The sequence below is a fragment of the Tachypleus tridentatus genome, chromosome 9 (assembly GCF_004210375.1).
Source record: "Tachypleus tridentatus isolate NWPU-2018 chromosome 9, ASM421037v1, whole genome shotgun sequence".
Lineage (NCBI taxonomy): Eukaryota > Metazoa > Arthropoda > Merostomata > Xiphosura > Limulidae > Tachypleus > Tachypleus tridentatus.
The window spans coordinates 5,767,007-5,839,095 of NC_134833.1; the positions used below are offsets into that span (position 1 = coordinate 5,767,007).

Here is a 72,089-nt window from a genome sequence, read left to right on the forward strand (position 1 = left end):
AGTTTGCGAAGTTATCATTCTCTGTTCGTCGTTTCCATAACGGTAGTTTTTTTTGAAAAGCCTTCAGGTTTTCTTCTGCTTCGATGATATTGACTCTATCGCCCTGCATCTGTTGATTGAGATGATTGAGAGCATTGAAGATATCGGCCATGTACATCAAAATGAGAATAAACTCAGATTTTTTGAAGCAATCTGCATGACAATGTTGGTGCTCTTACAAAAATAGGGCTAATTCCACGCATGGCATAAACATGATTCAGCACCTTTCCCCGGGATAACCACCGAACGTTAGAATGGTACAGAAGTACCTTGAATTCAGAGCCCATTTCATTACACAGCTCTTTGAAGATGCGATGCTTCAGGGCACTATTTCGCACAAAGTTCACACATTCCACTACAATTTTTCATACTTCTGCCAGTTTTGAAGGCAAGGTTTTTGTTGCCAATGCATGCCTGTGTAGAACAAAGTGCGTTACAATGATGTGTGGTGCATCGGCTTTCGCCAGCGCACCAAAACCAGAGTTTCGTCCCAGCATGACTGGAGCTCCATCTGAACAAACTGTAGAAACCATATCCCACGAAAGATCGTTGTCTTTGAAGAAGTCATCCACAAGTTTCTTTACGTCGTCTGCCTTAGTTGTTGTTGTAAGAGGCTTACAAAATAAAAAATCTTCTTTTATCTCGTCATTCTTCACATAGCGCACCAATACAACAAGCTGGCTTAGATTGGAAACGTCGGTGGTCTCGTCGAATTGAAGGGCCCGGCATGGCCAAGCGCGTAAGGCGTGTGACTCGTAATCCGAGGGTCGCGGGTTCGCGCCCGCGTCGCGCTAAACATGCTCGCCCTCCCAGCCGTGGGGGTGTATAATGTGACGGTCAATCCCACTATTCGTTGGTAAAAGAGTAGCCCAAGAGTTGGCGGTGGGTGGTGATGACTAGCTGCCTTCCCTCTAGTCTTACACTGCTAAATTAGGGACGGCTAGCACAGATAGCCCTCGAGTAGCTTTGTGCGAAATTCCAAAAAACAAACAAACAAACGAATTGAAGGCGGAATTTTGTTGGGCTTGAAATTAGTTCTGCAACTACTTGAGTCAAGATGTCATCGCTCATGTCATCTATTCTGCTGCTGATGGTGTCATTTGAAAGAGGACTTTGGGATAACTTATTTTGAGCAGCTTTTCTCAGCATGACATTCGCCATCTTCAACGCAGCTGGTTTTACGAGTGCTTCATCAATGGTGTGTGGTTTGCCCTGCTTTGTGATCAAGTACGCAACTTTTATTTGATGCTGTGAGGATCGGTTTGTCTATGGGTACAAAGCCGAGAACAAGTAAAGTAGCCTTTTCATCGAACCTGGCTCTCTTTACCTTGAATTCAGCAAGCGTTGTGTTTTGTATTTCCCATCTCCATCCAGCTTTAGGGAGTGTTCTCTTAGATTTGCCGGTACTAGACTAGAATTGCTCAACTTGGCATTGCAAATCATGTATTGAGGACGCTGACTCCCATTATGTTCCGTCATACACGTGAATTCATATTGTACGTATTCGTCCGACCACTTTCCGTTTTTGCTCGACATAGTTAGTATGAAGGGATTGAAAGATTAGGGAAAAAATCACAAATGACGCACGATTACTACAGTCACAAGTCGACTGCTAAGCGCACGAAGTTCTCTGCAGCAAAGATATTAAGGCCAAGTAATGTGACGTCATTAGCTGCAGATAATGATGGCCAAGTGGAGCATGACGTCACGAATCATACGAGTGGGGTGAACGGAACGGACACCACACACTATGTGTGTCTTGACCTCCGCCGAACCCCTGGGGCTCAATTGAACCCAGGTTAAGAACCACTGATCTTAGGGGTTCGTTAGGTTATAGTTAAGCTCAAAGCCGGATAATCATTTATACTTCTCTACTATGTCTATATAATTCATACAGTATTTTCTACATATACCTACACATTTTATGTTACAGAATGTTTTTATAAATATTTCGTTTGGAATATATTAAAAATGATTGAAAGGAGTGACGTGACTTGTACATTAGTAATTTGTACATAAAATTTGATTTTAAATTCTTCTTTTCAAAGTGTCAAAGTTCTGCCAGTAGGGAACGCATATACATATAAGTCAGCTGAGTCAATAGACTGAACTCGTTCGTAGCTTTAGTACGATTGGGTTGAGTATCGCCATAGTTGTTGTCCAGCTGTTATTTTAAAATATTGTTTTTATTTGTATCTTTGGTAGTGATTTCACCTGCAGTGTAATCCAGAAATTAAATAACAAATAAGCTATTATGTTATTGCGAAATGTAGTTGTTATAGTAGTTAAATTTCGAAAGTGTACTCACTGACGCTATATTAACACTTTACTGTTAGGTACCATGAACAGTGATTAATGTTTCTGATAGTAATACTGATAGTGTTTAAATACGGTAAATCATTTAAATGAGAAAATACAATACTGTAAACTGTGTAACTAGGTTCAATTGTGAATAGACTACTTTATGTACCTGCGTATTTTCCTTGGGCAATATATTTTCGTCTATTTGACGCTGGTAAGTAATACTAAAAGTAAGAGGTTAACGGTTAAACACCGAAATAGGACTACAGAATATTGTTGGTGATAACAATTATTAAAATATAAGGTAATATTTGTTGCAGTTAAACTTTAATGATATTAAACTAGCTTAGAATTATCTGCAGTAAAGGTATTTAATTGTACTAATAATGTCTCAAGTTAGCCTAGAAATTTTGTTATACCACTGTCATGTATCATAGGTTAGTAACAATTCTGTAATTTCTTGTATATCACAAGTATCATTTTATATATATATTAATATATTATTATTGTATATTTATAAAAGGAATAAATGCAAATTAACCACAAGAATAAAAGAAAAAGATAGAATGTCATCCGAGTCTTTGATTTATTAAATTTGCAGACAGTTAACAAAGATGAACATAGAAAACATTAAATTTAATTATGTTCCACTGTTATAATTATATTGATATTGAAGACAAAAATTTAAACCAACTGAAAATAATGACTGAACAAATGCCTAGAAGTTTACTAATGACTGTTAATGCATCTGTCATTGGATGGGTTCACTTGGATTATTTGAAAATAAGTCCATTCCTTATAACTATAGTAATTTATTTTGTCAATAATGTTCCTACGGGCTGCATTTGTTTTTGACTTAACTTGTAGGTTTAAGTTCACAAATTAACTTTCAAAATAAATTGTATGTGCACTGGGTTGCTTCACTCCTGTCAAAACTTTTCTGGTAGTTCACCTTCCTTCTGTTTCATTTCCTGACAACAGAATAAAGGATGCCTACTGCTTTTACCTGCTGATTTACAGTCAGACTAAAGGATGCCTACTGCTGTCACCTGTTGAATGAGTCATTATCTCGCTAACCTTCCTATCGGGGTTAAATATGTACTTAGAATAAAACTGGAAAGTTCATTAGCATCAGTGCAGCTATTTAAACATGCTCTTCGTACACATCTACTTGTGAAGATTAGAACTGGTATAACCACACTGTTAAAAATGTTTATACTCATAATTTAGCATCCAAGAGTTTTTCACTCCCAGTTCTGAAAATGCCATTAACATGGCTAACATACATTAAGTTGTAGGATCCATCAATGTGATTTGAGTTTTGCTCAGAATATTAAAGAACTTGTTAGAGAAGCATGATTTCAGTGTCATCAGAGATATTGACAGTGATCAGAATTTTATTATCTTTACTTAAAACTGTGTGTTTAGTAACTGAGTTTTGTATTTCTGATTTCAGAAAGACTGATATTCAAAACCAAGTAGCTTGATTAAATAAACACACAAAACAACAACAACTGGGATTTAGCTTGTATCGTTATTTCAGGTTTAATGATTTTTATGGAATCCCTCCATGATTTTTTTTTTTTGTTGTTGAAGAAAATATTGGACCTTTTTAAGAAATCATCATGAGAATCTAATTGTTGATTGATAATTGACTGTGTTTACTAAAGGTAATGAAATACCTACACTGTTTAATATGTAAAGTTTAGTTCTTAAATAATATAATTTATGAAAGGAAATCATATTGTAAATCTGATAGGATGTTCAAGATGAGAAGAGGCTACAAAATTACTTGTTGGAAGGGTTAGCTAACATTTTAGAGACCTTAATAAATAGGAGAAATTCCTGCTGATTCGAAAATGACAAATGTGATACCTATTTTCAAAAAATATCTTTTGGAGCTTATGATACAGATTTTGCTCATATCAATGTTTCCTGTTTTTGAAGAGACTGAAGTGTATTTAAGGTTCTGATACAATATTTGTCTAAATGAGGGCACCTCTGTTGTACATCTGTATGTTTGAAAGGTTTTTGGAAGTTATGATTCTGATGGGTTTTGTATTTTAACATTGATAAATGTAAGGTGAGGCATTTATGTTATGGAATGAGAGATTAAGAGCTTTGAACTGTTGTTTTTTTTTCAAAACAGTAATTAGAGATGACCTTGTTCAAGTGTTTAAAAATCTAACTTCTGATGGAAAGTTGAGGATGAAGGAGAAAAGCGTGGCATCAGGGCTGAAGTTCATGTTGGATATTAGGACAAATTATTTCCCTTGTTATATCCTTAAGTTATGGAAGGTTTGATGACTTGTTACAATATATATTTGAATTGCTTAAGCTTTCATTAGATAATTTTATTTATGTGAAGGGTAATTTTTGACTTGGGCTGGTTTCTTTGATGGGCTAAATGGATATTTGATGTCTGATCTTTCCTTTAGCTTTCAAATAAATGACCAGTACAAAGTCTGAGAGGGCCTACATAAATGTGTGATATCAAACATTATGATTCCAGTACATACTAATGTAAACAGCAAGTTTGTGTTTTGCACTAAGTAATTAAAGTAATACTTGTTTTAGTTCATTGAACTTAACTTATGTACACATTACACTCAATCACTGATGGCTTTCAGTTGCGTATACCCACAGAAGTCTTCATCGTTTGTAAACTTACATTTTGAACGACAGGTTTTATTGTATTGTCTATTACAGCTGAGTTTTGAAAATCCCTTGGATTGAACATGGGAGAGAAAAAAGGACTACGAGGACTGCAGGCCTGGTGTCGAAAGCTGACTGAAGGGTACAGAGATGTAGATGTCAGAGATTTGAGTTCCTCATTCAGAGATGGTCTTGCCTTTTGTGCTATTATTCATCACTTTCGACCAGACCTCATGTACGTATTTACAATAAGTACTTGACGTTTGACTGATATTAAATTGTATACACGTTTTAGACTGTATTGCTGCCATAAATAGATAAGTTCTGTGAAATCAGTTCTGAACTAGACAGTTCCTTACTGTAAGGCTTTCTATACTTGTTAGTATATGTTACTACCAGCAGTTGAATGTGTCTTTTTCTGTATTTCACGTGGTTGTCTTTGACAGAAACTGACATATTAGATATTTATTAATGTAGTTACAATAACATAATGTTATCTGCAATATATAAATTTGTACATAGACAAATTTTAGAAAATGTTAAGAGTTGAACTATGAATTATTAAGTAATATCTCTGTAGGTACTTTCAACAACAAGCTATCTTACTTGTGAAAATTAATACCTCATCAGTGACTATAACTTAAACCAGTGGATCTGTAGATTCTGCTTGGTGATCATGGGGATATTGTTTCACTAAATAAATTTTTCTTGTTCATTTAGAGATTATGATTCACTCTTCAAGGAAAACATTCTTGAAAACAATAGTCTGGTAAGTGATATAGAAACTAACTTACAACATTGTAATATAGTTTTTAACTGTGACATGCAGTACACCATCACTTGTTAGTTATAAGGTAAATAGAAAATGTGGACATATAAATAAACAACATTGTAATATAGTTTTTAACTGTGACATGTAGTACACCATCACTTGTTAGTTATCAGGTAAATAGAAAATGTGGACATATAAATAAACAACATTGTAATATAGTTTTTAACTGTGACATGCAGTACACCATCACTTGTTAGTTATAAGGTAAATAGAAAATGTGGACATATAAATAAACAACATTGTAATATAGTTTTAACTGTGACATGCAGTACACCATCACTTGTTAGTTATAAGGTAAATAGAAAATGTGGACATATAAATAAACAACATTGTAATATAGTTTTAACTGTGACATGCAGTACACCATCACTTGTTAGTTATAAGGTAAATAGAAAATGTGGACATATAAATAAACAACATTGTAATATAGTTTTAACTGTGACATGTAGTACACCATCACTTGTTAGTTATAAGGTAAATAGAAAATGTGGACATATAAATAAACAACATTGTAATATAGTTTTTAACTGTGACATGTAGTACACCATCACTTGTTAGTTATAAGGTAAATAGAAAATGTGGACATATAAATAAACAACATTGTAATATAGTTTTAACTGTGACATGTAGTACACCATCACTTGTTAGTTATAAGGTAAATAGAAAATGTGGACATATAAATAAACAACATTGTAATATAGTTTTAACTGTGACATGTAGTACACCATCACTTGTTAGTTATAAGGTAAATAGAAAATGTGGACATATAAATAAACAACATTGTAATATAGTTTTTAACTGTGACATGTAGTACACCATCACTTGTTAGTTATAAGGTAAATAGAAAATGTGGACATATAAATAAACAACATTGTAATATAGTTTTTAACTGTGACATGTAGTACACCATCACTTGTTAGTTATAAGGTAAATAGAAAATGTGGACATATAAATAAACAACATTGTAATATAGTTTTTAACTGTGACATGTAGTACACCATCACTTGTTAGTTATAAGGTAAATAGAAAATGTGGACATATAAATAAACAACATTGTAATATAGTTTTAACTGTGACATGTAGTACACCATCACTTGTTAGTTATAAGGTAAATAGAAAATGTGGACATATAAATAAACAACATTGTAATATAGTTTTTAACTGTGACATGTAGTACACCATCACTTGTTAGTTATAAGGTACATAGAAAATGTGGACATATAAATAAACAACATTGTAATATAGTTTTTAACTGTGACATGTAGTACACCATCACTTGTTAGTTATAAGGTAAATAGAAAATGTGGACATATAAATAAACAACATTGTAATATAGTTTTAACTGTGACATGTAGTACACCATCACTTGTTAGTTATAAGGTAAATAGAAAATGTGGACATATAAATAAACAACATTGTAATATAGTTTTTAACTGTGACATGTAGTACACCATCACTTGTTAGTTATAAGGTAAATAGAAAATGTGGACATATAAATAAACAACATTGTAATATAGTTTTTAACTGTGACATGTAGTACACCATCACTTGTTAGTTATAAGGTAAATAGAAAATGTGGACATATAAATAATTTAGGACAGCCCATGATGATGAGAAACCCACTTGAAGTAAAAAATGTATCTCAGGATGGCTGGTATTAGTATTGACACTTTAACCAAAATTAAGCAGAGAACAACATTTTGACCTTATGTCATCTTCAGGTTAATGAAGAGTTTGTAACTGACCGTTGCTGGGCACATATTTTAGGGAAGAGAATTTAAATGGGTATAAGATTGTAGGGGGCATTGTAGTTGGATATTAGGATATTAATTTGTATAGTTATAAAGGTGTATCTTTATTTTGCTTCAATTTTGGTTTTAGTTGTTGTATAAGTAGGGCTTCTTTGATCTTACGTTTGTTTATATTTGTTTCCCTACTTAACATCTGGTTGTTTTCTATGGTTATGTTGTGTTTATTTGATTTGCAGTGTTCAAATTTTGTGTTCTTTGAATATAGTTTCCATTTTCTACTTGTTTCTCCGATATAGAAGTCATGGCAGTTCTTGCATTGTATTTTATAAATTATGTTGGTGTTGTGTTTGTCAGTGTAGTTTTTATATAGTATGGACTTCAGTTTTGTACCTGGTTTTTGAATACATTTGCTGTTTACTGGAATGTTGTGTTTTGTTGAGTTTTTTCCAAATGCTGGTTATTTGTTTTTTATTATTTTTGGTTAGTGTTAATACCCACACCAGGCATCTTGTGATACAACATAGGATAGTATTTGTTCTCCAACATGGAATGTGTATCTTCTGTGTGAAGTGTGAAGTTGTAAATGATTCAGGAAAGAGTACATTCCCAACGTGTATTGTGTGTATTTATACTGTATATTGAACTCTAGTTGAACCTGAACATTTGATATTCAGGCCTTCAGAGTTGCAGAGAAACAGCTGGGCATTCCTGCTCTGTTGGATGCTGAAGATATGGTCATGGATAAGCAACCAGACAAACTGAGCGTTGCAACCTACCTGTCTCAGTTTTACCAGTACTTTGAAGGTGGCCAGCAACGTAAGTTGTGTTTTCTTTCCTTAGATGAACTGAGACTGTCCAACCACAAGTAACATGCTATGTAGTATACACTGTGCAGTGTTAAACATATTTGTGAAAAGTATACAATTAACTTATAATAGTTGTTTTTAGTGCTGTAATCATGCTTTGAAAAGTTCTAGAGGTCTCATGAACTGTAATAAAATAAGATGTCAAACATTGCTACAAGTGTAAATTAAAATGGGGAAAAATATTGGTGTTATACATGAAGGATATCAAGTGTTATGCCAAACAAATTTTCTCTCCAGAAGAGCAACAGTGCTCCATTAGGTGGCATTTTGTATCATTCTGATTAATAACTGTAGTGTTGAGTCAACAAAGATATAGGTTTGTTACTTAATTTGTGTAAAATTGTGAATTGAAACGTTTATCAAATATGGAAAGTGGACAACCAAAATTGTCCACTGTATTGGCTTTGACAATCTACACTGTCTTTAGAAAGTGATTAAACTGTATGCTGTCTATGGAAATTAACTAGGTAAACTATGATCTGTGTCAGGTAAAATATTTACTGTATGTGGAAACTGTGTGTTGTCTATGAAAATTAACTAAGTAAACTATGATCTGTCTGTGTTAGGTAAAATATTTACTGTATGTGGAAACTGTGTTATCTATGGAAATTAACTAAGTAAACTATGATCTGTCTGTGTTAGGTAAAATATTTACTGTATGTGGAAACTGTGTGTTGTCTATGGAAATTAACTAAGTAAACTATGATCTGTCTGTGTTAGGTAAAATATTTACTGTATGTGGAAACTGTGTGTTGTCTATGGAAATTAACTAAGTAAACTATGATTTGTCTGTGTTAGGTAAAATATTTACTGTATGTGGAAACTGTGTTATCTATGGAAATTAACTAAGTAAACTATGATCTGTCTGTGTTAGGTAAAATATTTACTGTATGTGGAAACTGTGTTATCTATGGAAATTAACTAAGTAAACTATGATCTGTCTGTGTTAGGTAAAATATTTACTGTATGTGGAAACTGTGTGTTGTCTATGGAAATTAACTAAGTAAACTATGATCTGTCTGTGTTAGGTAAAATATTTACTGTATGTGGAAACTGTGTTATCTATGGAAATTAACTAAGTAAACTATGATCTGTCTGTGTTAGGTAAAATATTTACTGTATGTGGAAACTGTGTTATCTATGGAAATTAACTAAGTAAACTATGATCTGTCTGTGTTAGGTAAAATATTTACTGTATGTGGAAACTGTGTGTTGTCTATGGAAATTAACTAAGTAAACTATGATCTGTCTGTGTTAGGTAAAATATTTACTGTATGTGGAAACTGTGTGTTGTCTATGAAAATTAACTAAGTAAACTATGATCTGTCTGTGTTAGGTAAAATATTTACTGTATGTGGAAACTGTGTTATCTATGGAAATTAACTAAGTAAACTATGATCTGTCTGTGTTAGGTAAAATATTTACTGTATGTGGAAACTGTGTGTTGTCTATGAAAATTAACTAAGTAAACTATGATCTGTCTGTGTTAGGTAAAATATTTACAGTATGTGGAAACTGTGTGTTGTCTATGAAAATTAATTAAGTAAACTATGATCTGTCTGTTGTTGTCTACGAAAATTCTAATGTGGAACTTATTTCTTGTCACTATTTTCATCCAGTGCTGTGTTTTGTATGAAAACTTTTTTTCTTTATGCATGCCACAAGTTGTAGTATATTCCAACATGTCTCTTGGGGTGCATGTGACTTTCCTTGCACTCCTATACTGAACCTTCATATTCCAACATGTCTCTTGGGGTGCATGTGACTTTCCTTGCACTCCTATACTGAACCTTCACTTTTTGTTTGATAGCTTTCAATTAGAAACATTTTCTTTTGTACTCAGTGCTTTCCATGTGACACGTACTTCAGTGTTTGCTGAAAATGTTTTTTTTCACTTTATATTTTTTTCACAGTTTATTATGGTTCCCATATCTCTGAACTTCATCATTTTGTGCATAATTTTTTAGTTCTGAATTCCAAAATCAATGTTACCACTTCAGGGGTCACACTAAGGACTGTTGTTGTATTTCACACCTCAGGTGTGGACAGTCTCATGGTGGATTTCCTGATTTTTGTACTTCTGGAGAATGAATGGTACATAGGTCAACTTTTGTCCCCTGACATCACTCAGGTTCTTCACAAAATTATTCAGAATGATGATATTTTGATAGTCTTTCCCTCCCTCCAAAGTTTGCTGTTCTTTTCTGATTTCATCTTGAGGATTCATCAAAGTCTAACTTAGCCTCCATGGAACTTGTGTTGGGTTTGTGAGGTTTTGTCAGTTTCCCTATCTCTTACTCCTTTTGTTACATGAACATTTTTCTTGACTGCTTTTGATAATTCCTCCCTCTTGTGATGTTTGGGTTCATGTGGATCACTTTCTTTAGCAGTTAAGTGAAGGGATCAACATGCTGTGACCCCTGAGGACATGATCAGTATGCCATTTCTTACCAATGGGTGGACTATTTGTTTTTAGTTAAATAGTTGTTAGGTTCTTTGCATGCCATCTCCTGAACCTGATGCAAGTCTCGTGCATGCCCAATGTTTTTGTCTTCATCTGACCCTAACTACCCTTCTCATGTATCATTTTTCACACATCTGTTCTCGGAGGCTCTCCATCGGAAATTTTGCTGATATTCTTCACCTTCTCTCCTCCACGTTAGCTCATATTTTGTCCTTGGTGATGGTATTACCTGCATAATTTCTTTGTTGTTAGTATCTTAGGGACTCAGGTTTGGCTTGAGTCAGTTTACTCTTCAGTTGTCTCAGGACTGACATCTTGCTGCTTTTCTGATACTTTGTGTCTACAACATGTTCCCTGACAATTTCGAGCCATGGGTAACATTAGCCTGCCAGCAAGTCTACTCTTTCAACTTTTGTAGAACTTTTAACTCACTCAGAGCCTTACATGCGACCCATTCATTTCCCAACCTTCATACTTGCAACCCTAACTCATTCGTTCAAATCCAAGTTTTCCTTTCATCTATTTCATTACTTTCATACTACCTGTTGCTAACAGTAGTGGTAACTACCCTGCAAGTTAGAACTCAGCTGTTGGAGTTTCTTCCTTGCTGGTTTCTTTTCATCGAAGATCAATGGGTGATACAAGTTCTTTCAGAGGGATTAGTTATCCATTTTATTCCCAACCTCCTGTTTCCTTTTTCTACTCCTCAAGATTTCATGACATGACAGTATCTGTTAGAGGCAGTTTGAGATTTACAGGGAGCTATCAAACCAGTTCATCACCCCTTGGGAGCTATCAGACCAGTTCACCACCCCTTTGGAGTTGTTTATTCTAGTCTTTATGTGGTCTCCAAACAAAATCAAGCTGCTTCATCACACTTCCTAAGTTCACTATGGAGTCTTTTCTCACCCTAAGATGACCATCCCAGTGCTGTGGATGATAAAAATGGATGTCTCTAATGTTTACCTCCACACCCTGATTGCACTTCAGTCTTAATCATGTCTGTGGCTTGTCCATCTTGAGGTAGTTTACCAATTTCAGGCATTTCCCTTAAGACTTGCTTCAGCTCCATATGTTTTCATTACATCATTCAGGCCTCTGCTCATCATATTTATGCACTGTAGATGCAATTTCATTATTACATGGAGAACTGGTTCATTCTAGCTTATTCCAAAAATGTTGGACAATGCCATTGGCAATGGTGACACTATCCAACTTAATTTTGTTCTTCAAAATTTTTATTGGTCATTAGCCTTTTAATTCTATGTAAATTTTTACCTGGTTTAGGAACTTTATTTGGATTTTATCTTGATTTATTTTTACCTTGTATATTTTACTTTATTTTAACCATTTTTTTTTGCATAGTCTCATTGCTTTACACCAATCAACTCATTCTGAGTAGGAATCAACCACTCACGCTTACCAACTCCTATCTATGGCAGCTCAAGTGGACTGATTGGTCAAATTGGAGAAGTCATCCCACCTAATATCTAGTACATTTGGGGGTATTCTTTGACATCAGTATCACTTGCTCTCTGCCATCTCTTACATCTGCATTGTATGGAACTTTTAAGTTCCCAGTGCCCTCTCAGCTAAGTCATTTACTGTTCATGAGGTTTTATTGTTGTTCGGTATGTGGTCCTCTCATTGGTCCCTCTTAGTTATACCTGTATGAGATTCAGTGAACACTCCACAAACAATGAAACCTTGCATAGGATCTACTTTATACTGCTATTTCCTTCCTCTTTCCCTGCAAGATGATTTGCAATGATGGCTGGACAAAGTCCACATGTCAGTGAGCTGCACTTTCCTCCCTTGAATTGAGGTATATGTTTGTTCATGGATGCATACCTTCAAGGATGGAAGATTGTATGAATCACCAGGAAGCTTCAGGCTGTTGGTCTACACATGAAACTGTTTTTCATTTCAATGTTCTTAAACTTCTTGTGGTTTAGTGGGCATTACATTAGTTCCTTTCTCTAATCTGTTGCTGTCTGGTGACATTCTTCTCTTCGTTTGAGCTGATTGTTTCTATGACTATAATTGCCCTTTACACTGGTGAAACTCAAACTGGCAGTACATCAGTTGGACCTGATGATGTATACTATGAGATGCTGTGCCATGTATCTCCTGCTCCTCTTGTTATTCTTCTGATTGTTTTTAACTGGACCTGTCTGGAGACTGTTTTTCCTGATGCCTGGCACCAAGCTATTGTCCTACCTTTCTCTAAGTCTGGGAAGGATCCCAAGATTCCTTCAAACTACCATCCAGTTGCTTTGACGAGGTGTCTCTGTAAGACCTTAGAGAGGATGGTTAATGCTCATTTTGTTTGATTCAAGGAACCAAACTGTTGTCGGAACCCACACTGCTTCACCATGGACCACCTGATTCGACTTGAAACATCAATCAGAGAAGCCTTTCTCAAATGACATCTTGTATTAATACTCTTTGACATTGAGAAGGCTTATGATACAACATGGAGGTATGGCATTTTGCAAGACCTCCAGATATATATGGGTTACGTGGCCATTTGTCCATTTTTATTAAAATGTTTTAATGTACAGGAGATTCCAAGTTCGTGTGAGTTCGACACTTTCCCGTTCTTTTCTAAAGGAACTTGGAGTCCCTCAGGGCTGTGTTGAGTGTTGCATGTTTCAGTATAAAGATTAATGCCATCATTGAATAATTCACTCTTACTATTGCAAACAGGCTATATGTTGACAACTTTCACATCTCCTGTCAGTTGTCAAACATGAGGTATATTGAGCAGCAGCTACAGACTGGCCTCAACCATTTACTGAAGTGGACCACAGCAAATGGCTTTAATTTCTCTCAAACTGTTTTCATTCACTTTTGCTGCCAATGGGGTATTCACCCTGGACCTGAACTCTATTGGTGAAGTTGTGCTACCTGTGGTCCTAAAGGCAAAGTTTTTGGGGCTTGTCTTTGACTGTAAGCTGACCTTTCTACCACACATCAAGCAACTACAAGTCAAATGTACAAGAGCACTGAACATCCTCTGTGTCTTCTGTTACACCACTTGGGGAATGGATTGATGTTCTATGTTAAAGATATATCGTACTCTTATTCAATCGAAACTAGACTGTGGGTCACTGATCTATGACTCTGCCAGGACCTTGGCTTTGAAGATGCTGGACCCCATTCATCATCAAGGACTTTGACTCTGAAACAGAGCTTTCTGCATTTCCCCAGTCCAGAGCTTATACACAGTTTCTCATGAATCTTCTCTACACCTCCAATATTTGCAACTGTCTTTACTGTATGCTTTGAAACATCAATCTTTACCACAGCATCCCACCTGGGGTTGTGTTTTTCATCCTCAGTGGGCCATACTTTTACAGAACAGATGATCTGCCATTGTTCCTTTTAGCCTTCATATCCAGGTGCAGTTGGATGAATTGGGTTTGTCCTTGGATAACATTGCTGTATTCACTGGTCAGCCCATCCAACCATGGCTTATTACAATCCCCAATTGCGACCTTTCTTTAAGACATCTGAGAAAAGCCGATACTCCCAATTGGAAATACTGTCTGTTATTTCCTGAAAGAAATAGGAGTGAAAGGATAGTTCAAAATCAGTTGACTCTGTGGACTCTGCCATGGTTTGTTGTGGTCTGGTGGTTCTGTACAGAATCCCTCTCTACAGTTTGTGTTCACTGCTGAACTGTATGCCATTTCTCTTGCCCTGGATCACATAGAAGCTAAGCAGTACTCAAATTGCACTACTTTTTTAACATCTACTTTTATCCAGCTTTTCTGGATACCAGACCATGTTGGTATTTGCAGGAAAGGGCTTGCCAACACTGCAGCTAAATCTGTCTGTTGTGTCACTGTCACTGCTGTGCCTGTTCCATACATGGATTATTGTTCTGTATTCAAGGCTTGGCTCTTTGCCAGTTGGCAGTCAACTTGGAGTGAGCAATGTGAAAACAAGCTTTTCCAAATAAAACCTTCTATTGGACTTTGGTCATCTAAGGATCGGAAAGAGGAGGTTGTTGTAACTAGACTATGCATTGGTCACAGTTTTTTAACTTATTGTTTTCTTTTATCTGGGACTGATGCACCAATGTGTTGTCATGTTACAATAAGCCACGTTTTACTTTTTGCCATCATTGCAACTCTCAATGACAGCACCATTTTATACATGTTTTGTCCCAAGGTTTATTCTTAACGTTAGACAGTGTTATTGGCAATGGTGACACTGTTCACCTTACAAATGTTTTTTAAAGGCCATTAATCTTTTTCATACTATTTAAGTTTTTAATTTATAACTTAGACCTTTTTTAATGTCCTTCCTTTTTAAGAATTAAAGTACATCTAGTTTGATATGAAATTAGAAATCAGCCATGATGTCAAATAACTCAAAACCAGGACTGGAAAGGCCAACTTCAGGTGACCAATGCTGATGTTTGAACTTGGCGAATTATGATAATTAAAATTATGCTACAGAAAGTCTTTTACAACTTTTATTACTGTAGTTTCTCTCTTACGGCTGTAAACAAGATATAAAAATTGGATTTAACACTATTTATGTTTTTAATTCAAAAATTAAACTTTGTTTTGTTTTACCTTCATTCCTCTTTACGAATTTTAATTTTAACTGTTTTACCAGATGTTTGGCAGAAATAGTCTAGTTGTTTTGTGCTGTAAAATGCCAAACCAACCAACCAATCCCTTTTTTCTTTGTCAGCCTTGATCTCCTGTTCAAGATCCCAGTCCTTTATTTTCATGCCTGTCTTTTGTCTGATCCTCAGTGAGAAGATCCAACATCATGTGTAGTTTTTTCTTATTAGCTACTTCCACATGACTTGTCTTCATGGAAGTGTACCAGTGTAAATGGGAAAGTCTTCCACCATTGGTCTGCTAACAGGAGATTTTTTGTTGCCAAGCCTTCCGTACTTCAGGTGGAAGAATATCTCGCTTGGCTCTTCAACCGTAGATCTTCAATCTCTTCGCATTCCAGATAGCAGGTGGCTCTCTCTCCCATTCATTCTGTTTTCCCAGATAGTTCAGGGTTTTTGCTTTCCCTGTTCTTGCAATGCTCATGCATTCCTTCTGGATTCAGAGGCATCCCAGATATTCTGCCCTTCCAGAAATTATTGCCTTTAGATGATGCTGGCCTGTATCATGGTTGGGAGTTGAGCTAAGTGATAGACATCTCTGCAATACCAGATGACAATTTCTGGATCAATAAATTGATGATCCATATGAAATACCCAGTAATTGGTGTAGGTCTGATTCTTGGGTTTGAGGTGAAGACAGTATGATTCTTATTCTATCCTATTTCTTTCATTGTCAGGGGTATCCTTTGGATGCTTTCAGGGTTACCTCTGTCATTCCATTGCACTAGTTCTTCCTCCTCATTGTGAGATTCTTTCTAATCTTGAGAGAAAGTAAATGCCATATCAGAAGCTATAATTTTCATATTCTGAAAATGTTTTTTTTCTGCGAGTATTTCTCTGGTGCTTATCCATGCTTTGATTCAGCAGAGGATTGTAGAGGGAGTTATGTGAGTATGTTATGCTACTGTTTATTAACAGATGACGCATGATAATTTATGAGACACACATTGGAATATACTCATTCCAACAATGGAAGGGAAGAGGTGCAAAGCTTGTCTCGTGTAAAGAAAAGTTTACATATAGAGGGTAGCACTGAACAAGAATAGCTAATCATGTGAGTGGGGGTAAGTACCAACTGGAAATATATTTTCAGTGTAAGAAAATTATAATTTCACTATCTAAACTGTCCACTCTCTGTAGAAAATGTTAAAACAAAAAATCAGTAAAGTTGTGACAATTCAAGTTGTTTTACTTTTCTCCAATGATAAATGTTCTGTGCTGGAAGAAAAGGATTTCAACTTGTTCAAAATAAATGTTTAGTGAATGTTTCAACAAGTTGTATAGTTTAACTTAATTTCACAACATGTATCACTCATTTTTTAATTTACCTATTGCAAGTGAAGATCTGTGATCTTTGACAAAGTTTTGATTGTGAAGGAAATGTGTTGTAGTTATTGTTTTATAAAGGATAATAATACTCGGATGGAATTTCTAGTATTTTCTTGTGATTAATGTGTGTTTATTAAAATATCTTTGTTTATTTTTGTTTGTATAGTAATACAGGTATTTGTAATAATGTATATGTTTGTAAGTTTATATCAGTTTTACTCAGACAACTGGAATGGTTAGTTGGTTTGAGATAGCTAGCATGGTAACTTGGTTTAAGTATTTTGAGCTTCAAGTCTTTGTTAATTACAGATTCACGTGTTAAAACATCAATAAATAAACGACCACTCAGTGAAAGGAACAGTGACATTTTTCCTAATAAGGTATGTAATGGTCATTAAGGAACTAATCGTGAATATTATTTTGTTAAAAAGATACTTGTGATATAACAATCAGTTGGATTAACTGAGTTATTTGTTGTTCAGTATGTTGAAAAAGCCAGTATCAGATCTTTAAGAATATAGTACCAGTAAGAGATAATCAAGAATATAGTACCAGTATTGGATTGTTAAGGCGTCACCAGTATCCATTGCTGGAAATTTAGTGGTATTTGCTGATCAACAGACTCTGTAGTGGATTTTAGACTTTCAGCCAGTGTCCCCACAATCAGTAAGAATGGCCATAACAAAAACAGGGCAACCAAATTTGGTGGTAATGTGAAATGAACCCAAGACACTCAAATTGTGAGCAAATTCCCACCCTGAAACTATGTTGGCCCAGAGATAAACTTGAAGTAAAAAAATTACAATGATAAAATTGGGTTTCAATACCTGCTGTGGGGTATACCTTAGATAGCTCAATACTTAGTTACTTGAACAGTTGTAATAATAACAATGTCTAATATTAATTAGTTGGTTAATTTCATGACTACAGATGTAATTTAATTTTCATTAACCAGTTAATGTATTTGACATTAATAAACATAATCTGTGCCCATAGTAATAGATAAATTGAATAAATTAGCCAACTCTACCTTTGTATCATGGTAAAATTACCATCAAGTTTTTGTGACACAGAAGTAATTTCATTATGGTTTGAAAGTAATTTTATTGTGGCATTGAAGTCATGGAAAAACTTGCTATATGTTTTTCATATTAGATACCAGCAGTAGTTTCACAACAAAGTTTGAAGTTTGCCAAGCATGTCGACAAAGAGTGTTTATTCTGGAGAGGCTGATTGTGGATGGAAAACTGTACCATAGAACTTGTTTCAAGTGCACTAAATGTGGGGCTCTCCTGAAACCCGGAGCATATGTAGAAGGAGATAACACTGGGACATATGAATGTGCCATCTGCCCAGAAGAGGAAGTTTTACAATCTCAGTCTGAGCACAAACCGAACAACGAAAAAATTTCACTTATAACAGAAGAGGAAGTTCCACCTGTAAAACCAGAACGGGAAAAGTACAAAATAGCAACTCATTCAGCAATTGTTCGCCAACAATATTTGACCTCTAATCTTAAAGATGGAGAGAAAGATGATTCTCTCTGTTGGTCCTCAGGAGAAAAAGATACAAAAAATAGTATTTTCAAAGAAGGTAATGAATTAGTAAACAGTGTAAGTAGGAGTCTGAGTGAACCAACCTCAGTTACTACAGAAAACATTTCATCGACTGTAGAAAATGACGTTAATGTGTCTGAATTGCCTGTAGCTGAAGATAAAGTACCTACTGAGACATCTCTGGTTTGTGTAGTTGGTGACCAGGAAACAAGTGCTGTGTCAGAAGAAAGCAACAGAAATGAAAATAGTAAATCAGAAATGTCAAATGGAAACAATCACAATAACGAAAGGGACTTAAAAAGATCTCAAAGAGAGGTATTGACGAACCTTTCTATATCCTCAAGTATAACAGTAGCAGATGATACAGTTAATGAGACCACTGATGTTTTAGCAGTAAGTGGTACAAATAAAGTTGGTGATGTAAAACCTGAAGATAGTGTGTCAGAGCAAGATACTGGTGAGTCATCTGTACTAAGTAATGATATCACAGCAACAGTGAGTGCAGGTAGTGATATAGTAACATCAAATGGAGTTTACAATGAAAGTTACTTGAAGAGATCCAAAGGAGAAGATTCTGTTACAAAGGAAGATCAAAGGAGTGTTGATTCACAGGAGCAGGTAGTTAGGAGCAAATCAGAACCATTTGTTTACAAATCCCCTTTTGCAAAACGACAGTTCTACTCATCAATTGGAATTGAACTACCAGTTATTCGCTCCTCGGTTTATGGTTTATCAAATAAAATTGGTTCCCTGTCTGTAGATACTTACAAAAGTCCTTTAACATTTTCTTCCCAGCTGAATTTAAATCTAAACCAGTTGGTCACAAGTTCTGGTACCACAAGTCAAGACATTGGTGATGCTTCTACTGTTGATGACAATACCAACAGTCCAAAAGTTGTTGAAACTGGAGCCGAGAAACATGCTGTTTCCTGTGAATTTGATTTAATGGATGAACAAAAAGGTGACAGAATTTCTAGTAGTTTGGATACATCTCTTGTACATTCTTGTGAGGAAGGATCAACGGATCAAGTTTCCAGTGTGTTGGATGTGAAAACGCAACCTCTAGAGGAGAGGAATATGACGGATCAAACTTCAAATGTGATGGAAGTAGGAAAATCACCACATGATGAGGTTGAGATTGTAACATCTCAGAGTGTGAGTAGTGTTTTGAATATAGAAGATGTACCTTCTGATGAGATAAAAACATTAAATCTAACTACTGATGTGTCAATAACAGCAAAATCACCTACTGGTGAGGCAGATACCTCAGTGAATCAAACATCCAATGTTTTGGATGTAACACAACTACCATCTGGTGAGGTGTGTATGAACAGAAACGAAATTAATGATGAGCTGAGAGAAGGAGAAATAAGTTATAAAGAAGTAAAATTATTAAGAGATGATATTGCAGAATACCCTGATGATTTGAACCCATTTGGTGATGATAAAGAGACTTCAGAAGATGAGAGTGAGGAGTACCCAGAATCTTTAAACCCATTTGAAAGTTCTGAAGATGAAGACGACGAATATCGCAAAGCACAGACGCTCCCCCTTCAGAGGACAGAAGTTTATCATGAAGATTACGATCGTAGTCTTAATCCATTTGGAAGTACAGATGAAAGTGAAACAGAGGAAGCCACTGAGCCCATAATCTCGTCACCTGAGACCTATTGGCAAATGATCAAGAAGCAGCAGAACCTAAGAGAAAGAGACAAAGGTTCCACTGTTGCAGGTCCTGTGAAGGCCACAACAATAACTCATAAGAAGAGAAAGGCACCGAGCCCACCAGTAAATAAAGATGCCAATAAATATAGTGGAGTTTCTGGCTTCCAATGCTCAACACAAAACTTGTCTGTAAAGGTGGATGATACCGAAAACTCGGCTCTAAGTCCTGTTAAACTGGCTGAAAATCCAGATTCAAATACCAGTCTTATTATTAAAACCACACAGGTTCCTGATATTACTCAAATTAAACCAGCTACACCTTCACCTCTCTCCAAGAAAAGAGCTGCTCCAAAGCCTCCTGCCAGTCCTCAGACTCCTAGTAAGTCAGAAGGCATGCATCCTAACAAAATGAAAGGCCCTACCACAAGTGAAGCACAAAAGGAGAAAGACAATGGAGAAATTAAGTTACAACCAGAAGAAACACAAAATGAGAAAGAAAATAAAGAAACTAGTCCATCAGCAGAAAACAAGACTGTGGGTTATTTGAAGAAGAAGAAGCGTCCTGCTCCACCTGTACCAATTCCTCCAAGAAGACAGGTATTGTTAAATTTGTTTTATTCATTCCAAGCATGCAGATTAATATTGAGGGGTACCTAAAGAAGAAAAGTCTACTTGAGTTGTAGGGTATCATATTTTTTTGTCTAGTTGATTTGCATCATTCATAATACTTATTTTTATGAGATAAATATATTGAGCCAGAACTGTTGCATGTATAAGTTTGTAATATTTGTTGAGTTAGTGGTTGGAAGTCATAGTTCAAGATACTGCAGGTTTAGCTTTGATTTGTCTACTTCTGAAACTAAAATCATTTTGTTTAGATTCGCAAGATTCCAGTGGAAGAGATTCAATCAGAAATGAAAAACATAGAGCAACAGCAAGAGGAGTTGGAAGAGATTGGACGTGAGCTCGAGATGAAAATCAGGGATCTAAACACAGGTTTGTACATCTTAGAAACTGTCATACACTTTTCATAGTTATCAATTAATAAAACACAGGTTTATACATCTTAGGAAGTGTCAGACACTTTTCATAGTTATCAATTAATACTTTTAAAAACATTTTTTTATGTAACATGCTTCCCAAGCAGGAAGAAAGTCACAACCATATAAACCATGAAAACATGTAAGCTTTAGTATTTGAATTCAAACAAGGAATTGTAGAACCAGCACTGGATTTTTTTGTATTTCGTAACCCTGATAAAGACAATGGTATGATAATAATGAATGAGGAAGGCCATATAGAAAGAAATTTAACAATTACTATGATAATATTAAATTTATGAAAGTAAAAACCGATTATACAGCTTTATGAGAAAGGAGCATCTACAATATCATATTAAAAATTATTAATCTAGGGTTAATATCTGTAATGATTGATAATGAAATGAAACCAGAAGGTTTCTATAATTGAATATTCTTTGAATATGTAATATACATAAAACATATTGACTTTTTTACTCATGACCTGTCATCTTTTCAGTTGGTTTGTTTTAGAGGTGTTTATAACCTTGAGTTTTCCAAAAATGTTTCCAAGGTTTTTGACAAGCCAGTCTACACTGCTATATTTGACAGTGTTATTAAATATAATTTAAAGTGAAGTAACTGAATAATCTAATTTGTCAATGTGCCAAATGTTATTTGCAGTATAAAACGTTTTTATAAACTGCTGGAATTTGCCACTATATATTCTAATTCCATTTTTAGTGGTTGTCATTATGAAGAAATATATGGACTATCTGTGGTAGTAAAAGGGTTTATCTGTGTTTATTAAATCTATTTTTAAGTTAACATCAGAAATTTTGTTAGACAAGCATCTTGAACAGTTTAAAACTGTACAGTACAGAAGATGACAAGTGTCCTGAACAGTTTAAACGTGTACTATACAGAAGATGACAAGTGTCCTGAACAGTTTAAACGTGTACAGTACAGAAGATGACAAGTGTCCTGAACAGTTTAAACCTGTACAGTACAGAAGATGACAAGTGTCCTGAACAGTTTAAACCTGTACAGTACAGAAGACGACAAGCGTCTTGAACAGTTAAAACCTGTACAGTACAGAAGACGACAAGCGTCCTGAACAGTTAAAACCTGTACAGTACAGAAGACGACAAGCGTCCTGAACAGTTAAAACCTGTACAGTACAGAAAATGACATGTGTCCTGAACAGTTTAAACCTGTACAGTACAGAAAATGACATGTGTCCTGAACAGTTTAAACCTGTACAGTACAGAAAATGACATGTGTCCTGAACAGTTTAAACCTGTACAGTACAGAAAATGACATGTGTCCTGAACAGTTTAAACCTGTACAGTACAGAAGACGACAAGGGTCTTGAACAGTTTAGACCTGCACAGTACAGAAGATGACAAGTGTCTTGAACAGTTTAAACCTCCACAGTACAGAAGATGACAAGTGTCCTGAACAGTTTAAACCTGTACAGTACAGAAAATGACATGTGTCCTGAACAGTTTAAACCTGTACAGTACAGAAAATGACATGTGTCCTGAACAGTTTAAACCTGTACAGTACAGAAGACGACAAGGGTCTTGAACAGTTTAGACCTGTACAGTACAGAAGACGACAAGTGTCTTGAACAGTTTAAACCTGTACAGTACAGAAGACGACAAGTGTCTTGAACAGTTTAAACCTGTACAGTACAGAAGATGACAAGTGTCCTGAACAGTTTAAACCTCCACAGTACAGAAGGTGACAAGTGTCCTGAACAGTTTAAACCTGTACAGTACAGAAGACGACAAGCATCCTGAACAGTTTAAACGTGTACAGTACAGAAGATGACAAGTGTCCTGAACAGTTTAAACCTGTACAGTACAGAAGATGACAAGTGTCCTGAACAGTTTAAACCTGTACAGTACAGAAGATGACAAGTGTCCTGAACAGTTTAAACCTCCACAGTACAGAAGACGACAAGTGTCCTGAACAGTTTAAACCTCCACAGTACAGAAGACGACAAGTGTCCTGAACAGTTTAAACCTGTAGAGTACAGAAGACGACAAGCGTCCTGAACAGTTAAAACCTCCACAGTACAGAAGACGACAAGCGTCCTGAACAGTTTAAACCTCCTCAGTACAGAAGATGACAAGTGTCTTGAACAGTTTAAACCTCCACAGTACAGAAGACGACAAGTGTCCTGAACAGTTTAAACCTCCACAGTACAGAAGACGACAAGTGTCCTGAACAGTTTAAACCTCCACAGTACAGAAGACGACAAGTGTCCTGAACAGTTTAAACCTCCACAGTACAGAAGACGACAAGTGTCCTGAACAGTTTAAACCTGTACAGTACAGAAGACGACAAGTGTCCTGAACAGTTTAAACCTGTACAGTACAGAAGACGACAAGTGTCTTGAACAGTTTAGACCTGTACAGTACAGAAGACGACAAGTGTCTTGAACAGTTTAGACCTGTACAGTACAGAAGACGACAAGTGTCTTGAACAGTTTAAACCTGTACAGTACAGAAGATGACAAGTGTCCTGAACAGTTTAAACCTCCACAGTACAGAAGGTGACAAGTGTCCTGAACAGTTTAAACCTGTACAGTACAGAAGACGACAAGCATCCTGAACAGTTTAAACGTGTACAGTACAGAAGATGACAAGTGTCCTGAACAGTTTAAACCTGTACAGTACAGAAAATGACATGTGTCCTGAACAGTTTAAACCTGTACAGTACAGAAAATGACATGTGTCCTGAACAGTTTAAACCTGTACAGTACAGAAGACGACAAGGGTCTTGAACAGTTTAGACCTGCACAGTACAGAAGATGACAAGTGTCTTGAACAGTTTAAACCTCCACAGTACAGAAGATGACAAGTGTCCTGAACAGTTTAAACCTGTACAGTACAGAAAATGATATGTGTCCTGAACAGTTTAAACCTGTACAGTACAGAAAATGACATGTGTCCTGAACAGTTTAAACCTGTACAGTACAGAAGACGACAAGGGTCTTGAACAGTTTAGACCTGTACAGTACAGAAGACGACAAGGGTCTTGAACAGTTTAGACCTGTACAGTACAGAAGACGACAAGTGTCTTGAACAGTTTAAACCTGTACAGTACAGAAGATGACAAGTGTCCTGAACAGTTTAAACCTCCACAGTACAGAAGGTGACAAGTGTCCTGAACAGTTTAAACCTGTACAGTACAGAAGACGACAAGCATCCTGAACAGTTTAAACGTGTACAGTACAGAAGATGACAAGTGTCCTGAACAGTTTAAACCTGTACAGTACAGAAGATGACAAGTGTCCTGAACAGTTTAAACCTGTACAGTACAGAAGATGACAAGTGTCCTGAACAGTTTAAACCTCCATAGTACAGAAGACGACAAGCGTCCTGAACAGTTAAAACCTCCACAGTACAGAAGACGACAAGCGTCCTGAACAGTTTAAACCTCCTCAGTACAGAAGATGACAAGCGTCCTGAACAGTTTAAACCTCCTCAGTACAGAAGATGACAAGTGTCTTGAACAGTTTAAACCTCCACAGTACAGAAGACGACAAGTGTCCTGAACAGTTTAAACCTCCACAGTACAGAAGACGACAAGTGTCCTGAACAGTTTAAACCTCCACAGTACAGAAGACGACAAGTGTCCTGAACAGTTTAAACCTCCACAGTACAGAAGACGACAAGTGTCCTGAACAGTTTAAACCTCCACAGTACAGAAGACGACAAGTGTCCTGAACAGTTTAAACCTGTACAGTACAGAAGACGACAAGTGTCCTGAACAGTTTAAACCTGTACAGTACAGAAGACGACAAGTGTCCTGAACAGTTTAAACCTGTACAGTACAGAAGACGACAAGTGTCCTGAACAGTTTAAACCTGTACAGTACAGAAGACGACAAGTGTCCTGAACAGTTTAAACCTGTACAGTACAGAAGACGACAGGTGTCCTGAACAGTTTAAACCTGTACAGTACAGAAGACGACAGGTGTCCTGAACAGTTTAAACCTCCACAGTACAGAAGACGACAAGTGTCCTGAACAGTTTAAACCTCCACAGTACAGAAGACGACAAGTGTCCTGAACAGTTTAAACCTCCACAGTACAGAAGACGACAAGCGTCTTGAACAGTTTAAACCTCCACAGTACAGAAGACGACAAGCGTCTTGAACAGTTTAAACCTCCACAGTACAGAAGACGACAAGCGTCTTGAACAGTTTAAACCTCCACAGTACAGAAGACGACAAGCGTCTTGAACAGTTTAAACCTATACAGTACAGAAGACGACAACCGACCTGTACAGTTCAAAACCGTATTATAATTTTAAAAATATGTTAACTTTAGGTTTAAAGTCAAAGAACAAGCTACATCCATGTTACAGTGTTTGGATACTAAAATAGCTCGCTTAGAAAAATGTTTGATATCTTCCACATGTAAATTGTTAAGACTAAGCAACTTGTTTATAATAATCAAACTGAGTACAAAGACTGTACTGGAAGAGGTAATTGTTTGACTCTCTTCTTTATTTAGTGTTCTATGTTTTTAAAAATTGTTTGTAAAAGTAATAGGTGTACTTACATATATTATGTAGTATAGCTGAAATATGACTTAGTCTGCTAAAATAATCCAAAACAGGTCAATTTTATACTCTTGAATATTGTAACAAGTGCATGTGTGCTTTGTCATTGTAACTTTTGTGATGTGAGCTAGCAGTGAGTGAAAGGTCAGTATGATGAAACTAATAACTGTATAAATGTATAATATCATAACATTTAGTCTATTTAGACTGAACATTTGTGTTGTAATATGTAGTTATTCTAGAAAAAAAAAAGCATAATTTATATTTATTTCCTAATTTTTTATGGTGTTTACAAGATTGTTGAAATCTACCCAACACATACAGAGATTCCAATGCAGTAGTGAAAATAAGTTTATTCTTAAAAAAAAAACATTTAATAATTATATGATGGTTATAAAGATTTCACATATGAGATTTTAAACTTTTCTGGTGCATAAAAGTATTTTTAAGTTTAAAATAAAAATTACTCTGCATGTTAGATAGTGAACACTGAAATAAAAAAGTTTGAAAATATCTTTATACTTGATTGAGAAACCTGATATTTTCTATATGAAAGCCTTATAATGTTTACCAATAACCTGCAAAATGTGATAAAGATTTGCTTACATCATCAAAAAGTATAGTGTAATTACTGTTGTAGATACTTTCATGGATATGAGCTGGGCGTATTTCACTTGCTCTCTAATGAAAGGATTAGAGAGCACATAACAATACACATAATCAATCAATCATGGTTTACAAGACGGTTATATTCTTTGTACTGGCCAAAATTTTAGTATTCTGGAAAATATGCATCTCCCAACCTTGTATAGAGAGACATGGTTTATTGTGTGTTGATGTCAATTATTAACCCTAAATTGTTGATTATAATAAAGGAGTATGGGCAACACTTACAGATGGTCTACTGAAGGAACTGTATATAATAAAGGAGTATGGGCAACACTTACAGATGGTCTACTGAAGGAACTGTAGATAAAAAAGGAGTATGGGCAACACTTACAGATGGTCTACTGAAGGAACTGTAGATAAAAAAGGAGTATGGGGAACACTTACAGATGGTCTACTGAAGGAACTGTAGATAAAAAAGGAGTATGGGCAACACTTACAGATGGTCTACTGAAGGAACTGTAGATAAAAAAGGAGTATGGGCAACACTTACAGATGGTCTACTGAAGGAACTGTATATAATAAAGGAGTATGGGCAACACTTACAGATGGTCTACTGAAGGAACTGTATATAATAAAGGAGTATGGGCAACACTTACAGATGGTCTACTGAAGGAACTGTATATAATAAAGGAGTATGGGCAACACTTACAGATGGTCTACTGAAGGAACTGTAGATAAAAAAGGAGTATGGGCAACACTTACAGATGGTCTACTGAAGGAACTGTAGATAAAAAAGGAGTATGGGCAACACTTACAGATGGTCTACTGAAGGAACTGAAACCTTGTATAGAGAGACATGGTTTATTGTGTGTTGATGTCAATTATTAACCCTAAATTGTTGATTATAATAAAGGAGTATGGGGAACACTTACAGATGGTCTACTGAAGGAACTGTAGATAAAAAAGGAGTATGGGCAACACTTACAGATGGTCTACTGAAGGAACTGTAGATAAAAAAGGAGTATGGGCAACACTTACAGATGGTCTACTGAAGGAACTGTAGATAAAAAAGGAGTATGGGGAACACTTACAGATGGTCTACTGAAGGAACTGTAGATAAAAAAGGAGTATGGGCAACACTTACAGATGGTCTACTGAAGGAACTGTAGATAAAAAAGGAGTATGGGGAACACTTACAGATGGTCTACTGAAGGAACTGTAGATAAAAAAGGAGTATGGGGAACACTTACAGATGGTCTACTGAAGGAACTGTAGATAAAAAAGGAGTATGGGCAACACTTACAGATGGTCTACTGAAGGAACTGTAGATGTGGATTTTTATAACATATACAAACTCTTTATGGACAGCAGTGTTTTTATTCTTCACATAGTATTAACGTATTATAATTATTAGTCCAAGTCAGACTAATGTTATTAGTTATTGATCTGAGTCAGACTAATGCTGTTGATTTTACAGACATATCTTGAGTAGAAATACTTGTCATACATTTGATTTTTACATACAATGGACTTGTATATTTTACTAAAAGCTACATTTCAGTGTAGATACACTTAGTGAATTTTGAACTATAGTTAATGTTCCATTTTTAATATATGAAATTTTGGTTTATAAATTAGATACAAGAGAGATCTGGGTTGAAAGTTGATCAGAAATTTAAGTATTAGTATAAAATTCTATCTACATTCTCTCTAGAAATGAAAACTAAATGTTAAGTGCATCTAATTCTACTCTGACAGAAGCTGAGCCAACCTTGGAGGAGGAAGAAAGTATCTTGGAACTGTTTGATCTGGTTAATCAGAAGAATTCTCTCTTCCGTCGTCAAGCTGAACTCATGTATCTGTATGTTTCCTTGTCTGTTGTAATAATCCAATCATTTATGCTAAATTCAAGTTATAAAGACATTTTATGTTAGGTAAATAGCAACACAGTAACTGTTGATACATTGTGTTTGTGACACTTTCATTCACTGTGTTATAGGGTTTCTGTTTTAACTTTATAATCTTATTCAGTTAAGCGTGTGTTGATTTCAAATTAATACTGTTCTCAGCTTTGATTTTATTATGTTTTTAATGCTTATTGTGTTAAGTCGTTTTATTTATCAACATTGTATTTATAAACCTATAAAATAAATGTTGAAACCAGTTAAAGTACAAACATTATGTAAAAACTACAAAGTACTCCAGATAAAATGTTTAATTACTCATACCCAAATGTTTCAGCTTACCCCTTTATCAAGGGTCTATGAATGCTACAAGTTACCAAACTAAGTTTAAATTATAGTAACTGTAAACAAAATACAGCTTCAACAATAACAGAAAAATAATGTGATACAAGTATAGTGAAACAGTTTTGAGTGTTGAGCAGAAAATAGATAAAGTGATAATAATGTTAAAATAAAGTGATAATAATGTTAAGATAAAGTGATAATAATGTTAAAATAAAGTGATAATAATGTTAAGATAAAGTGATAATAATATACAAAATGTTAAAGGGACCAGACAACAGTACCTGTTTATAAATTTGAATCAAAGGTGATTTCTTGTATTTTCTGTTGAGAAAACTGTCACAAGTTTTGAAAATTTGAATGTACCAAGTTCTTTTAATGAAACAATCTTGTGTTGGATGACTGGATTCATCTATATACATGGCTGAATGCTTTTTACATGTAATGCCATAGACAGTGTTTTTTAGTGTGCACTACTTCTCTTAGTCACTTGTCTTTACAAAACACTTTTTGTTATTTACTTGTATTGTTATTAAAGGCTGAACAAGTGAGTATATCTTTCAGACTTCTACCAGGATTGTTATATTTAAACCAAATCTTCTGATCACTTGACAAAGGTAAAGAGTTAAAGGTTCAAATACAAACAACATATTTATGAAAAGTGTCTTGATGAGGTAGTTTCTTAATTTGGTATCTTGCGAGTCAAAACTGTGGAATGTGTTATTAATATAATCATTGGACAACAGTAGCTTTTAAAGTTTGATTGTGGCTTGTAAAGACAAATTGTTAAAAACATTGTCTGTGAACACAACCAATTCACAAGTGAATCCAGTCATCCAATACAAAACAACCAATTCACAAGTGAATCCAGTCATCCAATACAAAACAACCAATTCACAAGTGAATCCAGTCATCCAATACAAAACAACCAATTCACAAGTGAATCCAGTCATCCAATACAAAACAATTAATTCACAAGTGAATCCAGTCATCCAATACAAAACAACCAATTCACAAGTGGATCCAGTCATCCAAAACAAAACAACCGATTCACAAGTGAATCCAGTCATCCAATACAAAACAACCAATTCACAAGTGAATCCAGTCATCCAATACAAAACAACCAATTCACAAGTGAATCCAGTCATCCAATACAAACTGTTTCAAAGAACACGTTCGTGCAACCGGAAATCTTGACAACAAATAAGTTATTTGAACACAGCACTGTTGATGAAACACCTTGTACAATCAAAATTTTGGAAACTTGTGACAATTCTCTTGATAGAAAATACAAGAAATCACTTTTGATTCAAGTTTATTAACAGATACAGTGTATAAAGGGGTAAGTTGAAACATTGGGTGTAAGTAATTAAAAATTTTTTATACAGATTATTATAATTTTTATAGTGTTTTCTCTTCTTCAACCAGCACTGAAAATTTCTTAAATAGTAATAAACTCATCTTGATAATCTTGGTGTAGTTTTGAAGTTCATCATACTAACATGAACATGTAAAGGTCTTTTCACGTATCAGTTTTATAACAAATATCTAGCATATGTTATATAATTTACCTTTCACACTGTGTTACCATTAATTAGAAAAACATTAAATTTCTTGGTCATATTTTTAATTTTGATAAATCTTCTCCAGTAAACGTTCCCAGAGACTAGAAGAAGAACAAGTGGAGCTAGAGTTCCAGATCCGGTGTCTGATGAGCAAGCCGAGTAAGTCTGTTAATACACGTGTGAGCCGAGTAAGTCTGTTAATACACGTGTGAGCCGGGTAAGTCTGTTAATACACGTGTGAGCCGGGTAAGTCTGTTAATACACGTGTGAGCCAGGTAAGTCTGTTAATACACGTGTGAGCCGGGTAAGTCTGTTAATACACGTGTGAGCCAAGCAAGTCTGTTAATACACGTGTGAGCCAAGCAAGTCTGTATGTCAATGCGTGTGTGAGCACAGTAACCGGTAAGAAAGTTGTTTTTAGATAATATGAATTAAAGATTCAAATCAAAGAAGGAAAACTGGATTGCACTGTGTTGGCTAACATAATGATGATGGACTGGATACCAGAACCTATATAATAAATGTATCTGGTTATTTAATCATTTAAAGATAAACCCTGTAAAAACTAGCTTTGTTTATAGATTCTAACTGTAAAACTAGTATTTGTAAATATTTTCACTCCCAGATAGTTTTAAGAATGAAGCTGACCAGAAGCAAGAAGAAGAACTGATACAAAGGTTACTTGATGTTGTGGAACAAAGAAATGATATAGTAGACAGTATTGAAACAAACAGACGGAGGTAAGTGTTGTCACACACAGCACCTGAATGTTACATATTCTTTAGTTTGATTTGTATAGTGTAACATGGTATTTGTGACATATTTATGATTTATTGTCCTACTTTCTTGTAACTTTGCTAAAACTTTGGTTTCAGGGAAGTATTGGAGGATCACAGTATACAAGAAGAGATGACTCAGAAGAAGTGTAAGTTTACTTATGTAATGTTGCTTGACCTACTTGTAGTAGACATTAGTCAAATACTCAGGCTTTACTTTAGGTGTTTTATAATATATATACTGGAGGATCACAGTATACAAGAAGAGATGACTCGGAAGAAGTGTAAGTTTACATATGGATCTGTTGTTTGACTTACTTGTAGTAAAGACATTAGTCAAATACACAGGCTTTACTTTAGGTTTTTTATAATATATATATATTGGAGGATCACAGTATACAAGAAGAGATGACTCGGAAGAAGTGTAAGTTTACATATGGATCTGTTGCTTGACTTACTTGTAGTAAAGACATTAGTCAAATACACAGGCTTTACTTTAGGTTTTTTATAATATATATATATTGGAGGATCACAGTATACAAGAAGAGATGACTCGGAAGAAGTGTAAGTTTACTTATGTAATGTTGCTTGACCTACTTGTAGTAGACATTAGTCAAATACACAGGCTTTACTTTAGGTTTTTTATAATTTATATACTGGAGGATCACAGTATACAAGAAGAGATGACTCGGAAGAAGTGTAAGTTTACATATGGATCTGTTGTTTGACTTACTTGTAGTAAAGACATTAGTCAAATACACAGGCTTTACTTTAGGTTTTTTATAATATATATATATTGGAGGATCACAGTATACAAGAAGAGATGACTGGAAGAAGTGTAAGTTTACATATGGATCTGTTGCTTGACTTACTTGTAGTAAAGACATTAGTCAAATACACAGGCTTTACTTTAGGTTTTTTATAATATATATATATATTGGAGGATCACAGTATACAAGAAGAGATGACTCGGAAGAAGTGTAAGTTTACATATGGATCTGTTGCTTGACTTATTTGTAGTAAAGACATTAGTCAAATACACAGGCTTTACTTTAGGTTTTTTATAATATATATATATTGGAGGATCACAGTATACAAGAAGAGATGACTCGGAAGAAGTGTAAGTTTACTTATGTAATGTTGCTTAACCTACTTGTAGTAGACATTAGTCAAATACACAGGCTTTACTTTAGGTTTTTTATAATTTATATACTGGAGGATCACAGTATACAAGAAGAGATGACTCGGAAGAAGTGTAAGTTTACATATGGATCTGTTGTTTGACTTACTTGTAGTAAAGACATTAGTCAAATACACAGGCTTTACTTTAGGTTTTTTATAATATATATATTGGAGGATCACAGTATACAAGAAGAGATGACTCAGAAGAAGTGTAAGTTTACATATGTAATGTTGCTTGACCTACTTGTAGTAGACATTAGTCAAATACACAGGCTTTACTTTAGGTTTTTTATAATATATATATATAAGATTTTAACCACACATTTTTAAGCAATAAAGAAAAACACATTAAAATTAAACAAAATATGCTGCATGTTTACAATGTGGGATTATAAAATGTATCCTTAGTTTTGAAGGTGACTGAAGAAGTAGGATCCACATTGTGGTGGGGATAAACTGTGTATTAGTCTTAACTTCCAATTTGCTAGTCTTGCATAAGAAAATTAGAAATTAAAAGAGTAAAATGTGGGTGCTCAAGCCCACAACATCACATGTATATATCACCCTTCACTGCCTGCAGACAGTTGTTCTAACTCTGAGGTACAGATTATGTTTATGAATGGTGAAAAGAATAAGGGAGTATGAGCTTTCTTGTATCATCCACCTTGTGACAAGCACAGCTAATGAAATGACATGAGAACAGGTTTAGCTAAATATTCTCAATTGATGTTTTAATGTAACAGTTGTTTCCTGTAATTAACTTGCACATTTGAAGTTTTGTTTTATAGGTAATCCAGATTATATTTATTTAAATAATGTTCTTGCACTTCATTTATGAACCTTTGTTCCTTTCAATAAACAGTTATATAATAATGTTTTAGAGATATGGTATATAAATGTTACATGGTGTATTTATTCTGTGTCCTAGTGGTACAACACATTAGACCCACAGAACATGTGTTTATTATCTGTTTAGGTATTTATTAATGTAAGTAGGTACCATAGAAATGTACCAGAATTTACCACCACCATTATGATGATTGGATTTAAGTTTGTTTTACACTCTGACACTTCATAAATCCATTCATTACACACATTATCAGGTGAATACAATTACCAGCAACTCAGACATCAATACTGTGTTGATTCTAGATCACATCTTGTAATTCTAAGTTGTTTTATTACAAATAAGGCTATCAGAACTGTTATGTTCTCACACAGCTTCATACATGTTGTACACAAGAAAAGCATTTAGTTACAATTACATTTTAGGATAAGTTACAGACTGAAAGGTCTACGTACAAACAGACAGAGAAAACATAACTGTCACTTTAACCTTTACAGCAGTGATGAAGATGGTAGATTAATTGTATTCTAAAAAATAATACTTGGCTTCATTCAGAGCTTAAATACTGTAATCTTCGTGTAAGTTGAGAACACTTGTTTACAGAAGAGAAAGTCAAGGTACTTCTGGTCTACATTTATTTTATTTTCATTATTGTAGCTGATATTAGTGAAAAAGGAAAAACAAAGAAAAAGAAAATTAAACAAAAAAAGTTGAAAATCAAAGATAAAAAACACAAGTTTGAAGAGAAGAACAAAGAAGATAAAACATTAACAAAACCAAAGAAAAAAGGATGGTTACTGACAGCCTAGGAAAACAACCAATACTCATCATGGAAGCTGATGTGATCGTTCAAATGGCTAATTTTCATTAAGATAAAATTAAGGGTTTTCAATGTCTGGAGGGCATACTGATTTCAATTTGTATCTACATAAAAGTTAAGTGACATCCTGCTATGTACTTAACATTTTAGTATATGTATACAAGATACTACTCATGTCTGAACAAGGTCCCAAGTTATTTATGTATTTTATATAAGTACAAAAGTCTATCTCTCTTGTTTTTCTTTTGTACTCTATTTGTTTAACTCTATGAAACAGAATTCTATTTTTATAAAAATTATGGGCTGAATCTTTCATCACTTGTGGAAAGTTGATTTATTTCGTTACATAATTAATAAGAAGGAAAAAGGCCCACCCGGTGACAAGTCTGAGGGCTTATCACACTAAAACTCTGAGCCTGTAGTAGGTACAGCTTTGTGCTTAATAAATAATTTACTATTAATTGTTAGTGGAATTTGGTCAGGTTTTTTTATAAAGCATATTTATGATGCTTAGGTAATTGTTGTCCATTTTAATTAAAATTCATATTTTTACAAAGCTGTGAATGTCTGTTTAATTGCCTATAGTTGCTTCATCATGTACCATTATTCATTATGCAGTGCTGTTTAATTGTAACTGCTATTAAAGTTAAGTTTTTATCTCATGATGTTAACATGATTTATATTGCAAATGTTGAACCAGTTGCTTGTCCACTTATGTTCAGAGAAGGTTTCTTTTATAGAAGTAGACTATATTAGTAAACTACACTAATCTAAAGAAAATATCTTAAGTATATCTACAGAAGTGACCCAACTAGTTTGTTTAAAAATATTTCACATCATGAAAACTTGTTTATGTTGAACATGCTTCGAGAACTTTCAGTGGTAGCAACTAAATGACTGTAACAAGTAACTCTACTGTTTTATCTTGTGGCAGTATGTGGACTACCCAGTGTTAGTTTTCAGAAGTGAAAACTTTCTATGGTACTTACTTTTATTTTAACACCCAGTTTGAAAGTTGGAGACAAATGTTTAATGGATGTATTTCCAAACAAAACTTTCTTTTTTTTCTTGTAGAGATTTGAACTGCCTGAAATATTTGTAATCTCATTGTATAGCTGAATTTTCACTTGTTTCTAACCTCTCAAGGAGTAAAACAAGGTTTTCTGCTCTGTAAAGCCATTTTCTCCACAGTGTTTGTGATTTTGATTGACAGCCATGACCATCTTACTTGGTATTGGAGTATTTGTTTAAATATTTCTACTGTCTAACTCCTAAACCTCACACCTTTGCAGTACAATGCTTGGGCAGACAGTTCTTGTGATAGTTTGTTGAAGTTAGAAAATCGAGCCCATTAGTGGAGTACATTTTGTTTGGTTCTTACTTAAATACCAAAATTGTTGTCTCATAAACTTGCATACTGGGCATTAGGGATATTTTTAAGGTGAACATAGGAACCTTTGATGTAATCCATTGCTCATCACTATATTCATTTTTTAAAATTTCCAATAGATAAGAATAATAAAGATATGATGTCGTCAATGTTTTTGATGAATTTCATTAAATACAATTGTGAAAGGTACTGTAACGTACAATAGCTTGTCACATTTTAAACACCACATATATCTGTCTGAATCTAAGATATGCAACTATGTTTAAATCCTTAGAATAAGTATGAATTACAGTGGACAACTTTGTTAGGCTAAATATAAACAAAAATTTCAAGCATGCTAAACAAGCGGTTTCTTTTCCCAATATTGTAGCAGATAATATGTAGGCTTTCAACTGAAGAGATAAATTGTTTTGAAAAAAACTTTTAGGAGAAAGAATGTGATAGTAAATATACATGATGAACATTTTATATTGAACTAATATAAAACCATTCATTTAAGAGTGCCAGTCTAGTTCTTGTCCCTCCATCACCAAGAAGTATGTCCATTGATTTATTCCTACCTTCTGGATAACGATGCCTACGGTGTATCAATTATTACACAATATTTCTACAACAAGACATAATATCGATTGGCAGGAGTGTGCCAGTAACATGCATGACAACTGGTCAATTATGTTTGGTGGGTAGATTAGAATCTGACAAACTTAATGTTCAAATGTTTTAGCATGCAGCTGAGTACCACGGGGGACCACCTTCAGCAGATGAATACATGTCCTGCAGGGCATCTGGTACAGGCAAGCCCCTGCATCATTAAAACATCGTGAAATAATGTTGCATCTTTAAAGTACAAATTAGGATTGAATAATACCATTTACAAACTATTGCAAAAGTAGCAAATTAATTTAGCTTTGTCATATATTACTTAACATCTTATTCACTCCTTTTATATAATAAAAGAGAATTAACCAGAAAAAGTTTCATATGCACTGAGACTTCATCCATGTAAAATTTATTACATAACAGAAATATTGTAGACACCACTGACTTACATAAAGCCAAATAATCTGCTCAGAATTATATTTACAGTAAACTTTGTATATGTAATTCATGTTACTTTAAGTGACTAGATATGCTTAAACTTATGACACTTATCCATGAAAACCAGCAAAATTAAGAAATACATTCTTTATAAACAATACAGACATCTGGATATTAGGCCTAAAATTTATGATGTTGAAAGAAAAATCAGCAGTTATCATTGTCTTATACATTTCCTGTAAGTATTATTAAAAGCAAAATTTAGGCTTAATTGCTAATGAGGGTAAAGAAAAAGCAGTGTTCTTCGAAACATGTATGAACATAAAAAAAAGATTTACTTATTTGGATAACATTTAAATCTATTCCATTAAAACACCTATAATATATAAATGTGACAGTATTATACTGGAATGTTTGAGACAACAATAATACTAATACCATTTCTTCAGCTGGAATCTTCAATAGTATAGCAGATTTTACATTCTACACCATTCTGGATTAGCCTATCAGTCAAAGCTTCACTACATTTTCAAACTTTATCTGTAAGGAATCTGTCATGATTGGGAGATTCAGGATGCTGGAGAAATGTTCCTTTTCAACTGGATGGTTGATTGTCCAAGGGATAACCTGAACTCCCCGAGCACTCCACATTCTTAAATATTCCCTGAAGTGAAAAAGAAAGAGCAGTGTTCAGGATAGGTGACTTTATATTATTCAACTTTAACTGAACTTTTTGATAAAATAATGGTGAAATCAAGAGAGACTAAATAAATATTGAAACAAATTATATGGCTCACTACATTACTTTTAAAGACTTGCAATGCTAAAAATTCAGGGTTTGATGCACTGTAATAGACACAGTGCAGTTAACTTGAAATCTGTTTAATTTACATAGTTTCTTATGAGATAAGCTACAGATGTGTGGACACATTGTATGATAATAGTTGTGAAAGATGAACATTTTTCAAGAACAACTCGCATTGAATTAAACATCTCTTGAAGATCAGTGAAAAATGAAAGGATCCTCATGAAGGTGATTCTACCAAGAGAATTGTGCAAGTCTAAACAAACGTGCCAACAAATGTCATCAGGTTGGAAAGATGTTCATAGGAGACTAGACTAGACAGGATGAGAAATTATGTACACAGATAACCTTTTGTGACACTTGATGTCCTGTCCAGTATCACTGGGCACCAGTCACTAAAATGACATGAGACCACTCTAATTGCTGAACCAATCTCAAACTCTACCCCCCCCCCTCCATGTGTTTGAATGTATTATGCTCCAACACCATATAAAAATTTGTCTCTGGACCATAAGTAGTTGGTTGTCCCCAACATCAGGGTGTCCTGGTCTCTAGGTTTCTCCAGATGGTCCTATTCTTCAGCTAAGACTTCCACTACAATACCTCCATGTATGATTCAACTGTTAAGCTGCCAGGAGAAACCAATATGTAATATAAAAGTCATTAAAGCTAACTAGGTAATGCAGATAAGGCTAGACATGTTATGGAACCAAGGTATAATCCTTCATGTTAACAATCAAGTATATAAACCACCTGTGTAGAACAGGACTCTGTCATTTATTCTTGTCACCCCAAACAATACTCTCTCATTCTCATGACAGACCAGACTATTACTTAAAAACTATTTCACATTACCTAAATAAGAAACACATCTATCCAGAGAATATAAAGGGCTCATTATAAACTTAACTTTCTCAACAGCATTTATATTTTATTGAAGATTTCTCATGTATATTTATAGGAAATAAGATAATAAAAAAAATTAACCAGAGAATTAGGGTTTCATTAAATATAATGACCAGTAACATATCCAATTCTGTTTAATTAGATGGGTTCAATAAGGAAGAAACCTGATGATAAATCAAAATAGAAATGTCATAATAGGAAAGATTTATTAAACGTTTCAGTCGTCATAATTCCATCATCAGTAAACGACACCTACAAAACACACACACAATATATGTAATTACAACAGTAAGCAGTTTGAATATACAAATGCAAGTCGAGAAAATGATATGACATATATAAAATATGTTTCAACCTGTTGAACATTGTGTCTTTTACAGATGGAAGAAGAGTTTTTACATACATTTCTTTTGTTACATGTTCAATACTATGTTTAGCTGTCGAGATAATTTTAAAGTTAGATACAGAAACTGGCTGTCATGTTTGTGCTGATAGATAGTGGAGTTTGTAACCTTCCTTCCAGTTGTTATTGATATGTCCTTGAGTTCACATATAATTACGTAAACTTGATGTTTGGTTTCACTAATATAGGAGGCCTATTTGATTTCCTAATCATGCATATGCAGAGACTGTCAAGCCTCCTATATTGGTGAAACCAAAGTCAAGGTTTGATCATTACTTCACATGCACGTATCTTCTATCTGTGTGTATAACAGTTTTGATATAATGTTCTCATTGAGACAAAGACAAATAGAATACTTACTGAGAAATAGAATCTTTGTGGACAAGAACCACAGACACACCAGTAACATACCATAGCCAACTGTGGAAAGACCAGTCTAGCAAACAGTCACCAATCTTGGCGAGAGTCATCTTCCAAGGACCTCTAAAACGTGGACGCCCTTTCACGAGGTCATCATGGGACACAAACTTTGGCCGCCAAATTAATCCACATATTATGCTTGGATTGGTTTTCCTCAACTGTAACGATACCAAACAGAGACCATTCAAAAACCAAACAAGAAATGGAAAAACAGCACTTCTACTAGAATACACAGATATTTCATTCTGTGACATCACATTTTATCGTTATTAAAAACACAAGGCACATGTGTCTATTTTCTAAAAACTAAGTAACGCTCAACATACAGGACTTTTCTCACCTGATATATATAAAAAGGAGAGAATGATGCTACCATGGCCACTTTGTACAGTTCATGGTGTTTTTCAAATATTCCCAACACTGCTGTCAGTGCCTGGAAACAAAATGTCTACACTTGTATGACACAGGCTTTCATTATTATTATTACATTATCAAGTGATTATTATCTCACTGTTCATATAAAACAATGTAAGTAGGTTTTTAAGTTCAACAAGACAACAGTCATTCTAATGTTTCAGATAAAACAATGTAAGCAGGTTATTAAGTTCAACAAGACAACAGTCATTCTAATGTATCAGATAAAACAATGTAAGCAGGTTATTAAGTTCAACAAGACAACAGTCATTCTAATGTATCAGATAAAACAATGTAAGCAGGTTATTAAGTTCAACAAGACAACAGTCATTCTAATGTTTCAGATAAAACAATGTAAAAGCAGGTTATTACATTCAACAAGACTACAGTCATTCTAATGTTTCAGATAAAACAATGTAATAAGGTTATTAAGTTCAACAAGACAACAGTCATTCTAATGTATCAGATAAAACAATGTAATAAGGTTATTAAGTTCAACAAGACAACAGTCATTCTAATGTATCAGATAAAACAATGTAAGCAGGTTATTAAGTTCAACAAGACAACAGTCATTCTAATGTTTCAGATAAAACAATGTAAGCAGGTTATTACATTCAACAATACTACAGTCATTCTAATGTTTCAGATAAAACAATGTAAGCAGGTTATTACATTCAACAAGACTACAGTGATTCTAATGTTTCAGATAAAACAATTTAAGTAGGTTATTAAGTTCAACAAGACTACAGTCATTCTAATGTATCAGATAAAACAATGTAAGCAGGTTATTAAGTTCAACAAGACAAAAGTCATTCTAATGTTTCAGATAAAACAATGTAAGCAGGTTATTACATTCAACAAGACAACAGTCATTCTAATGTTTCAGATAAAACAATGTAAGCAGGTTATTAACTTCAAGAAGACAAAAGTCATTCTAATGTTTCAGATAAAACAATGTAAGCAGGTTATTACATTCAACAAGACAACAGTCATTCTGATGTTTCAGATAAAATAATGTAAGCATGTTATTTAGCTCTTTGTTCCAAAAACATTATTTTAAGATAATAATGAATATTAAAATTTGAATGAGCCATGATTTTAAATTGTTTATTTCTTACACAATGTAAACATATCAGTGAGGGTACTTAATGGCCAAGAACCATTAGTAACGATGTATCTGATCCTGTTTCTTTCTTATATATTCTTTTTTAATATTGTATTAATTTTTTGCAATTTTATATAAAAAAATGGAGGACTTATTTAAAAGAAATCCTGAATAATATATTTACAATGTGAATAGAGGTTATGTTTTGTAAATGTAATTTTCAATTTACATAAAAATTATTTTACTTTCATCCTAAGCTGACATCTCATGTTTCAGTAATTACCTTGTTGTCAGATTCTTTGACATCCAAGATCATTCTTAGGTTAAGTTTTAGGCCCTCACGAATGCCTTCTTCCAGTGTCGGGATTTTCTCACCTTTGTAGAGTGAACTAGTTGAAACAACAACATCTAATGTTAAATCATTTAAAAGTAGCTTCTAATTCTTCACATTGAAAACAGGAAGTATATGTTTTAATATTTGCATGAACTTGCTGAGATAACTGGCCATAAAAGTTGTCAAAGTTTAAATAATTATCAACTTTTTCTTTACTTCTGTTATTGTTACTCAACCTGTAATATATGTATACACATACACAGATTCTTTCTTCCTATAATCACAATGATAATGTCACAGTTAGCACTTCAGAGACAACTACTATCCTCCATATGGAAAAATATCTAAAATAAATTTCACTATTCCTAGACTAGAATGTTCATTCCAGTACTTGTATATTTCATCAAATTGTAACTTCAGTCATGTATAACCAACCATGAAACTTCATAACTATTTGACAATAACATGACACATGTGTAACCAACCTTGAAACTTTTTAACTGTATTTGACCACAATTTGACACATATACAGCCAACACTGAAACTTTCTAACTTTATTTAACAACAATTTGACACATATACAGCCAACACTGAAACTTTCTAACTGTATTTGACAAAAATTTGACACATATACAGCCAACACTGAAACTTTCTAACTTTATTTGACAACAATTTGACACATATACAGCCAACACTGAAACTTTCTAACTTTATTTAACAACAATTTGACACATATACAGCCAACACTGAAACATTCTAACTTTATTTGACTACAATTTGACACATATACAGCCAACACTGAAACTTTCTAACTTTATTTAACAACAATTTGACACATATACAGCCAACATTGAAACTTTCTAACTGTATTTAACAACAACTCGACACATATACAGCCAACACTGAAACTTTCTAACTGTATTTAACAACAACTCGACACATATACAGCCAACACTGAAACTTTCTAACTTTATTTAACAACAATTTGACACATATACAGCCAACACTGAAACTTTCTAACTGTATTTGACAACAACCTGACACATGTATAACCAACCTTGAAACTTTCTAACTGTATTTGACAACAACTTGACACATGTATAACCAACCTTGAAACTTTCTAACTGTATTTGACAACAACTTGACACATGTATAACCAACCTTGAAACTTTCTAACTTTATATGACAACAACTTGACACATGTATAACCAACCTTGAAACTTTCTAACTTTATATGACAACAACTTGACACATGTATAACCAACCTTGAAACTTTCTAACTTTATATTCTGCTTATCCATATCAGTGATTGGTTAAATATAAGATAAAAGTTTTGTATCACATTTCCAGTACTAGCACTTAGAAACAAGGAGTCCATACACAGTTGCTCCACTCAAAATCCACATACACAGAATATTTTATTTTGATACTATTAATTTCATTCTGATTGCAAAAAAACAATGAAACACATAAACACACATAATGAAACTAATAAAAACATTAATAAATATATGCAAGAGATTATTTTTTAGAAAAGATATTCTGTCTTATCATTTGTTCATAACAATATATTATGAGACAAATGTACCTGTGAGGGTGATATTTAGAAGCACTGAGTTCCCTAACTTCGTGGAATGTCATATTCCCAATATATCCAGAACCATTTGTTGTTCTGTCAACAGTTTCATCATTTAAAAGTATAGCAATTCCATCTTTGGTAAAAGAAATATCAAATTCTACACCAGTTGCTCCATTGTCTTTTGCCTGAAACAAATGGAAAAACAATGTACGTTTAATTGTAGAAATTCTCTTCCAATTAATGTAATTTGCACATTTTAAAACAGTAAAAACTTTGATAAAACTATTTTCTCTCCTTTATCAATGAGTAAAACCAATGGACAATAATTTTTGTTACTCTAACTTCTCTTTATTTAAGTAAACAATAATTTTTAAATGCATTCTTGTTTTTAAATTCTACTTTTTAACTAATCTGACACTTACTGAAACTTCCAACTTGGGATCAAGAATGACATTAGAAAATCAAAATAGCCTAAAGCTACACTTATATTTTAAAACACTATTTTACATGCTTAACATGTTATAATACGAAATAAGCAGCAGGGCTTACTTTTCGAAAAGCTGCTAAAGTATTCTCTGGAGCGTCATATCCCCCACCCCTATGAGCATAAACAGGTGGGTGTTTATCACTTCGGTCAGCGGATAAGCCTAACACTTCCAGCACAGTTTGATTTTCTACTGGTGGTATTACAACATAGTATAAAACAATGTTTAACAGTAATAGTACAATAACGCTAAAATAGAAAGATCCCATCAAAAAATATTGAAAAATAAAAAAGCAAAAAATGACAAACCAAACTTGTATGCATGCACACGTAACGCCACAAGGAGGTACGATATTCGAAGCCATCCCGCTCAGCCATTAACAAAACAATATTAGGCCTAGTTCGGACTGTCAGTGTCACAACAGGAAACAAAAAAGTTTAAAAGATCGAAAAACTGTGCACTGTTATACTTGTAAATTTATATAAAACATTTAGCATGATTCGTAACAATCTGATTTTCGTTTTAGTTTCAGTGTTTTGCTTTCCATTACAAAATCGTAGACATTTTTCATAATAATTAAATTTATATGCACAATATATCGTCATAAATGTTACCTTAGGTGTGTAATCATTACTCTTTTAACTGGTTACAAGATAATTTGTATCCTGCATTGGAGTTTTTTGTTTCATTTTTAATGTGGGATGATTCTCAATAACTAATGTACTTTAAATTCAAAGATAAAAAGTTTTCATAATCATGTATGTAATTTTGGTATTTTTTAAATAATTCTCATCCCTAAGACGTGCTCGGCACTGGCCAATTTCAAAGTCTCTTTGTTAACCTGAAGATGATCTAAGAAGGTCGAAACGTTATCCTCTGCTTTATTTTAATAAAAGTATTAATACCCATACCAGCCGTCTTGAAATACATTTCTTCTAGCAACTTATTGACTTTAATTGTTTTTTCTTTCTAGTCGCTACATGAAAGTTTTTACAAAATTGTAATGTTAGTTAGTATTGGTAAATTTATTGTATAAGCTAGCTACAGTATTATCCGTTTAAATGTCAAATTAACTACTTCACCAAGTACGAATGGATCTTCACCAAAACTGGTATGGAAGTTCATTAGGTATGTACGGGTATACACTCACATTTTCAGTTTTGCGTGTTGAGAAGTTTTGTGGACATTTTTTACCACAATTTCGACCCTGTGGATGGAACTTCATGAAATTTGGTATGAAGATTCATTAGGTCCATGGGGAGATGCATACGAATTTTCAATTTTGCAATTTGTATAGGCGTTCTTGCGTTTTTTATAATTATATAACAGTAAGCGACTTTTTTATGTCCTAAGATAACTTTTCATTATTCACGAATTTACATAACTTCCATCGAAGGGAATGGAACTACTGCTAGTATTTTAATATATGTATTGCAGCCAACTTACTATACAGGTTAACTGTGCTGATTACCTTTGAACGTTAGACTGTATAAAATAAAATTGTTGAAAAACAGAAACCTTATTTTGTTAGCTGCAGCTTTGGAGATAAGACTTTTTCACACACACTAACAGGCCTCTATGTTGAAAGGGAGAGACTAATTTGTGAGATTGCAAGCTGACAAATAATATGAAGCACATTCAACACGCAAAGCATATTAATACTATGGTGATCCTATGCTGTTTGTTTATTGGTGTAATTTATCGCCAACAAATCACAGGTACTTACTGTAACGAACCCGACCTACAAAACCTAACAATAGCAATACGGTTTCAGAATTCCAATTACAAAGTATCATCAGAAGTCACTGCATGGGACTGTTTCAAGCCAAAAAACGCTAATGCTTCATCAGAAGAATGTAGAAAACGTTAAGTGCCATAAGTAACTGAGCTATAACTATATGAACATTTTTTCTTGCAACACAAAAAGGAGGGTGTACGGCTGAATCCCCTCTCCTGCGTACGCACATGACTTATATATGTATATATGAGGGATCTGTTATGAGTGTGATTAAGTTGAGTTAGAGGTGTAAAGATACTAACAATAAAGAATGTTCATTTTTATTTTGGGAAAAGGCGCACATGCATGTTTGATACCTTCCTTTCTTTTCTTACCAAAGTAAGGTTTGTACCTGGTCATGATAATGATAATTATGAACGGCTACTTACTAGAAAACAGAATGTATTCACTCTCTTTATTAAGTGTCAGATCTAATCTTGAGAGGTGTTTGTATTGGGAGATCACACAAAAGTAATAGCGGACCTAACAATAATTTGCTGTTACTGACAAAACACAGTTTTTAAGAAATCGTTGAATATTTGGATTCGATGTAACACATGTATGAAACAGGATAAGATAATTCGACAGACTATAATTCTCCGTTCTTATATTTGCTTGCCTTCGTGATACTTTCAAGATTGCGTTGTTCCCTTGGTGGGTAAACGGTAACTTTACAGACTTATAATGCTTAAACCTGAGGCTCATTTCTCGCGGCGACAAAGTGCAGATTGCATACTTTACTTTCACATGCACAAACTGAAATAAATAAGAGACTGTTTCGGTAGGTTTAAATATTTTTTTTTTATATCCGAACCATAAATAATTAAGTTCAGTATATTTTCAGGCTCATCATTTTATGCTCACATTTGATTCCATTGTAATTATTAAAAAGTCAGTGCTTTTACTTTGACAAAGTTTAGTTTTGATACATTTTTGGTGCAAAATATCTAACTAGTCCGTATAATATCAAAGTGCTATTCTGTACTATTTAAAACGATTTTAATGCAAATAATATTTTTCGTGAAAACATTGAAACGCTTTAAATTGTTTATAATGCAAATAACATTAGGATGTCCTTTTGTTTTAGGGAAATGGTCGCTAGACTACCTAATTGTAATTTTCCAAAGTGTGATTATTATTTATCATTAAAATTTGCTCGATTATAAATAAACATGTTGACTTATCTCTCCTATTTTTAAAACTATCCTTGACTTGAAGGTGGCGCAATAAACGTAGGTAACGTCAACTTCTTTCCTTCTTGCTGTTGTGCTCTGGTAAATGAACTTAGTTCTAGAGGAGGTTCGAACTTCAGTTTGTCGTCGTACCATCATTTTTTATTATTATCACCAACGTTGTAAATCTCGTCGCGAAAAATGAGGCCCAGTCTATCATTCGATTCCATGTTTGACATCCAGTTAGACCGGTTTGGAGAATTTGTAGTAACCTCAGACAAGGTCAAATCGATGAAGAGTAAAATTCCTCGAAGGAGGACTAACTCGGTGAGGAGCATCGAATATAATAACAGATTGGACTTTACATTTCTCTCTCTCCGAAGTTTGCAGTTCTGGTGATGAGAAAAAGTATTAAGTTATCTTAAACAGTTTGTTTAGTTAAGTAATTCATCATAATGTCTTTCTGAATATTGGTTCAGTGTAGCGAAGAGAAAGCCACTCCTACAAAATACATGTAATCAATTCGCTAACGTTGAAACATGTTAATTTTTGCCTTGGCTGTTTTTAAGTACGAAGCTATACAATGGACTGTTTTGTTTCTTGAATTTCGCACAAAGCTACACGAGGGCTATCTGTACTAGACGTCCCTAATTTAGCAGTGAAAGGCTAGAGAGAAGACAGCTATTTGCACCACCCACCGCCAACTCTTGGGCTACTCTTTTACCAACGAATTGTGGGATTGACCATCACATTATAACGCCCCCTCGGCTGAGAGGGCAACCATGTTTGGTGCGATGTTTCTCAGTTGATCCTCATTAGTTATTATAAAACTTTTTGTTTCTAGGATTTGATGATACAGGAGGTTTTATGGTTAGTTTATTGTTTCTCAGTTGATCCTCATTAGTTATTACAAAACTTTTTGTTTCTAGGATTTGATGATACAGGAGGTTTTATGGTTAGTTTATTGTTTCTCAGTTGATCCTCATTAGTTATTACAAAACTTTTTGTTTCTAGGATTTGATGATACAGGAGGTTTTGATGGTTAGTTTATTGTTTCTCAGTTGATCCTCATTAGTTATTACAAAACTTTTTGTTTCTAGGATTTGATGATACAGGAGGTTTTGATGGTTAGTTTATTGTTTCTCATTTGATCCTCATTAGTTATTACAAAAATTTTTGTTTCTAGTATTTGATGATACAGGAGGTTTTAATGGTTAGTTTATTGTTTCTCAGTTGATCCTCATTAGTTATTACAAAACTTTTTGTTTCTAGGATTTGATGATACAGGAGGTTTTAATGGTTAGTTTATTGTTTCTCAGTTGATCCTCATTAGTTATTACAAAACTTTTTGTTTCTAGGATTTGATGATACAGGAGGTTTTATGGTTAGTTTATTGTTTCTCATTTAATCCTCATTAGTTATTACAAAACTTTTTGTTTCTAGGATTTGATGATACAGGAGGTTTTGATGGTTAGTTTATTGTTTCTCATTTGATCCTCATTAGTTATTACAAAATCTTTTGTTTCTAGGATTTGATGATACAGGAGGTTTTGATGGTTAGTTTCTTGTTTCTCAGTTGATCCTCATTAGTTATTACAAAACTTTTTGTTTCTAGGATTTGATGATACAGGAGGTTTTATGGTTAGTTTATTGTTTCTCAGTTGATCCTCATTAGTTATTACAAAACTTTTTGTTTCTAGGATTTGATGATACAGGAGGTTTTATGGTTAGTTTATTGTTTCTCAGTTGACCCTCATTAGTTATTACAAAACTTTTTGTTTCTAGTATTTGATGATACAGGAGGTTTTATGGTTAGTTTATTGTTTCTCAGTTGATCCTCATTAGTTATTACAAAACTTTGTTTCTAGGATTTGATGATACAGGAGGTTTTGATGGTTAGTTTATTGTTTCTCATTTGATTCTCATTAGTTATTATAAAACTTTTTGTTTCTGGGATTTGATGATACAGGAGATTTTATGGTTAGATTATTGTTTCTCATTTGATCCTCATTAGTTATTATAAAACTTTTTGTTTCTGGGATTTGATGATACAGGAGGTTTTATGGTTAGATTATTGTTTCTCAATTGATCCTCATTAGTTATTATAAAACTTTTTGTTTCTAGGATTTGATGATACAGGAGATTTTGATGGTTAGTTTGTTCCCACTTCCAAGATTGATTGTTTCTTTCAGTGTTTGCTGTATTCTGTTCGTGTTCTATCTTCTAAGGTCGACTTTTCCAACATGTTTTTTTTTTTTCATACATTTAGTTCAACTAACTATTGGGTTAATTTGAGGTTCATTTTACTCTAAAATCCTTTTACTCATGAAAAATGAATTTTTGGAGTGAACATTGAGAACATTCTTAAATAAACAATGTTTTTGTGGATTTCTTCAAAGCTGGCAAAAAAAGTATTTATTAATATCAACAAACTCTCTGAGGTTGATAATGTTATGACGGTTTAACTTATTTACATGTATACATCTTAAAAACAACAACAAACAAACATGTAAACATGAACTTTAAGAAACAAAACTGCATTCATAATATGCAGCAGGCATTACACTTCAGCACGTATTGAAAGAAGTGATTTCATGTAACTGTTTTGTACAGAGTTTAGATTATTCAATGTAAATTGTGTAAACCACCTCACATATTAGTGCCTTTAATGCACGCAAACTAATACATATTAATAACAGGCTTATAGAAATCTCCACTTGATAAAAGTAGTCAAATAACCACCAGTTATTTCAGTTGAAATTAAAAAAAAACAAAACATTTTAACAATGTACACATCAGATGTTATTAGTAAGAAATTACCAAAGAGTTTAAGAATGTATACATCAGTTGTTATTAGTCAGAATTTACCACAGAGTTCAACAGCATTTACATCACATGTTATTAGTAAGAATTTAACAAAGAGTTCAACCATGTATAGATCAGATGTTAGTAATCAGAATATATGAAATAGTTTAACCGATATTATTAATCAGAATTTAATAAAGAGTTCAACAATATATACATCAAATATTATTAGTAATAATCTACCTAAGAGTTAACAGATGTCAGTAATCAGGATTTAACAAAGAGTTCAACAATGTAATAATCAGATATTGTAATCAGGATTTAACAAAGAGTTCAACAATGTAATCATCAGATATTGTAATCAGGATTTAAGAAAGAGTTCAACAATGTAATCATCAGATATTGTAATCAGGATTTAACAAAGAGCTCAACAATGTAATCATCAGATATTGTAATCAGGATTTAACAAAGAGTTCAACAATGTATTTATGAGATGCTATTCGTCAGAATTTACCAAAGAGTTCAAGAATGTTTACATCAGATGATATTAATCAGAATTTAACAGAGAATTCAACAATGTATATGTCAGATAAAATTTGTCAGAATTTAACAAAGAGTTCAACATCGTAAACGTGAGATATTATTAATATTTGACCAAGAGTTGAACAATCAATATATCGGATGCTACTAGTCAGAATTTACCAAAGAGTTAAAAATGTATACATCAGGTATTATTAATCAGAATATACCACACAGTTCAACAGATATTATTAGCGAAAATGTACCAAAGAGTTCAATAATGTGTATGTCATATATTGTTAATCAAAATCTTTGAAAGAGTTCAACAGCTGTTATTAGTCACAATTTAACAAAAAGTTCAAAAATGTATACCTCAGATATTATTGGTCGAAATGTACCAAAGAGTTCAAAAATATATACATTAGATATTATTAATCATAAATTAACAAAGAGTTCAACAATGTGTATGTCAGATGTTATTAGTCTGAATTTAACAAAGAGTTCAACAATGTGTATGTCAGATGTTATCAGTCAGAATTTAACAAAGATTTCAACAATGTATACATTAGCTATTATTAATCACAATTTAATAAATAGTTCAACAATGTATACATCATATCCTAATATTTAGAATTTACCAAACAGTTCAACTATGTATCAATCAGATGTTATTAATCAGAATTTAATAAACAATTTAACAATGTATGCATCAGATAATATTAATCAGAATCTACCAAAGTATTCAACAGATGTTATTAGTCAGAATTTAACAAATAGTTCAATAACGTATACATTAGATAGTATTAGTCAGAAGTTAACAGAGTTCAACAATGTATACGTTAGATATTATTGGTCAGAATTTACTAAAGAGAACAACAATGTATGTATCAGATGTTATTAATCAGAATTTAACAAAGAGTTCAACAATGTAAACGTCAGATAAAATTATAAGAATTTCGGAAAGAATTCAATAATCTATATATCAGATGTTATTTGTCAGAATTTACCAAAGAGTTAAAAATGTATACGTCAGATATTATTAATCAGAATCTACCAAAGAGATCAACAGACATTATTAATCAGAATTTAACAAAAAATTCAACAATGTATGTACATATATGAGATATTTTTGTGATACTTTACCAAACAGTTCAACAATGTATGCATCACGTGTTAGTAATGAGAACTTGACAAAGAGTTGAACAATGTATATATCAGGTATTATTAAGCAGAATCTACCACACAGTTCAACAGATGTTATTAGTGAAAATTTACCAAAGTGTTCAACAATGTATACATCAGACGTTATTAATAACAATTTAAGAAAGAGTTCAATAATGAGTACATCAGATATTATTAATAACAATTTAAGAAAGAGTTCAATAATGTATACATCAGATATTATTAATAACAATTTAAGAAAGAGTTCAATAATGAGTACATCAGATATTATTAATAACAATTTAAGAAAGAGTTCAATAATGAGTACATCAGATATTATTAATAACAATTTAAGAAAGAGTTCAATAATGAGTACATCAGATATTATTAATAACAATTTAAGAAAGAGTTCAATAATGAGTACATCAGATATTATTAATAACAATTTAAGAAAGAGTTCAATAATGTATACATCAGATATTATTAATAACAATTTAAGAAAGAGTTCAATAATGAGTACATCAGATACTATTAATAACAATTTGAGAAAGAGTTCAATAATGAGTACATCAGATATTATTAATAACAATTTAAGTAAGAGTTCAATAATGAGTACATCAGATATTATTAATAACAATTTAAGAAAGAGTTCAATAATGAGTACATCAGATATTATTAATAACAATTTAAGAAAGAGTTCAATAATGAGTACATCAGATATTATTAATAACAATTTAAGAAAGAGTTCAATAATGTATACATCAGATATTATTAATAACAATTTAAGAAAGAGTTCAATAATGAGTACATCAGATATTATTAATAACAATTTAAGAAAAAGTTCAATAATGAGTACATCAGATATTATTAATAACAATTTAAGAAAAAGTTCAATAATGAGCACATCAGATATTATTAATAACAATTTAAGAAAGAGTTCAATAATGAGTACATCAGATATTATTAATAACAATTTAAGAAAGAGTTCAATAATGTATACATCAGATATTATTAATCACAATTTAAGAAAGAGTTCAATAATGTATACATCAGATATTATTAATAACAATTTGAGAAAGAGTTCAATAATGAGTACATCAGATATTATTAATAACAATTTAAGAAAAAGTTCAATAATGAGTACATCAGATATTATTAATAACAATTTAAGAAAAAGTTCAATAATGAGTACATCAGATATTATTAATAACAATTTAAGAAAGAGTTCAATAATGAGTACATCAGATATTATTAATAACAATTTAAGAAAGAGTTCAATAATGTATACATCAGATATTATTAATAACAATTTAAGAAAGAGTTCAATAATGTATACATCAGATATTATTAATAACAATTTGAGAAAGAGTTCAATAATGAGTACATCAGATATTATTAATAACAATTTAAGAAAAAGTTCAATAATGAGTACATCAGATATTATTAATAACAATTTAAGAAAAAGTTCAATAATGAGTACATCAGATATTATTAATAACAATTTAAGAAAGAGTTCAATAATGTATACATCAGATATTATTAATAACAATTTAAGAAAGAGTTCAATAATGAGTACATCAGATATTATTAATAACAATTTAAGAAAAGTTCAATAATGAGTACATCAGATATTATTAATAACAATTTAAGAAAAAGTTCAATAATGAGTACATCAGATATTATTAATAACAATTTAAGAAAGAGTTCAATAATGAGTACATCAGATATTATTAATAACAATTTAAGAAAGAGTTCAATAATGTATACATCAGATATTATTAATAACAATTTAAGAAAGAGTTCAATAATGTATACATCAGATATTATTAATAACAATTTGAGAAAGAGTTCAATAATGAGTACATCAGATATTATTAATAATTTAAGAAAAAGTTCAATAATGAGTACATCAGATATTATTAATAACAATTTAAGAAAGAGTTCAATAATGAGTACATCAGATATTATTAATAACAATTTAAGAAAGAGTTCAATAATGAGTACATCAGATATTATTAATAACAATTTAAGAAAGAGTTCAATAATGTATACATCAGATATTATTAATAACAATTTAAGAAAGAGTTCAATAATGAGTACATCAGATATTATTAATAACAATTTAAGAAAAGTTCAATAATGAGTACATCAGATATTATTAATAACAATTTAAGAAAAGTTCAATAATGAGTACATCAGATATTATTAATAACAATTTAAGAAAGAGTTCAATAATGAGTACATCAGATATTATTAATAACAATTTAAGAAAGAGTTCAATAATGTATACATCAGATATTATTAATAACAATTTAAGAAAGAGTTCAATAATGTATACATCAGATATTATTAATAACAATTTGAGAAAGAGTTCAATAATGAGTACATCAGATATTATTAATAACAATTTAAGAAAAAGTTCAATAATGAGTACATCAGATATTATTAATAACAATTTAAGAAAAAGTTCAATAATGAGTACATCAGATATTATTAATAACAATTTAAGAAAGAGTTCAATAATGAGTACATCAGATATTATTAATAACAATTTAAGAAAGAGTTCAATAATGTAAACATCAGATATTATTAATAACAATTTAAGAAAGAGTTCAATAATGTATACATCAGATATTATTAATAACAATTTGAGAAAGAGTTCAATAATGAGTACATCAGATATTATTAATAACAATTTAAGAAAAAGTTCAATAATGAGTACATCAGATATTATTAATAACAATTTAAGAAAAAGTTCAATAATGAGTACATCAGATATTATTAATAACAATTTAAGAAAGAGTTCAATAATGTATACATCAGATATTATTAATAACAATTTAAGAAAGAGTTCAATAATGAGTACATCAGATATTATTAATAACAATTTAAGAAAAAGTTCAATAATGAGTACATCAGATATTATTAATAACAATTTAAGAAAAAGTTCAATAATGAGTACATCAGATATTATTAATAACAATTTAAGAAAGAGTTCAATAATGAGTACATCAGATATTATTAATAACAATTTAAGAAAGAGTTCAATAATGTATACATCAGATATTATTAATAACAATTTAAGAAAGAGTTCAATAATGTATACATCAGATATTATTAATAACAATTTGAGAAAGAGTTCAATAATGAGTACATCAGATATTATTAATAATTTAAGAAAAAGTTCAATAATGAGTACATCAGATATTATTAATAACAATTTAAGAAAAAGTTCAATAATGAGTACATCAGATATTATTAATAACAATTTAAGAAAGAGTTCAATAATGTATACATCAGATATTATTAATAACAATTTAAGAAAGAGTTCAATAATGTATACATCAGATATTATTAATAACAATTTAAGAAAAAGTTTAATAATGAGTACATCAGATATTATTAATAACAATTTAAGAAAGAGTTCAATAATGTATACATCAGATATTATTAATAACAATTTAAGAAAAAGTTCAATAATGAGTACATCAGATATTATTAATAACAATTTAAGAAAGAGTTCAATAATGTATACATCAGATATTATTAATAACAATTTAAGAAAGAGTTCAATAATGAGTACATCAGATATTATTAATAACAATTTAAGAAAGAGTTCAATAATGTATACATCAGATATTATTAATAACAATTTAAGAAAGAGTTCAATAATGTATACATCAGATATTATTAATAACAATTTGAGAAAGAGTTCAATAATGAGTACATCAGATATTATTAATAACAATTTAAGAAAAAGTTCAATAATGAGTACATCAGATATTATTAATAACAATTTAAGAAAAAGTTCAATAATGAGTACATCAGATATTATTAATAACAATTTAAGAAAGAGTTCAATAATGAGTACATCAGATATTATTAATAACAATTTAAGAAAGAGTTCAATAATGTAAACATCAGATATTATTAATAACAATTTAAGAAAGAGTTCAATAATGTATACATCAGATATTATTAATAACAATTTGAGAAAGAGTTCAATAATGAGTACATCAGATATTATTAATAACAATTTAAGAAAAAGTTCAATAATGAGTACATCAGATATTATTAATAACAATTTAAGAAAAAGTTCAATAATGAGTACATCAGATATTATTAATAACAATTTAAGAAAGAGTTCAATAATGTATACATCAGATATTATTAATAACAATTTAAGAAAGAGTTCAATAATGAGTACATCAGATATTATTAATAACAATTTAAGAAAAAGTTCAATAATGAGTACATCAGATATTATTAATAACAATTTAAGAAAGAGTTCAATAATGAGTACATCAGATATTATTAATAACAATTTAAGAAAAAGTTCAATAATGAGTACATCAGATATTATTAATAACAATTTAAGAAAAGTTCAATAATGAGTACATCAGATATTATTAATAACAATTTAAGAAAAAGTTCAATAATGAGTACATCAGATATTATTAATAACAATTTAAGAAAGAGTTCAATAATGTATACATCAGATATTATTAATAACAATTTAAGAAAGAGTTCAATAATGTATACATCAGATATTATTAATAACAATTTGAGAAAGAGTTCAATAATGAGTACATCAGATATTATTAATAATTTAAGAAAAAGTTCAATAATGAGTACATCAGATATTATTAATAACAATTTAAGAAAGAGTTCAATAATGTATACATCAGATATTATTAATAACAATTTAAGAAAGAGTTCAATAATGAGTACATCAGATATTATTAATAACAATTTAAGAAAGAGTTCAATAATGTATACATCAGATATTATTAATAACAATTTAAGAAAGAGTTCAATAATGTATACATCAGATATTATTAATAACAATTTGAGAAAGAGTTCAATAATGAGTACATCAGATATTATTAATAACAATTTAAGAAAAAGTTCAATAATGAGTACATCAGATATTATTAATAACAATTTAAGAAAAAGTTCAATAATGAGTACATCAGATATTATTAATAACAATTTAAGAAAGAGTTCAATAATGAGTACATCAGATATTATTAATAACAATTTAAGAAAGAGTTCAATAATGTAAACATCAGATATTATTAATAACAATTTAAGAAAGAGTTCAATAATGTATACATCAGATATTATTAATAACAATTTGAGAAAGAGTTCAATAATGAGTACATCAGATATTATTAATAACAATTTAAGAAAAGTTCAATAATGAGTACATCAGATATTATTAATAACAATTTAAGAAAAAGTTCAATAATGAGTACATCAGATATTATTAATAACAATTTAAGAAAGAGTTCAATAATGTATACATCAGATATTATTAATAACAATTTAAGAAAGAGTTCAATAATGTATACATCAGATATTATTAATAACAATTTGAGAAAGAGTTCAATAATGAGTACATCAGATATTATTAATAACAATTTAAGAAAAAGTTCAATAATGAGTACATCAGATATTATTAATAACAATTTAAGAAAAAGTTCAATAATGAGTACATCAGATATTATTAATAACAATTTAAGAAAGAGTTCAATAATGTATACATCAGATATTATTAATAACAATTTAAGAAAGAGTTCAATAATGAGTACATCAGATATTATTAATAACAATTTAAGAAAAAGTTCAATAATGAGTACATCAGATATTATTAATAACAATTTAAGAAAAAGTTCAATAATGAGTACATCAGATATTATTAATAACAATTTAAGAAAGAGTTCAATAATGAGTACATCAGATATTATTAATAACAATTTAAGAAAGAGTTCAATAATGTATACATCAGATATTATTAATAACAATTTAAGAAAGAGTTCAATAATGTATACATCAGATATTATTAATAACAATTTGAGAAAGAGTTCAATAATGAGTACATCAGATATTATTAATAATTTAAGAAAAAGTTCAATAATGAGTACATCAGATATTATTAATAACAATTTAAGAAAAAGTTCAATAATGAGTACATCAGATATTATTAATAACAATTTAAGAAAGAGTTCAATAATGTATACATCAGATATTATTAATAACAATTTAAGAAAGAGTTCAATAATGTATACATCAGATATTATTAATAACAATTTAAGAAAAAGTTTAATAATGAGTACATCAGATATTATTAATAACAATTTAAGAAAGAGTTCAATAATGTATACATCAGATATTATTAATAACAATTTAAGAAAAAGTTCAATAATGAGTACATCAGATATTATTAATAACAATTTAAGAAAGAGTTCAATAATGTATACATCAGATATTATTAATAACAATTTAAGAAAGAGTTCAATAATGAGTACATCAGATATTATTAATAACAATTTAAGAAAGAGTTCAATAATGTATACATCAGATATTATTAATAACAATTTAAGAAAGAGTTCAATAATGTATACATCAGATATTATTAATAACAATTTGAGAAAGAGTTCAATAATGAGTACATCAGATATTATTAATAACAATTTAAGAAAAGTTCAATAATGAGTACATCAGATATTATTAATAACAATTTAAGAAAAAGTTCAATAATGAGTACATCAGATATTATTAATAACAATTTAAGAAAGAGTTCAATAATGAGTACATCAGATATTATTAATAACAATTTAAGAAAGAGTTCAATAATGTAAACATCAGATATTATTAATAACAATTTAAGAAAGAGTTCAATAATGTATACATCAGATATTATTAATAACAATTTGAGAAAGAGTTCAATAATGAGTACATCAGATATTATTAATAACAATTTAAGAAAAAGTTCAATAATGAGTACATCAGATATTATTAATAACAATTTAAGAAAAAGTTCAATAATGAGTACATCAGATATTATTAATAACAATTTAAGAAAGAGTTCAATAATGTATACATCAGATATTATTAATAACAATTTAAGAAAGAGTTCAATAATGAGTACATCAGATATTATTAATAACAATTTAAGAAAAGTTCAATAATGAGTACATCAGATATTATTAATAACAATTTAAGAAAGAGTTCAATAATGAGTACATCAGATATTATTAATAACAATTTAAGAAAAGTTCAATAATGAGTACATCAGATATTATTAATAACAATTTAAGAAAAAGTTCAATAATGAGTACATCAGATATTATTAATAACAATTTAAGAAAGAGTTCAATAATGAGTACATCAGATATTATTAATAACAATTTAAGAAAGAGTTCAATAATGTATACATCAGATATTATTAATAACAATTTAAGAAAGAGTTCAATAATGTATACATCAGATATTATTAATAACAATTTGAGAAAGAGTTCAATAATGAGTACATCAGATATTATTAATAATTTAAGAAAAAGTTCAATAATGAGTACATCAGATATTATTAATAACAATTTAAGAAAGAGTTCAATAATGTATACATCAGATATTATTAATAACAATTTAAGAAAGAGTTCAATAATGAGTACATCAGATATTATTAATAACAATTTAAGAAAGAGTTCAATAATGTATACATCAGATATTATTAATAACAATTTAAGAAAGAGTTTAATAATGTATACATCAGATATTATTAATAACAATTTGAGAAAGAGTTCAATAATGAGTACATCAGATATTATTAATAACAATTTAAGAAAAAAGTTCAATAATGAGTACATCAGATATTATTAATAACAATTTAAGAAAAGTTCAATAATGAGTACATCAGATATTATTAATAACAATTTAAGAAAGAGTTCAATAATGAGTACATCAGATATTATTAATAACAATTTAAGAAAGAGTTCAATAATGTAAACATCAGATATTATTAATAACAATTTAAGAAAGAGTTCAATAATGTATACATCAGATATTATTAATAACAATTTGAGAAAGAGTTCAATAATGAGTACATCAGATATTATTAATAACAATTTAAGAAAAAGTTCAATAATGAGTACATCAGATATTATTAATAACAATTTAAGAAAAGTTCAATAATGAGTACATCAGATATTATTAATAACAATTTAAGAAAGAGTTCAATAATGAGTACATCAGATATTATTAATAACAATTTAAGAAAGAGTTCAATAATGTAAACATCAGATATTATTAATAACAATTTAAGAAAGAGTTCAATAATGTATACATCAGATATTATTAATAACAATTTGAGAAAGAGTTCAATAATGAGTACATCAGATATTATTAATAACAATTTAAGAAAAGTTCAATAATGAGTACATCAGATATTATTAATAACAATTTAAGAAAAAGTTCAATAATGAGTACATCAGATATTATTAATAACAATTTAAGAAAGAGTTCAATAATGTATACATCAGATATTATTAATAACAATTTAAGAAAGAGTTCAATAATGAGTACATCAGATATTATTAATAACAATTTAAGAAAAAGTTCAATAATGAGTACATCAGATATTATTAATAACAATTTAAGAAAGAGTTCAATAATGAGTACATCAGATATTATTAATAACAATTTAAGAAAGAGTTCAATAATGAGTACATCAGATATTATTAATAACAATTTAAGAAAAGTTCAATAATGAGTACATCAGATATTATTAATAACAATTTAAGAAAGAGTTCAATAATGAGTACATCAGATATTATTAATAACAATTTAAGAAAGAGTTCAATAATGTATACATCAGATATTATTAATAACAATTTAAGAAAGAGTTCAATAATGTATACATCAGATATTATTAATAACAATTTGAGAAAGAGTTCAATAATGAGTACATCAGATATTATTAATAATTTAAGAAAAAGTTCAATAATGAGTACATCAGATATTATTAATAACAATTTAAGAAAAAGTTCAATAATGAGTACATCAGATATTATTAATAACAATTTAAGAAAGAGTTCAATAATGTATACATCAGATATTATTAATAACAATTTAAGAAAGAGTTCAATAATGTATACATCAGATATTATTAATAACAATTTAAGAAAAAGTTTAATAATGAGTACATCAGATATTATTAATAACAATTTAAGAAAGAGTTCAATAATGTATACATCAGATATTATTAATAACAATTTAAGAAAAAGTTCAATAATGAGTACATCAGATATTATTAATAACAATTTAAGAAAGAGTTCAATAATGTATACATCAGATATTATTAATAACAATTTAAGAAAGAGTTCAATAATGAGTACATCAGATATTATTAATAACAATTTAAGAAAGAGTTCAATAATGTATACATCAGATATTATTAATAACAATTTAAGAAAGAGTTCAGTAATGTATACATCAGATATTATTAATAACAATTTAAGAAAGAGTTCAATAATGTATACATCAGATATTATTAATAACAATTTGAGAAAGAGTTCAATAATGAGTACATCAGATATTATTAATAACAATTTAAGAAAAAGTTCAATAATGAGTACATCAGATATTATTAATAACAATTTAAGAAAAAGTTCAATAATGAGTACATCAGATATTATTAATAACAATTTAAGAAAGAGTTCAATAATGTATACATCAGATATTATTAATAACAATTTAAGAAAGAGTTCAATAATGAGTACATCAGATATTATTAATAACAATTTAAGAAAAGTTCAATAATGAGTACATCAGATATTATTAATAACAATTTAAGAAAAGTTCAATAATGAGTACATCAGATATTATTAATAACAATTTAAGAAAGAGTTCAATAATGAGTACATCAGATATTATTAATAACAATTTAAGAAAGAGTTCAATAATGTATACATCAGATATTATTAATAACAATTTAAGAAAGAGTTCAATAATGTATACATCAGATATTATTAATAACAATTTGAGAAAGAGTTCAATAATGAGTACATCAGATATTATTAATAATTTAAGAAAAAGTTCAATAATGAGTACATCAGATATTATTAATAACAATTTAAGAAAAAGTTCAATAATGAGTACATCAGATATTATTAATAACAATTTAAGAAAGAGTTCAATAATGTATACATCAGATATTATTAATAACAATTTAAGAAAGAGTTCAATAATGTATACATCAGATATTATTAATAACAATTTAAGAAAAAGTTTAATAATGAGTACATCAGATATTATTAATAACAATTTAAGAAAGAGTTCAATAATGTATACATCAGATATTATTAATAACAATTTAAGAAAAGTTCAATAATGAGTACATCAGATATTATTAATAACAATTTAAGAAAGAGTTCAATAATGTATACATCAGATATTATTAATAACAATTTAAGAAAGAGTTCAATAATGAGTACATCAGATATTATTAATAACAATTTAAGAAAGAGTTCAATAATGTATACATCAGATATTATTAATAACAATTTAAGAAAGAGTTCAATAATGTATACATCAGATATTATTAATAACAATTTGAGAAAGAGTTCAATAATGAGTACATCAGATATTATTAATAACAATTTAAGAAAAAGTTCAATAATGAGTACATCAGATATTATTAATAACAATTTAAGAAAAAGTTCAATAATGAGTACATCAGATATTATTAATAACAATTTAAGAAAGAGTTCAATAATGAGTACATCAGATATTATTAATAACAATTTAAGAAAGAGTTCAATAATGTAAACATCAGATATTATTAATAACAATTTAAGAAAGAGTTCAATAATGTATACATCAGATATTATTAATAACAATTTGAGAAAGAGTTCAATAATGAGTACATCAGATATTATTAATAACAATTTAAGAAAAAGTTCAATAATGAGTACATCAGATATTATTAATAACAATTTAAGAAAAAGTTCAATAATGAGTACATCAGATATTATTAATAACAATTTAAGAAAGAGTTCAATAATGTATACATCAGATATTATTAATAACAATTTAAGAAAGAGTTCAATAATGAGTACATCAGATATTATTAATAACAATTTAAGAAAGAGTTCAATAATGAGTACATCAGATATTATTAATAACAATTTAAGAAAGAGTTCAATAATGTATACATCAGATATTATTAATAACAATTTAAGAAAGAGTTCAATAATGTATTCCACAGATATTATTAATAACAATTTGAGAAAGAGTTCAATAATGAGTACATCAGATATTATTAATAATTTAAGAAAAAGTTCAATAATGAGTACATCAGATATTATTAATAACAATTTAAGAAAGAGTTCAATAATGTATACATCAGATATTATTAATAACAATTTAAGAAAGAGTTCAATAATGAGTACATCAGATATTATTAATAACAATTTAAGAAAGAGTTCAATAATGTATACATCAGATATTATTAATAACAATTTAAGAAAGAGTTTAATAATGTATACATCAGATATTATTAATAACAATTTGAGAAAGAGTTCAATAATGAGTACATCAGATATTATTAATAACAATTTAAGAAAAAGTTCAATAATGAGTACATCAGATATTATTAATAACAATTTAAGAAAGAGTTCAATAATGAGTACATCAGATATTATTAATAACAATTTAAGAAAGAGTTCAATAATGTAAACATCAGATATTATTAATAACAATTTAAGAAAGAGTTCAATAATGTATACATCAGATATTATTAATAACAATTTGAGAAAGAGTTCAATAATGAGTACATCAGATATTATTAATAACAATTTAAGAAAAAGTTCAATAATGAGTACATCAGATATTATTAATAACAATTTAAGAAAAAGTTCAATAATGAGTACATCAGATATTATTAATAACAATTTAAGAAAGAGTTCAATAATGTATACATCAGATATTATTAATAACAATTTAAGAAAGAGTTCAATAATGAGTACATCAGATATTATTAATAACAATTTAAGAAAAAGTTCAATAATGAGTACATCAGATATTATTAATAACAATTTAAGAAAGAGTTCAATAATGAGTACATCAGATATTATTAATAACAATTTAAGAAAAAGTTCAATAATGAGTACATCAGATATTATTAATAACAATTTAAGAAAAAGTTCAATAATGAGTACATCAGATATTATTAATAACAATTTAAGAAAGAGTTCAATAATGAGTACATCAGATATTATTAATAACAATTTAAGAAAGAGTTCAATAATGTATACATCAGATATTATTAATAACAATTTAAGAAAGAGTTCAATAATGTATACATCAGATATTATTAATAACAATTTGAGAAAGAGTTCAATAATGAGTACATCAGATATTATTAATAATTTAAGAAAAAGTTCAATAATGAGTACATCAGATATTATTAATAACAATTTAAGAAAAAGTTCAATAATGAGTACATCAGATATTATTAATAACAATTTAAGAAAGAGTTCAATAATGTATACATCAGATATTATTAATAACAATTTAAGAAAGAGTTCAATAATGTATACATCAGATATTATTAATAACAATTTAAGAAAAAGTTTAATAATGAGTACATCAGATATTATTAATAACAATTTAAGAAAGAGTTCAATAATGTATACATCAGATATTATTAATAACAATTTAAGAGAAAGTTCAATAATGAGTACATCAGATATTATTAATAACAATTTAAGAAAGAGTTCAATAATGTATACATCAGATATTATTAATAACAATTTAAGAAAGAGTTCAATAATGAGTACATCAGATATTATTAATAACAATTTAAGAAAGAGTTCAATAATGTATACATCAGATATTATTAATAACAATTTAAGAAAGAGTTCAATAATGTATACATCAGATATTATTAATAACAATTTGAGAAAGAGTTCAATAATGAGTACATCAGATATTATTAATAACAATTTAAGAAAAGTTCAATAATGAGTACATCAGATATTATTAATAACAATTTAAGAAAAAGTTCAATAATGAGTACATCAGATATTATTAATAACAATTTAAGAAAGAGTTCAATAATGAGTACATCAGATATTATTAATAACAATTTAAGAAAGAGTTCAATAATGTAAACATCAGATATTATTAATAACAATTTAAGAAAGAGTTCAATAATGTATACATCAGATATTATTAATAACAATTTGAGAAAGAGTTCAATAATGAGTACATCAGATATTATTAATAACAATTTAAGAAAAGTTCAATAATGAGTACATCAGATATTATTAATAACAATTTAAGAAAAAGTTCAATAATGAGTACATCAGATATTATTAATAACAATTTAAGAAAGAGTTCAATAATGTATACATCAGATATTATTAATAACAATTTAAGAAAGAGTTCAATAATGAGTACATCAGATATTATTAATAACAATTTAAGAAAAAGTTCAATAATGAGTACATCAGATATTATTAATAACAATTTAAGAAAAAGTTCAATAATGAGTACATCAGATATTATTAATAACAATTTAAGAAAGAGTTCAATAATGAGTACATCAGATATTATTAATAACAATTTAAGAAAGAGTTCAATAATGTATACATCAGATATTATTAATAACACTTTAAGAAAGAGTTCAATAATGTATACATCAGATATTATTAATAACAATTTGAGAAAGAGTTCAATAATGAGTACATCAGATATTATTAATAATTTAAGAAAAAGTTCAATAATGAGTACATCAGATATTATTAATAACAATTTAAGAAAAAGTTCAATAATGAGTACATCAGATATTATTAATAACAATTTAAGAAAGAGTTCAATAATGTATACATCAGATATTATTAATAACAATTTAAGAAAGAGTTCAATAATGTATACATCAGATATTATTAATAACAATTTAAGAAAAAGTTTAATAATGAGTACATCAGATATTATTAATAACAATTTAAGAAAGAGTTCAATAATGTATACATCAGATATTATTAATAACAATTTAAGAAAAAGTTCAATAATGAGTACATCAGATATTATTAATAACAATTTAAGAAAGAGTTCAATAATGTATACATCAGATATTATTAATAACAATTTAAGAAAGAGTTCAATAATGAGTACATCAGATATTATTAATAACAATTTAAGAAAAAGTTCAATAATGAGTACATCAGATATTATTAATAACAATTTAAGAAAGAGTTCAATAATGTATACATCAGATATTATTAATAACAATTTAATAAAGAGTTCAATAATGAGTACATCAGATATTATTAATAACAATTTAAGAAAAAGTTCAATAATGAGTACATCAGATATTATTAATAACAATTTAAGAAAAAGTTCAATAATGAGTACATCAGATATTATTAATAACAATTTAAGAAAGAGTTCAATAATGTATACATCAGATATTATTAATAACAATTTAAGAAAGAGTTCAATAATGTATACATCAGATATTATTAATAACAATTTAAGAAAAAGTTCAATAATGAGTACATCAGATATTATTAATAACAATTTAAGAAAAAGTTGAATAATGAGTACATCAGATATTATTAATAACAATTTAAGAAAGAGTTCAATAATGTATACATCAGATATTATTAATAACAATTTAAGAAAGAGTTCAATAATGAGTACATCAGATATTATTAATAACAATTTAAGAAAGAGTTCAATAATGAGTACATCAGATATTATTAATAACAATTTAAGAAAAAGTTCAATAATGAGTACATCAGATATTATTAATAACAATTTGAGAAAGAGTTCAATAATGTATACATCAGATATTATTAATAACAATTTAAGAAAGAGTTTAATAGTGTATACATCAGATATTATTAATAACAATTTAAGAAAGAGTTTAATAATGTATACATCAGATATTATTAATAACAATTTAAAAAAGAGTTCAATAATGAGTACATCAGATATTATTAATAACAATTTAAGAAAAAGTTCAATAATGAGTACATCAGATATTATTAATAACAATTTAAGAAAGAGTTCAATAATGTATACATCAGATATTATTAATAACAATTTAAGAAAGAGTTTAATAATGTATACATCAGATATTATTAATAACAATTTAAGAAAGAGTTCAATAATGAGTATGTCATATATTATTAATCAGAATCTTCGAAAGAGTTCAACAGATGTTATTAGTCACAATTTAACAAAAAGTTCAAAAATGTATATATGAGATATTATTGATCAAAATGTACCAAAGAGTTCAACAATGTATGCAGTAGATACTATTTGTCAGAATTTATAAAGGGTTTAACAATGTATACATCAGATATTATTAGTCAAAATCTGCCAGTACACATCACATATTATTAGTCAGAATCTGCCAAGGAGTTCAACAGATATTATTAACAAGACATTGAACAATGTATACATCAGACGTTATTGGGTAGAATTTACTAAATAGTTCAACAATGTATTCTTCAGATATTATTGTTCAGAATTTATCAAAGAGTTCAATTGTGCATATATGCAAAACTGTTGGTTAAAATCGACCATATATTTGTGGTAATGTAAGCAGCAAATATCAATGCACTGTTGTTTTTTCGGTAGAGAATTCAGTTCCTGTAGATTCAAGTTTCTGTACTGATATATATCTTTATTTGCTCAAATGACTATAAATTTGAATTCTCGGTAGAAATGTTGTAAGAAATGTGGGTTATTATATGCGCTTCACTAGTTAGATATAGATAAAACTGTTTGTGTGTTGTAGTTAGAAATTCCTTTGAACTAAACCTACTAAACCACTTCCCTTAGTTAACTGGACTTCAGTTTCTTAAATCACTCAACCATAGTTAACAACTTAATTTCCTGTAAGGAAATATCTGGTCAGATTTACCTCGTGGTTTGCACGTGACCCGGAATCATCTAAGAAGACAACAAGTTATAAAGGTAACTTAGGTAACTGTACTTGTTACGATTAGATTGTAAACACGCACACGTAGTATTATAGACATACGGAGACACATATAAATAAGTTTGTGCATCACATATCTGACACGTCATAAGTACATTCGCGAATACGATAATTATATAATAATAACAATGTTCGTAGTTAATCACGCGTTCGTTCTACTGGCTGATGTTTACCAGAGTGTAATAATAGTAGCGTAAAATATATTTCTGTTTCGTGCTTTATTGTAATCACCAAGCGGCTCAGCAGCAAATCTGAGAGCTCATGACGCTAAAAACCGGATTTCGATGCCCATGAAAGATTGTTTTGGAATTTCGCACAAAGCTACTCGAGGGCTATCTGTGCTAGCCGTCCCTAATTTAGTAGTGTAAGACTGGAAAGAAGACAGCTAGTCATCACCACCCACCGCCAACTCTTGGGCTACTCTTTTACCAACGAAAAGTGGGATTGACCGTCATATTATAACGCCCCCACGGCTGGGAGGGCGAGCATGTTTGGCGCGAACCCGCGACCCTCAGATTACGAAGCGCACGCCTTAACGCGCCCCGGGTTTCATCATAAATAAGTAAAAGTTAACGGTAGATATTTACTGATCATTCAATAATAATTCATAAATAATTAAACAAATATTAATATAATTACTTGATTCTTGATGACGAGAAACCCACTTGAAATAAAAATATATCTCAAAACGACTGGTATGGGTATTATCACTTTTTATTCTCATACCAGCCTCTCTAAGACACATCAATATGATTACAAAATACACTTCAGTGAAACACATATTTAAAATTCCAAAATAGATTAAGGAAATGTGGAGAGGAAGGTTCAGGGTTCGAGGCGTGATTCCGGCATAATCAATCTTGTGATTCAGTATAAAAAGCTGGAGGGTTATGCTACTCTCCTCTGGTTAAAAGTCTAGCTGGAGGGTTATGCTACTCTCCTCAGGTTAAAAGTCGAACTGGAGGGTTATGCTACTCTTCTCTGGTTAAAAGTCTTAAAATGTGGACAGCTGTAGACATGCAGGTGCGCATGGCGTTTAAGATACACGTGTGTACATTGTGTATCTAATTCAGTTGCTAACCCTACCGTTACTTGTCTCTATAAAAATATCCTATTCATTATTTGGTTCTCAATCATAAGTGTAATCTAAATATCACAAAGTTTACAAAGAAATTACCAAAGTAAAGTTATTTGAAATGAAAGGTAGAATGGAGTGTATCGTAGAGTTTTATAAGTATACGGGTGTTATTTAGTTAGTTAAAATGGATGGTATCATACGAGTGTTATTTAAAATGGATGGTACCATATGAGTGTCATAGTGTTATTTTAAGGACTTTGTAACCCATTGAAAGTTCCCAAATTGAAATATTTCCTTAATAACCTATGCTACAAAACTATATGTACAAGTATACAGGGTTTATTTAATAACCTGCGTTACAAAACTATATAAATCCAAGTATACAGGGTTTCTTTAATAACCTGTATTACGAAACTATATAAATTCAAGTATATATGGTTTTTTTAATAACATGTATTACGAAAGTATATAAATTCAAGTACATATGGTTTTTTTAATAAAATGTATTACGAAACTATATAAATTCAAGTATATATGTTTTTTTTAATAACATGTATTACGAAAGTATATAAATTCAAGTATATATGGTTTTTTTAATAAAATGTATTAAGAAACTATATAAATTCAAGTATATATGGTTTTTTTAATAACATGTATTACGAAACTATATAAATTCAAGTATATATGGTTTTTTTAATAAAATGTATTACGAAACTATATAAATTCAAGTATATATGGTTTTTTTAATAACATGTATTACGAAACTATATAAATTCAAGTATATATGGTTTTTTTAACAACATGTATTACGAAACTATATAAATTCAAGTATATATGGTTTCTTTAATAAAATGTATTACGAAACTATATAAATTCAAGTATATATGGTTTTTTTAATAACATGTATTACGAAACTATATAAATTCAAGTATATATGGTTTTTTTAACAACATGTATTACGAAACTATATAAATTCAAGTATATATGGTTTTTTTAATAAAATGTATTACGAAACTACGTGTCCAAGTAATATGAGTTTCTTAATTACCTGTTTTATCCACGTTTTCTGTCTAGAACAAACAAAACCCGCGGATTACCTCGTTTTTTAATTACACGAACTTTATGAGAACCTACATAATTACCAATGTGTCTTTACTCTAAATTAACTTCTCTATAAAAGTGTTAAAATTATGTTACGAGTTAACAGTTTTCTACAGAATGTTAATGAGGTGTCACAACTTATCTCCTCTATACAAAAATGTTAACATGTTATAGTTTAATAATTTAAAAGCGTTAACAAGGTGTTGATATGTTACTACGAAAGTGAGTTTACCAAGATATTAAACCATCACTACAAGTGTATTAAATAAATGTTGAACTTTGGTACAAGAATGGTTGTTATATTGATGTTAAAACTTCGCTACAAGAGTGTTAATAAGGTGTTGAAGTTTATAACAAGAAAAGGGTGTTATCCAGATGTTGAAACGTCACTAGAAGAGTGTTAATAATGTGTTGAAGTTTATAACAAGAAAAGGGTGTTATCCAGATGCTGAAACGTTAAACGTTATGGTGTTGGTGTTATGTTAAAACCTAGTGGGTTTGAAAAAGACAACTTTTCACATACAGGAAAGCCGAACGCAAAATAATTATAATTAAAAAATTCCAAAGCATCAAAATATTTTGAACGGAATAAAACACGAAACCACTCGATGAGCATTTCATGTCATCCAAAGTGCCATCCACGTGTCCCAAAATCAGGAATGGTTACACTTATGTGGATAACAGTACCCTCCTACCCTATATTTAGCTTGTGTAAGAGATGATAGATTATTCGTGATCAGCGACGTACATAAGAAAAAAAAAAAAAAAAAAACGGTACAATGTCAGACTGTCCTAGTTCACTGCCAATAAAATACGTTTTATTCATCTTATTGTGGACTGAATTTTCCAGACTGAAAGCGTCAATCAGCGTTTCTGTAGACTTGGCTATCTTAGCAGTTGACAAACTAGTCAAGGAGTAGCTTATCTCGTGAGTACAAGGAGTAGCTTATCTCGTGAGTACAAGGAATAGCTTATCTCGTGAGTACAAGGAGTAGCTTATCTCGTGAGTACAAGGAGTAGCTTATCTCGTGAGTACAAGGAGTAGCTTATCTCGTGAGTACAAGGAATAGCTTATCTCGTGAGTACAAGGAATAGCTTATCTCGTGAGTACAAGGAGTAGCTTATCTCGTGAGTACAAGGAGTAGCTTATCTCGTGAGTACAAGGAGTAGCTTATCTCGTGAGTACAAGGAGTAGCTAATCTCGTGAGTACAAGGAGTAGCTTATCTCGTGAGTACAAGGAGTAGCTTATCTCGGGAGTACAAGGAATAGCTTATCTCGTGAGTACAAGGAGTAGCTTATCTCGTGAGTACAAGGAATAGCTTATCTCGTGAGTACAAGGAGTAGCTTATCTCGTGAGTACAAGGAGTAGCTTATCTCGTGAGTACAAGGAGTAGCTTATCTCGTGAGTACAAGGAATAGCTTATCTCGTGAGTACAAGGAATAGCTTATCTCGTGAGTACAAGGAATAGCTTATCTCGTGAGTACAAGGAGTAGCTTATCTCGTGAGTACAAGGAATAGCTTATCTCGTGAGTACAAGGAATAGCTTATCTCGTGAGTACAAGGAGTAGCTTATCTCGTGAGTACAAGGAATAGCTTATCTCGTGAGTACAAGGAGTAGCTTATCTCGTGAGTACAAGGAATAGCGTATCTCGTGAGTACAAGGAGTAGCTTATCTCGTGAGTACAAGGAGTAGCTTATCTCGTGAGTACAAGGAGTAGCTTATCTCGTGAGTACAAGGAATAGCTTATCTCGTGAGTACAAGGAGTAGCTTATCTCGTGAGTACAAGGAGTAGCTTATCTCGTGAGTACAAGGAGTAGCTTATCTCGTGAGTACAAGGAATAGCTTATCTCGTGAGTACAAGGAGTAGCTTATCTCGTGAGTACAAGGAGTAGCTTATCTCGTGAGTACAAGGAGGAGCTTATCTCGTGAGTACAAGGAATAGCTTATCTCGTGAGTACAGTATAGTTTATTTATTTATTTAAATTCTCAACTAACGGCGCATCTTGTAACACTTGAGTTAAAATCGCTCCCCACTCCAGTGGAAAGTCTTAACGCTAAAAATGTGGTTTTGATTGTTGTCGTTGTCACAGCACAGTTAGCGAGCTGTGTAGCTTTTTGGCTCACAACAAGTGAACCAACAAAACTATTAATATCAGGTTGTGTAACATGTGCTTATTTATTCTAATAATTAGCCACTACTGTATACTTGGACAGATTAAGTCATATTAGTGTTACATGTGTTATAAATAATATTTTTAAAGTTAATTGATAGAGTAACAACGTAACACCAATTTATGCTAACCTTGTTATTATAACAACGTAACACTTTGTTGCTGCTAAATACTTTATCTATTCTTTTGAAGTCATCAACATATCTTATAAACAAGTGTTCCAACATGTGTTCATACAAAAGCTCGCGAAGTGTGTGCAACAATAACTTCTAGTCACAATATTAAACACGAACATAATATACAGAAAATACGAACCTATCACTCAGTATTGAGGGAAGGCCAGCAAGGTCTGTTTAATATTTTCATATATTATGTTACACTCCATTTTGAAGAAATGAAAACCAAAAACTCTTTAATTTGTTAGATCTTCTTTAAGCGTAAAGTTCGAGAATAGACTTCTTATTCTGGAGGATAATCTATCTCTTATTTTGGAGGATAATAGACTTCTTATTCTGGAGGATAATAGATTTCTTATTCTGGAGGATAATCTATCTCTTATTCTGGAGGATAATCTATCTCTTATTCTGGAGGATAATCGTTTGTAACAAATAACTCGGCCTGGCATGGCCGGGTGGGTTAAAACATTCGAATTCCCGTCGCACCAAATATGCTCGCCCTTTTAGTCGGGAGGGCGTTTTAATGTTACAGTCAATCCCACTATTCGTTGTTAATAAAAGAGTAGCCCAAGAGTTGGCGGTCGGTGGTGATGACTAGCTGCCTTCCCTTCAGTCTTACACTGATAAATTAGGGATGGCTAGTGCAGATAGCCCTTGAGTAGCTTTGCGCGAAACAAAAAACAACAAACAAATAACTAGTAAAGACAAAAATTGTCGTTAGGGTTAGCAATTTTTACTAAATTCAACACTGTCGAGTTCTAAAAGTTCTGCTCTCTGTTTATTTCGTAATTTAATTTGATTAGGATAGGAAATTATCCATATATTGCATTATTTATTATTTAATGGTAATATTTAATATTGATATATGTTTGTGTCTTAAGAACAGCGACAAAATAGCTTATTTTAGAAAACGTCTTCCTGTCGTAACAAGATGTTGTTTAGGTACGTCTTCCTGTCGTAACAAGATGTTGTTTAATACGTCTTCCTGTCGTAAAAAGATGTTGTTTAGATACGTCTTCCTGTCGTAACAAGATGTTGTTTAGATACGTCTTCCTGTCGTAACAAGATGTTATTTAGATACATCTTTCTGTCGTAACAAGATGTTGTTTAGATACGTGTTTCTGTTGTAACAAGATGTTGTTTAGATACATGTTTCTGTCGTAACAAACTGTTGATTAGATACCTGTTTCTGTCGTAACTAACTGTTGCTTAGATACCTGTTTCTGTCGTAACTAACTGTTGCTTAGATACGTGTTTCTGTCGTAACAAGCTGTTGATTAGATACGTGTTTCTGTCGTAACAAGCTGTTGCTTAGATACGTGTTTCTATTGTAACAAGCTGTTGCTTAGATACGTCTTCCTTTTTATAATTTCGTCTCCTTGTAGTGACGTCGCTCACTACATATGCTCATTAAATATTTTTTCACCTACACTGTTCTGATAACTAGAAATGTCGTAAGCCTATTTTCTCCCTAGCTTCTATAATAAATGTCGTAAGCCTATTTTCTCCCTAGCTTCTATAATAAATGTCGTAAGCCTATTTTCTCCCTAGCTTCTATAATTCAATATCTTGTGTCAGGTCAAGGTGAGCCTCGTCCTTCAGGGTTTAGAACAGCAGACAACTCTTTATCAATGCTCTTTCTGTTAAGTAACTATACAGTCGGGTAAAAAAAAAGTATTGTTTTAATAACAGAAGGAACACAAAG

The 72,089-nt window shown here is 30.8% G+C and overlaps 1 protein-coding gene and 1 pseudogene across 5 annotated transcripts; one reads left to right on the forward strand and one right to left on the reverse strand.

Moving 5' to 3' along the window:
- The first annotated feature begins 2,146 nt into the window (after positions 1-2,146).
- Positions 2,147-34,301, forward strand: LOC143226922 (uncharacterized; annotated as a pseudogene). The gene is made up of 12 exons (XR_013014813.1): positions 2,147-2,554; positions 5,050-5,230; positions 5,716-5,764; positions 8,253-8,394; positions 17,189-17,259; positions 18,035-20,697; positions 20,979-21,096; positions 28,066-28,168; positions 30,204-30,277; positions 30,744-30,858; positions 30,994-31,043; positions 33,581-34,301. The product of XR_013014813.1 is annotated as an uncharacterized LOC143226922 (transcript).
- Positions 34,302-36,108: 1,807 nt separating this feature from the next.
- Positions 36,109-43,066, reverse strand: LOC143226921 (glycerophosphodiester phosphodiesterase 1-like). Of its 4 annotated transcripts, none has more exons than XM_076458482.1 (6): positions 42,931-43,066; positions 42,147-42,322; positions 40,508-40,613; positions 39,046-39,138; positions 38,646-38,863; positions 36,109-36,835 (listed from the first exon to the last, which is right to left on the reverse strand). In XM_076458482.1, exons 1-6 carry the CDS (start codon positions 42,997-42,999, stop codon positions 36,682-36,684), a joined length of 816 nt encoding a protein of 271 aa, XP_076314597.1. In that variant the 5' UTR covers positions 43,000-43,066; the 3' UTR covers positions 36,109-36,681. The 4 variants fall into 4 exon arrangements, with proteins under 4 accessions (XP_076314597.1, XP_076314595.1, XP_076314594.1 ...); XM_076458480.1 differs by having other exon boundaries at positions 38,697-38,863; positions 42,687-43,043; XM_076458479.1 differs by having other exon boundaries at positions 42,687-43,041.
- Positions 43,067-72,089: the final 29,023 nt, after the last annotated feature.

Bases quoted from the DNA above. Each gene is read 5' to 3' on its own strand.
- LOC143226921 (XM_076458479.1), bottom strand. From the start codon at position 42,986: ATGGCTTCGAATATCGTACCTCCTTGTGGCGTTACGTGTGCATGCATA. The intron at 42,323-42,686 runs GTAAGCCCTGCT...CATTTGTTTCAG, and splicing joins CTTTAGCAGCTTTTCGAAAA to GCAAAAGACAATGGAGCAAC. The intron at 40,614-42,146 runs GTACATTTGTCT...TGTTTCAACTAG, and splicing joins TCTAAATATCACCCTCACAG to TTCACTCTACAAAGGTGAGA.